The sequence below is a fragment of the Anomalospiza imberbis genome, chromosome 13 (genome assembly GCF_031753505.1).
Source record: "Anomalospiza imberbis isolate Cuckoo-Finch-1a 21T00152 chromosome 13, ASM3175350v1, whole genome shotgun sequence".
NCBI lineage: Eukaryota > Metazoa > Chordata > Aves > Passeriformes > Viduidae > Anomalospiza > Anomalospiza imberbis.
In genome coordinates, this window is record NC_089693.1 from 17,077,749 (window position 1) to 17,145,812 (window position 68,064).

At 47.9% G+C, this 68,064-nt stretch overlaps 3 protein-coding genes across 7 annotated transcripts; all 3 read left to right on the top strand.

Moving 5' to 3' along the window:
• The first annotated feature begins 6,652 nt into the window (after positions 1-6,652).
• Positions 6,653-42,282, top strand: ZNF592 (zinc finger protein 592). 5 transcript variants are annotated; one of them, XM_068204240.1, is made up of 9 exons: positions 6,653-6,807; positions 10,526-12,837; positions 26,111-26,289; positions 30,645-30,821; positions 31,545-31,704; positions 34,337-34,615; positions 35,660-35,772; positions 39,149-39,317; positions 40,544-42,282. In XM_068204240.1, exons 2-9 carry the CDS (start codon positions 10,534-10,536, stop codon positions 41,054-41,056), a joined length of 3,894 nt encoding a protein of 1,297 aa, XP_068060341.1. In that variant the 5' UTR covers positions 6,653-6,807; positions 10,526-10,533; the 3' UTR covers positions 41,057-42,282. The 5 variants fall into 5 exon arrangements, with proteins under 5 accessions (XP_068060341.1, XP_068060342.1, XP_068060344.1 ...); XM_068204241.1 differs by lacking the exon at positions 6,653-6,807 and adding an exon at positions 7,007-7,031; XM_068204243.1 differs by lacking the exon at positions 6,653-6,807 and adding an exon at positions 7,177-7,200.
• Positions 42,283-43,779: 1,497 nt separating this feature from the next.
• Positions 43,780-50,475, top strand: SEC11A (SEC11 homolog A, signal peptidase complex subunit). Its single transcript, XM_068204250.1, has 6 exons — positions 43,780-43,905; positions 44,015-44,124; positions 45,758-45,907; positions 49,429-49,548; positions 49,986-50,043; positions 50,187-50,475. Exons 1-6 carry the CDS (start codon positions 43,855-43,857, stop codon positions 50,235-50,237), a joined length of 540 nt encoding a protein of 179 aa, XP_068060351.1. The 5' UTR covers positions 43,780-43,854; the 3' UTR covers positions 50,238-50,475.
• Positions 50,476-60,036: 9,561 nt separating this feature from the next.
• On the top strand, positions 60,037-64,017 carry NMB (neuromedin B). The gene is made up of 3 exons (XM_068204251.1): positions 60,037-60,350; positions 60,829-61,031; positions 63,747-64,017. The coding sequence occupies exons 1-3, from the start codon at positions 60,071-60,073 to the stop codon at positions 63,792-63,794; spliced, it is 531 nt and encodes a 176-aa protein (XP_068060352.1). The 5' UTR covers positions 60,037-60,070; the 3' UTR covers positions 63,795-64,017.
• Positions 64,018-68,064: the final 4,047 nt, after the last annotated feature.

Below are 68,064 nucleotides of genomic sequence, written 5' to 3' on the forward strand. Positions count from 1 at the left end.
CTGAGTGACAGCCCAGCTTAACTGAGGCCCCATGGATGCCTAACAGGATAAAAAAAGGACATGAAATGCTCTAATGTCCGCAGTTAATGGGGTCAAAGGAGGCCCACAATGGAAAACTTCATTTTCAGATTACTTTTGACTGTGCCATTACAGTGCTTTCTCAGCATCGTCTGTCATGTCTTTAAGGCATAAAAAGAATTTTCTTCTTAACAAATCTTACAATTGCTTTGGTTTTTTTTTTTTCCATTCCTGAAAAGCCCATTTGTCACACCCTCTTATAGTTTCCTATCTTTTTTCCTTTCTCTCAAAGCTTGGTTTGAACAAAAAGTATTTAGAACCCTGCACTTCTTATGATAAGAAGTGTGTACTGATGGGGCTTGGAGCAACCTGGTCTAGTGGAAGGTGTCCCTGCCTGTCACAGCAGGTGAAGCAAAATGAGCTTTAAGGTCCTTCCAACCCAAACCATTCTGGGATTCTATGACTTTCTAACTTTTAGGAAATTGATATTGCATCTAATACTGCTTCTCAGGAGCTGCAGCCCCGCAACATGTGGCTGACAGCTGTGACCTCTTCAGGGGAGTAATTCCTGCTGATTAATTCCAGAAAGTCTTTCACAGGGGCATGGAACTGTGTCCTGTGTGGTACCAGTATGGGCTGCCCCACTGGGCAGAGGATGCAGAATTAAAGGTGTACAAGGGCCAAAGGCAAGGCAGGAATGAGAGGCAACACAGGAGGGAGAGAAGATGCAGAAGGCACAGGAAATGCAGGAGGAAGAGGAGATGAAGGTGAAATAAGTAGAGGCAGAGGTGATGCAGGAGGCACAGGACATGTAGGAGGCTGAAGCTGCACTGACTTGTCTACATTTATCCCCCTGCAGTAGATATGGGGGGCTCTGCCTCATGTGTGAAACAATGCAAGACACAAAGTTGAAGCCAAGACATTTGTGTTAACAAAATCGAAACCAGATTGAAAATTTAGCAGTTTTTCCAAGGTGCTGGTCTTTCCCTTGACTGAGAGCTTGGTGGAAGGATTACCCAGGGAGTGAGAGCAGCAGAGTGCTCTGGAGCACACCCTGATTTCCTCGGGGGTCATGCATTGGGATACCACACAGGTGGATCCCAGCTCCTGATGCAAATGCATCAGTATGACATTAATATGGCAGGGTAGAAGTCAGACACAGAGGATTTTTTTGCCTCACCTGTGGGATTCCTAGAAACTTGAAGGTTTGGAGAGCAAGAAGAAAAATCCTCTGGTTCCTAGTTATCCTCTTGTCCCTAGTTATGAAGAAAAGCCTCTGCCCCAGATTTGGAACAGTTTAAAATCCTGCTCCTCGGCACAGCTTGTGGGATAAAGCCTCAGAATGTGCTGCCCTGCCTGGGGCTGGACCCACCCCACTCACACCCCGCTGCGTATTAAATTGCTCAGATGCCTCACAGTCCCCCATGACCTTTTAACTACACCACGGGGAGGATCAGCAGGGTTCCTTATGAGCACCTGGGAAAGTTCCAGAGGTCATTTCAACAACCAGAAGCATGAGGAGGGTATTTAAGTATGTAAGTGCCAGGGAAGAAGTGGCACGGGTTGGGGGGGTGAGGGGAGGGGCCTGTGCACCAGAAACCCTCGTTTCTGAGCTATTTTATCCTTACTCTAGTAGTGGAATTTGCTTCTGTACATTAGCCCCTTGTTTTGGGGCTATGTTGTCCTTAATCGTTGTTTAACATCTGGAAACATATTCATATGTTCTCATAAATACCTCTCCTAGCTCTGTGCAATAATTTGAAGCAGAAGAATTTAATCTACTGACCTCTTCTTTCCTACCTTACCTTAAATCTGGTCATGGTGGCTGCCTGTTCCTCCTGTTGGGAAAAAACATTCCCTCACCCCTCAGCTACACCTGTACCATGTACTGATCTTGTGCCAGCATCTACAGTCCCATCCCTCTTTTTGTGAGTGTGCAAAGCAATTTCTTGAGCTTTCTTGGGGAAGTTTTTCAAGATACAACTGCACTGATATTGCTTGGAGTGTGCTACTGGCAGTTTAAGACATAGAACCCTTATGGAATTATTTTTCCTGCAATGTTCTCAAGCTTTGTTTAAACTTTTTACCAAAGTTCGGGAGAGTTTCCAGGAGCAATGTGGGTTGTGGCTCGATGCTGCTGGTCCTTCTACCCCAGCAGCTCTCCCTCCAGCTGGATCCCACCTGGGAGTCAAGTACCTTAGTCTTTGTTTTTGCCCACACAACCACTTGTCAGACTATGTGTGAGCTGAACTTGAATCCTGGGGGCAGTTCTGGGCCCCTCATGACAAGATGTTGAGAGGCTGGAGCACATCCAGATAAGGAAATGGAGCTGGGGAATGGGCTGGAGCACCAGGAGCAGCTGAGGGAGCTGGGGGGACTCAGACTGGAGAAAAGGAGCCTCAGGAGGGACCTTCTGGCTCTGCACAACTCCCTGACAGGAGGGAGCAGCCAGATGGGGCTTGGGCTCTGCTCCCAGGATGACAAGAGGAAATGGCTTCGAGTTGTATTAGGGAAGGTTTAGGTTGGATATTAAGGAAATTTTCTTCACTGAAAGGATGTTCAGGCACTGACCCAGCTGTCCAGGGCAGTGGTGGAGTCCCCACCCCCGAAAGGATTTAAAACACAAGTGGATGTGGCAGCTGGGGACATGGTTTAGTGGTGAACATGGCAGTGCTGCATTAATGGTTGGACTCAATGATCTTAGAGGGCCTTTGCAGCTGAAATGAGTCTATGATTCTATGATGAGGGATGATTCAAAGTTTCATTCCTTCCCTGAAGAGGTTTACCGGCCTGGAACAGCTCTCTCTGGTTCACAGAGCTGTCCCACTGCCATTGCATGGGGCAAGTGGAGGCACAAAGGCAAGGACAACTCAAGCCCTTGTCACCCAGGGAAATGTATGGGGAAACCATGGTGTCCCCCAGCCACTGCAGCCACAGGAGACATTGCTTCATCAGGAGAGGCTCTTGAGAAGGTTCTCTTGCCACAGGCTGGAGCGTGGGAGTGAGTCCATTCAGAGGCAGCTGGAGAAGGAGAGGGGTCACTGTGAATCCCACTCATGTTCAGCAGCCATGAGGAGCCCCTCAAGTGCTCATGTCAGCTCTTCTCAGGCAGAGCAACACGGAGCCCAGGGCACTGCTGTCAGCACAGAGGATTGCACAGAGGGTCCTTGCTTGCCCAGACCTTGGAGTGTGTCCGTACTGCTCTGGAGCCTGCAGTTCTCATGGGTGAAGAAAACTGGCTGTCTGGAAGTTATTCTCCTGGTCTTCTGGTGGAGTAGTAGAATGGGTTTGGTATTGCACCAGAAAAAGCTGATATGGGCAGCGTGCATCCTTGGCATTTCAGCAGGGTTTGACTACAACCTGCCTGCAAGAAATCTCATCATGTCTCCAACTGGGAATCCACCAAATTCCAACAAATGGGATTCAGAAGCATGTCAGGGTATGAAACAGTACTTCTCTATTGGGATTTTTACACATTATGGTTCTTATTCCTGTTGCCAAGCTCGCTGGGATACATGGTTTTGTTCTCTTGGATTTGAATCAGGAATTTAAGGTCAGGGCTCCATCACTGCAAGAGAGTATCACAACCACTACAGGTTGTGCTGAGTGAGCATGGATGTGGAGTAGAGGCAGGTTTTCCTGTGTTTATGGTGGATCAGTGGTTGTACAGAGGGATCTTCATTGAAGACATGCACAAGCTCATCAATATTTGTGTCAATAAGGAAAAAAATGGAAAAAACAGTTTGGGGCAATGAAGAGGCCAGGCCCTGGGAGTGAGTGAGACCAAAAAGCCAAAGTGATAGGTGTAAATGGTTTTAAATGTATACAGAAGACATCTGTGTAATTAATTACCCTGATTTAAGTTACACCGCTTTTACACTTTACACCAAGGGCTACGGTGTTATCTTAGAGGAATGCTTGTGTCTGGGGATTCATACTCACCGTGCCAATAACAAATCTTCCCCAGAGTTTCTGAAACATTAATTATAATTTTGTAACAGGCAAGTTTTGCAACCAGCTCAAGGTAATTCACTACAACATAGACGTCTGGCAGAAACAAATGAGTCGCTGATGTGAAAACTGACAGTTGCTTAGACATGAATGCTCAAGACTTTGTAATGTTTGTTATTAAAAATAAAATGGGTCTCACTGTCCTTGCCAGCCTGCCTGCCTCCATACACTTTTCAACACACTAGGACCTGGGAAGAACCATTTCCCCCAGCTAAAAAGCAAGCACAAACAACCCCAAGCAGGTGAAGAATTAAAAGTTAAGGTCTCACATATAGCTGGACATAGCTTAAGAGTGTTTCATCCAGGGGCTTCCCTCTCTGAGGTGCCACCAGTGGGTCCCACCAATGTTGCTCCCTGCTCAGGCCTCAGTGCCCCCCAAGTGCAGAGGGCTGCTCTGTACATTGTCTCCTTAGATCAACAGCTTTTGTCTTTTCCACATCAAATCACAGAATCCCAGACTGGTTTGGATTGGAAGGGACCTTAAAGCTTATCCTGTTCCATACCCCTGCCATGACTGCCATGAACAGGGACACTTTCTACTAGATCAGGGTGCTCCAAGACCTCTCCAGCCTTGGATACTTCCAGGGGTGGGGATTCCACAACCTTCACAAAACAAGCCTAAAGGGACAAATTTAAATTTTAAAAGAAAAACAAAGAGGAGGAAGAGGTTTTGCTTCCAGATATGTCAAATCATCACACTGTACTACAAATAAGAAGAGGAAGGTGACTTTTAGGTCATGCTGAAAGACATAGACTCTCCTTAGAGCATTTTGTGTATCTGCTGTCTTGAGGAAGGGACCTCAGCCACTCCAGGACTGTCTCTTCTCCTCGGCCATCTGAGGGATGTAGCTAAATTCCCACTGGCATTACATTTCTTAATTATCACAATCCTTCAAATTACCACAGCTTTCCGGCAAGCTACAACATGTTCAGAGCTGTGACAGCTCTTAGTAAATTGTGTAACAAATGTCAGCTCTCTTACTAGATACAATTTAGAGGTTTTGGTAGACATGCACTAAAATTAGAGGTAACAGTTGCAATTTTTAAAATGTTTTCTGTTTGTGATTCCCTTTGTCCTTTGCTCGTTTTTGGAAACTGGCTATCGCCTCCAAAAGAAGTGATGACATTGATTCAGAAATCGAGCATGTGAAGCTACATGTGTCAGCTAGAAAAAAAGATTTTTTTTTGCCCATGATGACAAAGAAAAAATAATTATTTAACTAGATGAGAATTAATGAAGTATGAGCAATGCTGTATGTCTGGTGCTGGGGGTAGATGGCTAAAATGTCAGTTCACAGGAAGACAACCTCAAGAAATACTGTTGATTTATTACGATAGGAGTGTGCATATCCACACCTCGATACAAAATGCTTCACAGCATCCCAGAGTACTTGAAGTTGGAAAAGAACTCCTGGGGTCGTCTGGTCCAGCCTGGAGCTGGGGCGGCTAATGCTGGCTGCTCAGAAAATCCCAACTGCTTTTGAACACCTCCAAAGATGGAGACTCCACAGCCACCCTGGGCAACCTGAGCCAGCCTGTGGTTACCATCACAGGAGAAAAGTATTTCCTGATGTGGATCAGTGTGTGCCCGTGGCCTCCAGTCCTGGCACTGGGCACCACCGGGAAGAACCCGGCTCCTTCCTCTTTGCACCCTCCCTGCAGATACTTGCAGACCTGGATGAGCCCTCCCTGACTCTGCTCTTCCACAGGATGAACAGCCCCAGCTCTCTCAGCCTTTCCTTACAGGGGAGGTGCTTCAACCACTTCATCATCTCCACGGCACCTCGCTGGACTCTTTTCAGTATGTCCATGTCTCGTGCTGAGGAGCCCAGAACTGGACGTGGGTTGAGAACAAACAATATCCATCACTCTCCCCTCATCCCCTGAACTTGCCATAGAATCGGTTTGGCTTGGAAAGGGCCTTAAATTCATCCCATTCCACCCCCTGCCATGGACAGGGACACCTCCCACTAGCCCAGGCTGCTCCAAGCCCCATCCAACCTGGACTGGGACACCTCCAGGGATGGGGCAGCCACAGCTGCCCTGGGCACCCTGTGCCAGGGCCTGACCACCCTCACAGGGAAGAATGTCTCCCTAACCTCTAATCTAAATCTACCGTTCTAGTAATTTCGATGCAGAAGGCATCAGGGATGGAAGCCCTTTGTAACCTGTGCTGACAGATCCGAGATCTCCTTGTCCTCGCTGCGTTTGGAAACGGCTCCAGGGGTTATTGGCTCCGCCGCCTTCCCAGGGATCAGGGTGAGGCTCCCCAGCCTGGAGCTCCACACGTCTTCGCTCTCGCCTTTATGTGAGATCACTGGGTCGATCGGTGTAATTGTGAGCAAACCGCAACAGGGCGGGTGTGGGACACAGCGAGGAAGGAGTTGAAGACACGGAGCGGGGACTGCAGCGGGAGCCGTTCTCGGGGCAGGTTTTGGTGAGGAAACCGCAGATCAGCGGGAGCGCGGGGCCTCGGCGGCGTCAGGGGGCGGCGGGACCGGGCCGGGCCCGTGGACGCCTCTGTCAGGAGCCTCCCGGAGGGAGAGCGGCGGCGGCGGGAAGGGAAGAAGGGAAGGGAAGGGAAGGGAAGGGAAGGGAAGGGAAGGGAAGGGAAGGGAAGGGAAGGGAAGGGAAGGGGGGGCGGTTCCGCTGTGCCCGGCCCGCCCCGCCCCGCCCCCGGCCCCACCCGCCGCCGCCGCCGCCATGTTGCGGCCGTTGGTGCCCGGTGCGGGGTGAGGCCGCGCGGGCCCGGTGGGCCCGGAGGATCTGCCTGCGTGGGTGAGTCCTGCCCGCCCGCCCGGGCCCGGCCGTGCCGGGCCCGCCCCTCCCGCTGCCCTCCGCCCTCCCGCGCTCCCTCCCTCCCTCCCTCCCGCCGGCCCCGCGGCCGGGCGGTGCTGCCGCCCCGCGGGCAGGGCGGGCGGCCCCGCCGCCGGCGCACCGAGCCCTGCGCGCCCGCACCGGCTCTTCCGGCCCGCAGGCCGCCACCTCTCCCCATTCTTCAGGTCCCTGCCCCGATCGGCTGCGGTGCCCGCGGCGGCCCGGCCCGGCCCGGCCCGGCCCGGCGGCGCCGGGACAAACTTAAGTTCGGCGGGCGGCCCACGTGCGGCGGGGCCGGGCCGGGCCGGGCCGGGCTGTCAGCGCGGGGGGCGGCGGGGCCGGCCTTTGTCTCGGGTGGGGACGGCGTGGGATGGGGGTGGTGTGTGTGTGGATATGCGTGGGGATGTGTGTCTCTGTGTGTGTAGGAGTGCCACGGGCCGGACGAGTCCCCAGCCCAGCGGCCCCGTTCGCACCGAGAGCCGCACGGGGCTCATGAAACTTTCACGGGTGTTACAGCCCCGGGTCCCGCCTGCCGCTGAGCCGCCCTCCGGTTCAGCCCTCCGCCAGCTGCGGCTGCCCCGTGCCTCCTCCGCAGCCCTGACAGCGGCCTCTTCCCCCATCCCCTGCCTTCCCCGCGCTTCTCGGCTCCTGCTGTCCCTGCCCTCCCATGGGATTCCAGTGTCATGCAGTCTCTGCATCCCCTCCCGGAGACACTAGCCGGGCTTGAGCAGCCCTTGGCAGATGTACATTGTTGTTTTGCAGAATTACCAATATTTAGTAATGGCAATGTACATGATAAATAATCTCCTACAGGAGGGGATTGAAGGAGGGTCCCTTCCAACCCAAGCCATTCTGTGATTAATTTCCTTGGTGTAACTGGGGTTTCATGCTTCACTGTTAAGTGGTAATCTCAAACCTCCTCCTTAGTTTCAAAGCTGCAGAGCATCTACTCCCAGTCTCCAGAAGTCCCCGGGAATAGCACCGCTAGCAAAAGGTTTGTAAGGAGTGAGTGGAGGAAGTGGGTCCTGTGGTGCCTCTCCTTGACTTTGGAGCTTATCCATAGCACATGGCACTGGGATTTGCCATCCTTCCACAGGGCTTTTTTGGATGTCTTGGAGCCCTCCGGGTTTCCTGATTCCTGGAGAAATGTGCTATAGTGAGGTTGAGTTTGCACACTGAAATACACTCTGTACTCCGTAAGTCCTTCTCCTTCGCTCACTTTATTCACCTCTTCTACTGCTTTGCAAGTCTCAACCTCCATGTTTTCATTGGATCCTAAGCTTGGGTTTGCAGTCCATTGTACAAGAATGATGGAGTAAGGACAAAGGTCTTTATTTTCAGCTTTCCTCACAGGCTGGTTTACATAATTTCCTTTAATATCCTTTTTTTGTTTGTTATCTGTGATCAGAAGTATATAGTGTTAAGTAAAAAGTTTAAATTTATGTTATTTAAAAATCACTTCTGTCGATAAGATACTTATTTTCTAGAATCTGGGTCAAAACTTGCTTTATTCTGAGAAAGTGTAGCTTTGTATATGACAAGTTTAAGATGCAGTTCTGTGGAGAAATACTTAGGTAGAGACTTGTGCCCTCGTGATTGCAAAGCCAGTAAAACGGTGTCATATAAGACTCAAAGGCGAGCACAAATCCTTCTGAAAAAGCAAGGTTTCATCCAAGTAAAGGATATTTTGAGATGCTGCAGATACGTGGGATTTGTCTTGCATTTTAAAATAGATGCAGAGAGGTGTTCCAGAGTGGGAAGGGGAAGGTCAAGAGTGATTGGCAGACTCATTTTTCTCTGTACAAAACTCAATCATGCCAGGTTATGGAATGAAGTGTCTTCCTTGCAGAAGGATTTGTGTGCCAGAAATTTTGGGAGCTGCGTGGTGCCTAGCTCTCTCCCAGCTGGTACAACTTTTCCCACCCAAAGGAACGGGAAGTTTCAGGTCCATGCCTTTGCCAACTACAGTAATCTGTGTTGTTTCCAAAGTCCTTATCAAGTGCTGGGGATGTGGAGTGTGTGGATAATGTGAGCTTCCAGGGATTTCATGCCCAGTTGTGATTCCTTGAGGGACGTGGTTGCAAATTATTGCATAGCCCTTTGTGGACCTTCGTATTTGTGGTTTAATTTAAGAACAAGTTTAAGTTCAGCCACAGCAAGCCACTTTTACGCCAAGTAAATCTCTGCAGAGTGTTTTGCAGTAGATTAACCAAAGCAGCACCTCTGGGACTTGTCTGGAGGAACGGCTGAGCTAAAACTCAAAGACCACTGTGTCCCTGTGTTCCACTCCAAGTGATTTCTCCTGGCCCAGGAGTTGTTCCCCATTTTAGCAGCCTGGCAAGAAGGGTTGAGCTTTGTTTGGTTTGACTGTGATGCTCAATAAACTTCTAAACTGAATCATCAATAACGACAGCAGCCTTAAATCGGGCCCCATTTGGGAAGGCATCAGGTGGCTTTTCTCTCTCCCTCTCCCTTGCCCATGGTCCTCTTCTCTGCCTGTACCTCTGCTCCCAGTTCTTCCCCGTTGTCCTGGAATCCTGCCACCCCCTTGGTCTCCCTGGCTTGCTGCTGGCTTTGGCAGCATTGTTGCAGCCCAAGTCAAGTGTGGCAGGACTCACCTTGCCTGTAGATGCTCCTTGCCAAGCAGGAACTGGTGCTCTGCTAGTTCTGTTGACACATTTTGTTTTTTCTCCCATACCTTACATACAGCACACACCAGTTCACATAAATTTGGGGTTTAAATAAAATATATTAAAATAATGACACATTAAACATTTGTGAAGTCTCTGTATTTTAGCAGCTTGAAAATATTTTGGTTAAACAGTGTAAATCCAGTATCCCTGACAGTAGTGAACACAAATGTTCTAGTAATTCTGTGCTTTCAGTTTTCATACATCTCACCAGAGCTTGATTATTGCTGTTGTAGGTTGCTGTGTTGAGTGCTCTAAGTCCCCACTTCTTTTCTGAAGAGCTTAGAAAGAAAGTGCTGGCTGGGAGCACAGTTTCATCTTACGATTTGGATATAGTTCTTTATTCTATCTTTGGGCGGTTTTTGCTTCACATCATAATTAAGGATTGCCCCTGTTTCAAATGATCCTTCTTGGAACTGTTGTATTGAAATATTTACTGAAGACTTCTATTATTTAAATTGCTCAGGGTAGGGAGTCATCTCACTTTTCAGGTCTGTGTCTCTTGGGCCACCTGTTTGCCCCTGCCTTTCTTCCTCCAGAAAAGATTTGAGTTCTTCAAATGTGACATCTGTTGAGAAATCAGCAGTGATTGCTGTCTATTAGCTCTACAAAAGCCCCATCCAAACAAAAAAAAAAAAAAAACCCTCTGCTAATGTACTTCAGAACCTTCTGTTGAGGCTCATGATGGTGGCTGGCTTTGGATTAGTGGTGCACCTGACAGGTTGAAAAGATGTCCCCTGCATGAGCTGCGTGTGGTTTCAAAGGCCATGCTTGTACCAGCTCTGTTCTTGGGGATCCTGGAATAAGGGGATGCTTGCTGTCTCTCACCATGCTGCTTAAAGCAGCTCTGAGGAGCAGCTCTGCCCACACCCCAGGCTTTGGGCAGCTGTGATTTTTGTCACAGAAGATGTTGATGCGCATGAGTCTTAAAAAGTTTGTCCATGGGGGAAATGTACTTGACAAAGTATTCTTTGTGCTTTTGCTTGTAGCTTTCATCATGGGGGACATGAAAACCCCCGACTTTGATGACCTCTTGGCTGCTTTTGACATCCCTGATCCAACTAGTCTCGATGCTAAGGAGACCATTCCATCAGCTGGGGAGGAGAGTGAAAATCACCTGAAGTCATCGGGAATGTGCATCGATGAGAATGTGTCCTTATCCCACTCTCTGCCTCCCTCTGATGCACCTGTTGTGAGTGTGATAGTGAAGAACACAAGTCGCCAGGAGTCTTTTGAGGCAGAAAAGGAGGGGAATCACCTTGGAACTGGTCTGTTACACAATGGGTTTCGTGGCTCTGATCTGCCAGCTGAGGCTCATGCTTTAGTCCATAATTATGGCAAATTTGAGTCAACTTTTATTAATGGTGACAGCTCGAGAGGTTACTCTGATAAACTGGATGAGTCAAAGTCAGAGCCTTTGCCAACATTTAGTCAGTTTAGCCCCATTTCCAGCCCTGAACCAGAGGATACATTCAAAGAGAACAGTATTGGGGATAAACCCAAACATGCCCAAACTCCCTACTTTCCACCGCCTTCGATATATGTACCAACAGGGGCTTCAGTCCTAGATCATTTTAGGAAGGTGCCAGAGCCCGAATTAAGCATGTTTGATCAGTACTGTAAAAAGGAGCAGAAGGCAGAAATCCACTGCCAGCCAGAGAATAGGCTGGAAATGAGCAGGAGAGAGCAAGACAGAGCAGTGGAGAGGTTTGCGGAGTCAAGCAAGGACTTGTTAGATACCAACAGCTTTCTTGGGGAAGGCTTGGTGTTTGGAGACCTCCCTCACAACAGTTTAGGAGATGGCAAGGGGTCTGTGCCCGAGCTAAACATGTCTTCGTCAATACCACCTCGGCAGAGGCTAAAGCCAACTCATTCCAAGTTGTCATCCTGTGTGGCAGCATTAGTAGCTCTTCAGGCCAAAAAGGTGGTGTGTATTCCAAAAAGCGATCAGCCAAATTTTACCAAGGAACCTGGTCCTTTTAAAGACGGGATGAAGGGAAGTCCAAAAATGCCCAAGTCGCCAAAGAGTCCTCGAAGCCCCTTGGAGGTGGTGAGGAAGGCTAGCAAGCAGCCTGAGAGTCCTCGGAGTGTGTGCAGCGACAGCAGTGGGAAAGGCTCTCCTTCCATGGCAGCTGGCTCTCCGCCAGCTATTCCCAAAGTTAGAATAAAGACTATCAAGACATCTTCCGGTGAAATTAAAAGGACTGTAACTAGAATTTTGCCAGAGAATGATGAGTTGGGCAAATCTTCAGAAGAGTCACCTGCAGAAACCTCTTCTGCTGAAGAGTTTATCAAATCTTTCCCATCCCCTGACACTAGTGCAGTTACAGAAGGTGAGGCTGGCAGGAATTCAGCCAAAAACGGGGCTGCTATGGCTATCCAGCTGTCAAATGTAATGAGTCCTTACTCAGACAGTATGAAAATGGATATTGCAAACAGCACTTGCACCGTGTCCTTATCTCCACTGCCAAACTGCGGGAGCGGTGCCATAAAAGTGGGGGTCAAGAGGCAGCAGCAGGGTACTGTGACGCAGCCATCCAACACAACCACCTCCAGCCTTCTTCCCAAAGCTGTGCACTTAGCAAATCTCAACTTGGTCCCCCACAGTGTTGCTGCTTCTGTTACAGCGAAGACATCAGCACAGAGGCGAAACCAGCCTCAAGTGACACAGATGTCAGTGCCACTGGTGCACCAAGTCAAGAAAGCTGCTCCCGTTGTCATGGAGGCATTCCATAAAGTGCTACACAGTGCCAATCCAGTGCCGATATATACTCCGAACCTTAGCCCCCCGCCTGACAGTAGTATTAATTTACCTGCCTCTGGGTATTGTTGCCTGGAATGTGGGGACTCATTTGCCTTAGAGAAAAGCCTGACTCAACACTATAGTAGGCGAAGCGTTCACATTGAAGTCATGTGCACTCAGTGTTCAACTATGCTCCTTTTTTTTAATAAGTGTAGCTTGCTTAAACATGCACGAGATCATAAGAGCAAAGGATTTATCATGCAGTGTTCTCAGCTGCTCATGAAACCAATTTCCATAGACCAAATGTTTTCACCTTCTCCTACAAGCTCTCCAGCTTCTCAGACTTTTCTCTCGTCCTCTCCTCCACCTAAGTCCACTGCTGCTTCAGGAGGCGGCGTAGGGATTTCTGCAAGCACTCAGCCAGCCTTGCCTCTCTACACAGACCCACAGAGGCTAATCCGTCATGGACTTAAGTGTTTGGAGTGTAACAAGCAGGAGCAGGATTACACTTCTTTAGCAGCTCATTACCAGAGAACCTCAGAAGATAATGAGAGACTGGTAAGTCATCATTTTAATGTTATTAGTTAAATCTCTCCGAGTTTAAAGAGATTGTCCTCAAGGGGGAAGGTAGGCATCGTGGTGGCAAATGAGTTGCTTTGCCTAAAAAAGTGCTTATGGGGAGAATTTGGAATGCACATGAGCCCAGACGCGTGCACGTGGAGAGATGTTCAGTGTTTGCTTGCTTTCTTTCTACCCTCTGCCAATAAAAAGAGCGTAGTTAAGGAGACTGTGGAGATGCTCGAGTGTCAAAGAAAGGTGATGGAGATGAAAGATTGCTTGGATGAGGCATGCAAAAAGCTGTAGGGGAGGATCAGTGGAGTGTTACCTGAAACAAGTTTTTGTGCTGTAAGTGTGGCTGGAGGAGAGCTGGCACAGTTGAATGTTGCCTTTCCTGGAACTGGTGCCAGAACCTTCTGTGTGATGCGTTGCACATCGGGTGTTATTGTTGCTGTTGGTGTGGTCAGCTGTGTATTGGACAGGCCTGCTGTGGTGTGTGGGGGGGAAGGCTGGTGCTGGCTGCTTTTGCCCTTTGGCTGGTACAGGGCAAGTGGGTGCATAGCAGGGTTCTTGTTAGTGGCTTCCTGCCTTCCTCCTGTGCTGCCCTGCTCAGGTCTCCACCACCTTTATGGACCTGGTTGGAATCCCCTTAAATTAAACTGTAGATTAGGTTTCCCCTGATGAAGAGAAGATGATTATTTTTGTGGACCAGGACCATACACTTTGATTATGGCTTTTATTTTAGAAGACAGGGTCAGTCTTGTTTAAGTGTTAACCAGTCTGCAGTTGAAGAGGAGGAGGACTCCTTTCTCCTTCTCTCTTTGGATGAGGTGAAAGCTTTCCAGGTAGGTGTGGCTGCCAGTAGAGCTGGCTCACAAAGCAAGGGCTGCAAAAGACCAGGACTCCATGCCATCATTTGGGAAGATGACCACATCTCTGCCATAGCTGTCAGAACACCTGCCCTCTCCAGAGCCTCCCTGTGCTGCTTGAATGGCTTGCAGGAGTATTGAGGTTGCTGTGGTCCCATTTAGATAGTTTATTATCTTAAATTCATCAGCCACCAAAAAAAAAAATAGTTTATGGCTGAATGGTTTTGATGTCATAAAAAATGGTGAGGCCAAAAGGGATCAGTGTGGCCACATAATCAGGTTTCTTGCCTCAGGCAGGTCAGTGAGCACTGCGCTCTGTCAACACACCAACTTATTTTTCAACTATAATGCTTTTTTAGGAAATGTCAGCAGTCTGGCATTAAAACTTCCAGGAGAAGGGATACAGTGAATGCTCCAAAGTGATCTAAAATGTTAATCAGTGGCATTAAAAATGTACTTCCTTATTTCTGTTGTGGGATTATCAATTCAAGAGCTCCTTAAAGAGGAAAAGAATGTGTGATAGTAAGTATTTTTAGCTTGTAATCAAATAATTTATTCTGTAACTTAACCAAGAATAGAGTTTACGCCTCTCACGTCAAGTAGTTCTGCTAGATGTGAGATTATTTTTGCAGTGTTTTTCTGAAGAGAAACACTGGAAAAAGAGGCTACTTTGAGGTCCTGAAACCAGTTCCTCCCTGTTAGATCTTCCCATGCTTACACTCCACAGGACACATGCGCTGCTCTGGGAGTCCTTTCCCACTGTATCTGCTGTCCTCCAGGCTGCCTGGTGGTGCTCCATGCTGTTCCCATAACATCTGTTTCAATAAAGTTGTTACATTTCTAAAGGAAATAAGCATTTGTGACCCATGCCTGTAATGTGTCTGGATTTAGCAGTAGCTGATGGAAACCATCCCACTGCCTTTTACCAGAGCCCAGGTGTTTGGTGTCACTGGGCTGAGAGGTAAAAGGATGGGTGAAATTCAGTGGTCTCATTGGGATCCCTGATTCTCTGAGCTGTCCAAGGGAAAAGGTACACGTGGATAACACAGTGTAGCTCCCAGCAGTATCAAGGTCTGAAAAGCTGAAGGTTTTGCATATAGGGTAATAATGAACGTAATACTATTAATAATGGTGTGAGGAGGTCGTATGTGAAGCTGTTGGAATGTGTGTCATAAACTCCTGGAATAGGAGAACATGGCCACCACTTTCTGAAAGATACCCTGACTCTGCATTAGGTTAATTCCTTGGGTTTTTCTTTCTGGTTTGATCAGAAAAAAGAGAAGTGTTGGTATAAGCAGGAGTGGATCAAGTGACTGATTTTGCAAACACTTTCTTACATGGTAGAAGTGGTTAAAAACTCTGGTTTCCATCTGCAGAGTTGAGCCAGGACACTTGTTTTTTTTGGTGCAGTGGTAGAAATTGGGTGTAGAGAAATTCTTCCCTGTGATCGGGTGAGGCCCTGGCATGGGGTGCCTAGAGAAGCTGTGGCTGTCCCATCCCCATAAATATTCAAGGCAAGGTTGGATGGGGCTTGGAGCAACCTGGTCTAGAGGGAGGTGTCACTGCCCGTGGCAGGGGGGTGGAATGAGATGGTCTTCAAGGTCCCTTCCAACCCAAACCTGTCTGGGATTCTCTGATTCTCTGAAATTGGGTTGCTGAGGAAGGCGTTGATGTAACGCCCGTAGTGAATGTTTTAGTGCCCTGGTAGTGGTTCAAAACCACTATGTCTACAGGGCAGAAGATGTTGATTTACATACTGGTACATCTAATTAAAACCACAGTCCACACCAGTTGTCGTTCTTGATCCACAGCAAGCTGCAGTGGTGGGACAATCTGTCAGGATGCAGAAATAGTATTAATTGTTGTGGGCAGACTTGGCTATGAACCACATCCCTAGATCTCAAGAGACTAATTAGCTAGAATTTTATCATGATTTTGTGCATTTTGAACAAAAACTCTGTATTTCTTCCTCCATACCTGATGTCTATGTCACTGTGTTGAAATGCTGGTTTAGAAGTGGTGGTATGGGGCGTGATTGTCATAGTTTCTTAAGGACAGCAAAAAACTGCACTCTGATAATCTGGAAAATTTTTGTATTTTAAAATTTCTTATTGTATCTCAGAATTCAGGCACAAACTCTTTGCCATGCCTCACTGAGAAACTAGGAAGTACTGATGCTTTCCACATAAAGACTTGGCTTGATTCATGCCTTCTAAGGAGCTTCCAGAAGTAGCAGGGCAGGTCCCCTTTGTATTATGGCCAAAAGCTTTTAATCTGTGACTATTCAGATGCTTGGTACCAGATTGTCCCTAAAAAACGAGGATGCTTGGAAAGGGTAGATGAATGTATAATGGAAAGAGCAACTTCAGCTGAAGGGAAAGGATAAAAGCAATTTATCCACAGCATCTGGGTTTGTACTAGAAGGTGGAGACTCATGGAAAATAAGCCAGGTGATTTTTGATCCGTGTTCTTGAAAGCTTTTCTGTTAAATGACACCAAATCTGCATGCACATCCAGTTTGACTGTAACTTGTGAAACCAAACGGGCATTGAAGTGCTTTTAACTCAAAATCTGTTTTGGACATGGCTTTGGTGTGGCACCTTGCTAAGAAGGAAGGGCTGATCCAACAGGGTTGATGGAGAAAAGAAATAGCAGGAGAGACTTACTTTTCAGTATGATGTTTTCAGTTACCCAGAAGCTGAAGGGCGAGCACCCTGTGATAAGAGGCAGGAATGATTGGATTGGAGAGGGGGAAGAGCCTAAGCTGTCTCTGCGCCATGAGAAAATTTATCCTGTGCTGATACTGAAGACTTTTCACTTTAATTGGAATTTCTTACTGTGACTTTGTGAATTACTCTGACATTTTCAGGTTTCCCAGAGCTACTTGAAAGGAGCTTTTTGGTTTTTCTTTTTCTTCCAGATGTTGGCTTGGGAATATGGCTGTGGGTAAATCCTGCATAAATGGGATGGATAATTGTAAATTACTTTCCTAGGTGTGGCCAAAATGTGAGTGACATGGCTGGGTCACAGTTCTATTGCAGGAAGGAAGAAAGATAGTGATGTGGTTTAGACTGCAGGGAAAGGAGGAGATTTGGAGCAAGTGGGAGGAAGAGAGGGGGATGATGATGTGGTTGAGAAGGTGCTGTGGTTTTCTAAAGGAAAGACCTTTACAAAAATGATGGAGAACTTGACCTTAATGTTGTATTTTTAAACACGTACATGATTGCAGCTGCTCAGAGTGCAGCAGGGTTTATTTTGGTACAGAATATGTGTAGGATGAAGGCAGTTCCTCCCAGCCGAATACCGTGGTGGGATGGAATCTCCGTGGCTTGCAGGGGGGATACAGGCTTGAATAATCCACTTTAGAAACACAAATAACTGGATTTGTTAGATGTATGTTTTGAATGGATCATCTTAATGGATCAGAGTAACTTTGCCTTTTTTTTTGCAACTAGTGAGGCCAATTCTGCAATTTTTCAAGCTTGTGAATCAAGTTGCTCAATGGGACCTGTGTACTGCTTTTCCATTGCTGAACTGCAGGAAGGAAGCAGTATAGGAATTTGAATAGCTGGCAGGTTGGTTTTGTTCAAACCAGAAGCTGTGCTCTGTGTAGGCATTATGCTTGACAGATGTTGAAGAGGTGGTACCACATGTTCCATGTAACTTCAGGTCTGTTTGGTCTGATACAGTGGTGTGTTCTAGAGCAAAATTTTTAGGACGTGAGGGGGGGAAGGATATTCAAGTAGGTGTAGTTTATGCCAAACTAATCTTTATTTTTGGAACAGAGAAATGAGTTTAGCCTCATCTCCTTGATGTTCAATGAGATGGTTGTTAGAGGACTGCATGAAGAATGGATATACTGGAGAAGTTGGATTGCGAGGTTGGAGCAGAATCAGGTAAACTCCCAGAAATAATTGCAGCTGGGATCAGGCTTTTGAGATCTCCTGAGGGATGGTTTTGGGTATCTGTGGAGTAAATATTTGCGTTAAGGAGACTTTGGAGGGTGACTGTGTTAAAAAATTTGCTGAACCAAGCTAACAAATTAAGAAGTCATGGAAAATGGGGAGTATTTTCCAGGAGGTTCTAGATGATCTTGAAGACTGAGTAGGAAAGGTATGAAAAGCAACCAAAGGCAGGATTTTTGGTCTTGAGAACTCTTTGAATGACTGAGGTGGCACAACTGTGCAGGGGACTTATGTCAATCTGCAGCACCAGTCAGGACTGTGGTAATGCTCCCTCATGCTGGAAATAACCAAGTAGGAGAGGAGTGTATTGTTTTGTTTACCAGGATAGACTGGAATAACTGAGGGAAGAATGACCAGAAATGGAAATATGATCTCCTAAGGGGAAATTAAAACCCCTTTATGAGTTCAGCTTGGCAAAGGCATCATAAATGAGGGTAGGTCTCCTTCAGCACTGAAGCAGACAAAGGATTAAGGTGGCACTTTTTTCCCCCACCAGAAACAAAATCTGCCCTCAAGAAGTACTTCCTGTGCTCACAGGAATTGCTCTGGGCAATTCATCAGCATCAGACAGTTTTCAGGGCTCAAATTACAGGAGAGGAACAAAGCCCATGCAGCTCCTGGTGCCTGCATTTTGGATGTGCTTTTCATTGCAGAATGTTCTCTCTATCCACTCTCAACCTGTATCTGGTGTGATCTTTGTAGAAAAGAGCTTTTTAATTTAGGGGCAATAATGATGCAAGAACAGACTAAAATAGATTTACATAGAAAATCAGAGGACAGTCTGTAATCATCACAGGAATGAATTCTGGAAGAGCTTTGCAGCAGAAGTAACGGAACAAAGGACACAAACTAGTTTTGAGACAGAGTTTATTTGTTTTCTTGGCAAGGAGAGACCAGTGCACAATAACATGTGCAAGAATTAAAAGTACTTCCTGACCCTCTCGGGCGTAACTGTCTATCTACTGGTAATCAGAGATGTTTAATCCTTTTTTCTTTTCCTTTCTTATTTGACTTGACCACCCAAAATGCACCAAGGTAGCTAGCAACTCGAATAAAGTGCAAAACATAAACTCAGGACCTCTGAATTTTCTTGAACCTTTTGTTCTCCTTACTTTTTTCCTTCTTCTTTTCTCTTTTTTTTTTTGTCCAATAAAAATTTTTCAATGAGTTGTGATGTGTCCTGTTTATGTACCATCTACACAAGTAATTTAAAAGCAATTTTATTGCTGCCTTTTCTTTTTCTTCTTCCTTCCCCGTCTTAAATCAATGCTTTATAATTTATTGGCTAAAACTTGCCAGGAGCTAGTAGAACCACATGCTGCCCTGATAATTTCCCAGCAGCAAAAAAAGAAAGGCAGCCGCTGTATTTTTCCTATTTTTCTCTTCCTTCCTCCCTTTAAGTTCATGTTTTAATTTAGAAGACAAGAGGGTTGAAAATCAGCAAAAAATTCCCTTGGCCCCATAAAGCACAGTTTTTTCCCTGTCCCAAACCAAGAGTAATTAATGCAGTCCTTAGGTACTAGCAAGGATGGATTTTGTTTTTTATGGAAATTTTCCCTGTGGATTTTGTAGAAGCAAAGGGATGGAAGATATTATGATGAAAGCATGTTGGGGAAATGGAGCTCCAGGCAGGGATTGCTGGGAGTGAAGACAAAGTGGCAGGATAGCAGAGCTTGCACCCAAGGCCAAACCAGAGCATCAGGATGAGGAGGAGAGGCTGGTGAGGAAGAAAAGCCAGGGTGTGGCTCCATGGTCTGCTTAAATCAGTTGGTGATCTGTTGCCATGAGGGACCAATCTCACCCTCTCCTTCCCCACCCATACCTGGTCCTGGTGGTCCTGCAGGCCCTGGAGGACTGAGAACAGCTGGAGGGAAGAGGATAAGGAACAAGGGCTGTGAACTGGAGGTCAGGACATGGCTGAGAGTGAGGAGAAGGGCATAGCTAGAGACAGGATGGAAATGGGGCTGGAACCTGGTGTTTGCTGGCACTAAAGGGAAGAGTATTGCTTCTGCATTCTTCTTCCTGCTGGGCACCTATGATGGTGCCCCAGGTAACCTGGAGTTGTGACTGGAGAGCTCTGTGGGTGACAGGCAGGGGAATGAGAGCCCAGGTAGTGGTGATGGTCTGCTCTGTCCTGCTGTGAGGAGACGGTGCCTTCTGAGGTGTCTAGTGCTGCTGCATACACCATGGGCAATAAACACAATCTCCAGTCCAGAGAAGCCCTAGCTGCTGCATCCCTGAAAGTGTTCAAGGCCAGATTGGACAGGGCTTGGAGCAGCGTGGTCTAGAGGAAAGTGCCCCTGCAGGGTGGAGGAAAGAGCAGAGGCCTTTAACGTCACCACTGTAAGAAAAGAGAGGGAATGTGTCCCATGTAGCATATGGGGTTACACTGGTGACTTGCAAGTGTGGATGTGAAAAGTCATTTGATCCACTACGTGATCATTTTAGTGTGTGGGAGTTCAGATTTCTAGTTGGAACTAAGTGCCTACCCAGCCTTCCTCCTCACACTCTTCCCTGCTCCATCATGGAGTCCTTCCCATGGGAGACAGTCCATCATGAACAGCCAAACAGCTTCGTCCCGAGTCCTTTCCACAGTGCAGTTCTTGAGGATCTGCTCTGGGATGAATCCTTTCTGTGGGGTGCAGTCCTTCAGGAACAGGCTGGAAGAGCACGGGCCTCCCACGGGGTCAGAGGTGCTGCCAGAAAACGTGCTCCAGCAAGTGCTCTCTCCATGGGCTGCAGCGTCCTTCAGGGCACACCCACGGTGGTCCTCCATGGCGTAGAGGGGGACAGCCTGCGTCACCATGGATTCACGATGGTTTGCAGGGGAACCTGCTCTGGCATCTGGGCTCTTACTCTCACGTCTTCTCACTCATCTTTCCCAGCTGCTGCACAGCATCTTTTACCTTTTCCTAATCTGTTATCCCAGAGGTGCTGCTCAAGGGCTCGGTCTTGGCCAGTGACAGGTCCATCACAGATCTCTGTCCGACATGGGGGCAGCTTCTGGTGTCTTCTCACAGAGGCCACCCCTGCAGCCCCTCCCAACCTAAACCTTGCCACATAAACCTGGTACAGTGGGTCAAAAGAAAATATTTCAAAACTGAAATTCTTGAAATTACAGCTGAGATCATAAAGAGAAAAGAGCTACAGATTTTGCAAATTCAGAAGTAAGCTGATTTGATGCAATATTGTCTAAGATCTGTGATGCTAGTGGATTTTTCCATTGCAATTCCACTTTGTTTCTCTAAGCTGTTGAGTTTCTAGATTTACACCGATGCTTTAAACAGGGATTTTTCCATGTATAAAAAATGCATTTTGTGTTAATTTAATGGCCTTAGTTTCCAGAGATAAGTTTTTATTGGAGTGCCTTACTGAAGGTTAAGCATCCTGGTGTGTTGGGATGATTGAGGTGTGTGTGTAGGAGTTGGTCTTGGTGCAGGTCTGAGGAGGACACTGGATTTGGGAGTGTTGAAAAGTTAGTGAGGTTCAAGAATACAAATACAAAAGGTCAATGGGAGGAGGAGGAGGGATGCAACAATGAGGCTGAGGATGAATTGAAGTGAGGTGGGAGTGAGCTGAAGGTCAGGCAAGCTCCCTCAGTGGCATTGTCTCCTTAGGCTGACAAAATAGGCAGCTGTAGTCTAAGGAAATAACATCAGCTGTTGTGCTTGGATATGGTTAATTAGAATAAAATCTCTACATTAGGGTTCTAGGTTTTTCTTCTTCAGATGAATAATCTTGGGTATCTGTTGAAGGGGTATTTTTCATCCATTAATTAAACATGTTAATGCAGTGGCATGTGTTCATTTAGAGAGACCCTTGGCAGGAGTATATTTCAGTTATTACAGCAACAGCAGATTCAGTTCTCTGCCTGCTGCTTCTCCTCAGATCGGTAAAATGTTGTGCAGCAGTGCTGTCACCTGGATGGTTGAAATAAGTCAAAAATAGCCCTCCAAGCATCTGGAGCTTGACTGTAATGTGGCCCACAACCAGTGATCCCGGAGGGATGCGGGAAGGGGAGCATGGAGGGCAGGGATGAAGGTGTGCCAGCTGTGCTCCCAGAGCCTGCACATGGCACCACTGCAGTCCAGGCCTCCCTGCTGAGGGATACAGGTGCTGGCATTGATCCCAGCAGGCAGGCAGGGAGTGCTACTGAAAAGTTAAAAGTTAACTTTAAGTAGTAATTGGTCACTACTTTTTAATAGTAAGAAGATCCTGCTAATCTCTGTGACCCCTTGGCTGCCCCAACAGCTCTGCCTGAAGCAGAAAAATTATAGCTTGCAAAAGGCTGGATTTGGAAAGAACTAGGGCTTTAGGGCACCACTAGTAGGGGATTTTTGGTTTGAATATGTTAGGGGCAAGTATTCTTTGAAACATTAACAGTCTGCAAAAAACAGTTTCTGTTCCCCTATGACTGTTTAACTTTGAGTATTTAGTAATTTTTTTTTTTTTTGAGATAATTTGGCTTGTGAATGTTTTTCCTAGCCCTGCTTCCATGCCATAGGGTTGCTGCCTAAGTGTTTTTTACTGAAGCTCCATGATGATCATGTCAAGGTGGACCCTTGTAGTCTGGGGGCAGCTCTTAAGTAGATATGGACTCCATCACCATCACTTAACTCTGGAACAGCAAAGAGACTAAAACTGCTGGAATGTTTCTTTGCTCATGCCCGTTCCCTTTCCATGGGCATTGTCTGGGGCAAAACTGTGTGTTACTATAAATGCCCTGATTTACAAACACCTCAATGGACAAAACTGTGTGTTACTATAAATGCCCTGATTTACAAACACCTCTGTGGCCAGAGGGTTGGGTTTAACAGACAAACTTTTTTTGAGTAGTATATTTTTTTCAATCTGCACTGTATCTCAATGAATATTTAATTTTTTCCCCTTTTGAAGAAGCTAATAAGTGAAAATGGGAATCAGCTCAAGTATTCCAAAATGGCTGAGGTTCTGAGCATTTGTCTGTGTGTGAATGTGACTTGTGGAAAAAAAGCCCAAATGAAATGTGGCAGGCAAACCAGAATTAAAGAAAATTTGTAATAAATAACTCTTGATTAAAGCGGAGGCTATGGGAGTATGAAAAACACAGACATTACACAACTGAATCCTGTTCTGGTAACATGTTTTAGAAATAACTGACTAATGAATGTCTCAAACTGCTGCCAGACTTCTTTGAAAAGTCATGGAAAACTAGGAGAGAGATAAAAATGTGACATCTGGAACCAAGTTATAATTTCTCATACGAAGCAGAAGAGTTGCAAAAGGAAGAACCACTCCATGTCCAAGACTAAGTGTTTGGTGGGGAGCCCAGCACAGCCGCACATTGGCTCCTGACAAGTGCAGCAGCTCCTGGTGCAAAAGGGATGAGCAGAACCTCCTGTAATCCTCCTGGCAGGATGTCTGGTCTCGTGTCTTCTGCAGGTGTTGAGAAAAGGATGAGTGTGAGCAGGAAGATACCAGTTATGGTTTTTTTTCTCTTACTGGAATCTTCCTCAGCTCTAGTATGTTCCTTGCTTGGTTCATTTTATTACCCTCAGCCCTGAACATTATTTTTGCAGCCAGCCCTCATGGTCAGCCCTTATCTACAACATGTTGAGTTACTAGGTTATGATCATCAATCTTTGCTGTTTAGCTTTCCCAGATACTTTGAGATTATTTTGAAGAGCCCAAATGCCAGCAGAACTTCCTGGGGACCTTGCTCTGTCAAAGGACTGCTTATTCTTTTCTTCTGACCACTTACTTATCCAAGCAAACTCCTTCTCTTATGTGGTGGTACCTTAGTTTCCTCAAAATCCTGTAGTGAAGGATGTTGCAAAGCTTTTTGGGAAATCCAGGTAGCCTGACCCACTGCAGCTCAGATCTTCCTTACCCATGTGGTTGTTGACACCTCTGGAGAGCCTGGATTGTTCTGTGGGCCCAGCAGGGAGAAGCTGCATTGACTTTTCCCAAGTCCAGAAGTAATGTTGCTTAAGGATGAGAGTTTTCTTATTCTTACTCATTTATCCTTGTGTCTCATCTCTCTTCTTTGTCTATTTACTGCCCAGTGTCTTGTCTCTTCCACAAGACAATCTGAATTTGGAGGCTTGGGCTGGTTTATGTCCCCACTGTGGTGTGTGGTGTCAGTGTGGGAATCATTCTAGCTCCTTCTATGGTGTCTGCAGAAGCAATGAATTAATTTAGCCTTATATTCACTGAGTCTTGCTTTTTATTCCTGTATCATGTGTCCACACTTTCTTGCAGGCTTTCTGCCAGGCCTGAAGTAGATAACCACAGTTTTGGTGCCTCTTACTCACAGTCCCCAAAATTTTCTGGCCTATGTTGGTATGATTTTGGTCCCTGTGGAGCCTTTCACATAATGCAGGAGTTAAAAGGAGCTGCTCCTCTGACATCCCCAGGCAGCAATGCCCAGGCATGGAGCTCATCAAATACTGAGTGGTTTTGGCATATTTAAATCCAGCACAAGAACACAGAGGGTGGTGAAAATTCAGGTTTTCAACATGTGCTGATTGATTTTGGGAGCAGTGGGTATGACATGCGGGGGAGGAAGAGGTGAGCCTCAAACTGACTTAAAATCAAAACTAAATTGGCTTTGACAAGGCAGGATCTGGAGAGAGTGTTTCTCACTGAGTGACTCGGGCAAAGGTGCTTTCAGCTTGTGTTTGTGGTGGCTCTGCCTTACATACTAGTTGAGATCACAGCAAGAAGAGTCCCATTTTAACAATGCCAGCGAGATAAATTCTCCATTCTCAAGCCAGTTAGAAAAAAATATCTTAAACACAATAAAACTGCTTTTACTTATTACTTACTGCTCTTATTTACTATGAATTTATTGCTTATTACCTACTTTTGTAGCTCCTACTTGGGGATTTGAGAGTGCATTGGAGAATTAAAGGTCCTGCTCAGCTCCTTGCAGAGAGATCCTGGGGGATTTTCTATTTCTCATTTTTCCATTCCCATGGCCCATTTGCACTGTTTTTCTTTGCTGAAATTAGGGGACTTCTGCAGCATTTTAAATGCTCTTGAGCTTCCTTTAATTTCCTATGGGTGTGTACATGGGAGTCCTACCATGTGGTTTTTCCACTAATTTCTCTCCTTCCTGGAGAAGCCATTTCTCCTCTAAACTTGAGTTGCGACATATCTCAGATCACGTCTGAAGCTTTTCAGGTATTTGGCAATTTCTGCAGTTTTCACTTTTGAGTGCCTAATTTTTTATTCCCTTCCACCCCGTGAACCTTTCAGGTTTGTCACAGCTTTGCATTTTATTGTAAGTGATGCTTTCTTTTACCTGCAGGGGTTTTGACATTTCCTTGATGGGTGTTATGTAGCGGAGCATCACTGAGGTTCTGCATGAAATAGCAATGATACAGAAAAGGGAGCTAGCCATTAATTTTATTCTATTTTTTGTCAGATTTAGGGGCTTCTGTCTCATGTTTCTACCCTGGCTGCCAGCAGTGAAGTCCATGGAAATTATTTAGTTAAATTACTTGATTTGATAATCCATAATTAGCTGCATGCTGTTGTTCATTCTTAAGGAGTGATTTTTCATGGGATGATAAATTTTGGAAGACAGTTTTTGCTCCTGGAGGGCTCAGAGTGGGCTGGGATCTGCTCCAGCTCTACTCCTGCTCAGGCATCCAGTATTGTGTTTCCTACAGAAGGGGAGTAGCTGCTCCTGGACTTTGAAGGAGTACAGAGAGTCAAGATACCTGTGAAAGGGAGCAGAGGTTTGACAGCTGTTGAAAATGGGATGATACATCCACATAAAAACTTTATATGTCAAGTAAATGATTCTTCTGCAAACAGGTTTTGATACTAAGCATGTGTGTAAAAATGGATTTCATTAAGGATGAAACAGGGAGAGAAAGAGGCTTTGCATTATTTCTGGTCATCAGTAAGTTTCTATAATGCAGACATACAGTTTGTGGTCTTGGAAAGTTCAAATTTCACCTGATACAAAGAAATTTTGCAAGAGACACTGCAGTTGTTTTGATGGGGAAGGTGCACGTCAGGACTGCACTGCCTTCAGCATCAGGTGTTTGGAGCCAGGTTATAATTTTCCTCCTTTTTTGTGATGTTTTGGTGTGGGTTTAGCGCTTGTTGCAAAAAGTGCTCTCCTTCTCAAGTCAGGAAATAAAAGTGCTGAGCATTCAGAACATCATCAGAGATCAGAAGTGAAAGAGTTTGCTTTCCTTTTTTATGGGGAAAAAGGAAATAAACCATAGAAGATGTGGTTTAAATATGCAACTTTTATTTGGGAATGGTTAATTATGGAAGTTGTTGGGAAATGATGATAAGGAGACTAGTTAAAGAGCTTTGTGGAGTTGATGCTGCTGCTATTATGCCTGTTCTTCCTTTAAACCTGCGAGTTTTCTAGGGTGAATTTGGGGGGAAAAAACCCAAGTAGAGAATAACTAACTAATGTAACCTTTCTTCCATCAGACGTGTCAAGTGTGCCAGATGATGCTGCCCAACCAGTGCAGTTACTGTGCCCACCAGAGGATCCACGCTCACAAGTCCCCGTACTGCTGCCCCGAGTGCGGAGCCGTGTGCCGCTCCGCCTACTTCCAGACCCACGTCAAGGAGAACTGCCTGCACTACTCCCGCAAAGTTGGCTTCAGGTGTGTGCAGCTCAGGCTCCCTGGCCAGCTGGGATTTACACCTCTGCAATTTGCTTGTTCTTGTGAGGTTGTGGCTGTGTCTGTCCTGGCTGTGTTCCCTCCCAGTTTGTGTGTCTTCTCACTGACAGAGCAGGAGACACACACACACACACACACACACACACACAAATGGTCCTTGACTTAGGATAAACACAACTTAGCAAAAACCAAAACATCAGTGTGCTATCAGTGTTATTCTCATTCTGAATCCAAAACACAGCACTGTAGCAGCTACTGAGAAGAAATTAACTCTGTTCCGTCTGAAACTAGGACACCCATCCCTGGAAGTGTTCAAGGCCAGGTTGAACAGGGTTTGGAGCCACCTGGTATAATGGAAGGTGTCCCTGCCCATGGCAGGGAGTGGATGGGATGAGTTTAAAAGTCCCTTTCAACCCAAAACATTCTGTGACTGTGAACTGTGTCTTACTTAGAGCAGAAATGAAAGTGGATGTAGCTGGAGGCTGGCATGGTTTTCTGCATGACAAAACACATTTGAAATGGGAAATAATTACTAACTGGATTTAAGGGAGGTTTTAGAGAGCAGACATTATTTTGTGGTGTCTTTGAGCTGAAAAGCTCTTGTATTGAATTCATGTTGCAGCTGGATGTCTTAGGATTGATACTTACAGCAAAAAGATTGCAGATCTTAATCCTGTAAATCTCCTTAAGGCTTGAATTTATATTTATGCCAGTTGTAATGGGCTGAGGATGTGTGCCTTTATGAGAAGGGCATAGATTATTTCCTTCTATGCCCCTGCAAATCTCCAAACATTTCTCATGAGCTGAGACAGGTGGAGAAGGCTCCCAAGGTTCTGGATGTGGTACAATATCTTTTCTCCAACTAAACTGCTTGCTCTAATAAGATGTTACTTTTCCCTACGAGCCTTCTCTCCTTGGCGTGTTTAGACCACCTGAGCTGCAGCACAGTTCTTAACACATGATGATTTGCTTGGGAGATGGGACTGGGTGATCTTTTGAGTTTCATTAAAGTTCTGGTTTTTCTCTTGGTTGCCATTAAATACTCTGAGAATTCAAACAAACAGGGCAATTTCTGCTCTTGGAGACATTCTTTTAAGATGTCTGCAACTTCAGGAAGCTCTGCTGTGTGGTTTGGTCTGAATCACACTGAGGTTTTCAAGAGCTTTTTCTTTCAACTGTGAAGACAAGAGGCACATAACAAACTAATTCTGAGTTTAATTATATACAGATAAGGTTTTTTAATGTGGGATCTGATTTGAGGAGACCCAGCTCACAACAAAGAATTAATTCCATCACATATTAAAAGGCTGTGACACTGGTGCTGTTTGAAAATGAGTTAATCTGGGAAGGAGGAAAGCTGGAGGAAAAAATGTTTTCCCTGAGATGGAAAAAGGGGTATGGAGGAGATGTCAGAAAATTAACTTTGGTTTGGTGCAGTTCTTGGGATTTCAGTGGCACCTGGGAATCCAGCAATCCCATCTGTCTACAGATGTCATTAGCAGATACCTACTCTCTGTTCCAAGGACATTAATGAAGATCTAAATGAAGGCAAAGCTCACAAATTATACTTAAGGATTTTTTAGCTTTACCCAGCTTCTCTAAAAGCTGAATTTCTTTAACTTCTCCTCTAATTCACATCTACTGAAGCTCATCTGTGAAAGCTGAGTCCACTAGACAGGTCAATGTCTGGCTGTGCCATCCTTGTTATCCTGCCTGTCTCTGCTGTAGGGCTGATGTCACTGACATTGTTGAAAACAGAAGAGATAAATTCTGGTTGCAGAACCATATCTAGATAATCTGTGGCATCTGCCCTGTAGTCACGGAGTGACTTCATTCTTTTCTTTCACATTTCTTACTTGCAGAGCTGAAAAGCTGAGGAATTCTTTAAATCCCTCCCGGGATCAACTTGATTTTAGCTGTATCTCTTTATGTCCCTATTTTTCTTGAATTTCTGGAGCACAGGTTTGGTTTTGTCATAAGTCCTTATTCTGTCTCCTTTTCTGCTCATAACCCTATGCTTTCAATTAAAACTGGGGTATGGTTGTTTTATTTGGAATTGAGTCATGGCTGGTGATTGCACTGAAAATGAGAATGGTCTTCTGCAGTTAAAAATGAAACTCAACAAGGTTGTCGTTAATGGTCCTTTCTTCTTGGCTCCAAGTGTCACCTTCCCCACTTTTTCCAAGCCCCTTCCAGCTGTCCCCACCAATTTGGGACTCAATTTACTGCTTGGTGCCATTTGGAGATCTGAGGGGCTGGAAGGTGATGGCATAGGAAGCGTTCCGAGGGTTAAGACAACATCTTGTAGCTGTTATCTCCTCTCACAGGATGCTTTCCAAGACTTCCAGCCAACCCTCCTTGCCCTGAGGGATCCAACAACACTGGGGATGATAGCAGGATTTGCAATTTGCAGGAATTATACAGCAAGCCCCTTGACATCCTCCATCCACTTTGTTCAGCTAATTAGTTTATGAGACCTCGTCCTTCTGGCACTGGGATTCTTAATTACAACGTGGCTGTTGTTTAGACTTCCATTTACTGTAAATTAAATTAACCTGTGATTGTTTGACCCTGAGTTAGTGCTTGTTTCATTCCTCATTCTTAATGAAGTATTTCCCAAAATCAAACGTCAGGCAGAACCATCTCTTCTTAGTTCAGGGAGAATTTGTGGAGGAAGCCCATTGGATATTCCTGGATGTACCAGCCATTCCTTACTGCCAGGATTAGTGTTTGTTCTTCCATTTATACTTGGGGAATTTATTCTTCTGTAATAACTTGGTTCCTGGTGTTACTGTACTAAAACGTCTCTCTCCCCCTGTCTCATATGGTTGAGGATCAGGCTTGAAGGCAGAACTACCCCAGCAGAATGTCTTTGTGCTTCCCCAAAGGTCACACCAGCTTCTGTCACTGCTTCCCTCTTGAAATTTAACAAAACAGCAATTCTGTGGTTTTTTAAAAGTGTGGGGGAGAGGGTTTGGCTCCTTCAGGCTGGCTTCTGCCTAATGATCTTTTGAAGTGCAACTTCAAAGCCTGGGCTTGTTTCCTAAACACTGCTGGGAGGCTGGTTTGGAGGGAAGGATATTCCAGCAGCTTGTTTGTTTATGATACGGACTTGGAGCTCTTCCAGTGCACGATAGCTGGGGTCCATCTGTGCCAGCAGTGCCGTGGCAGCGCTGAGCACACATCGCCCATCAGTGCTGTGGGCAGGCACAGCCCTCAGAGAAAGGAGGGAAATGAAGGGAAAATCTGTTTATAAGGTGAGGAGGTTATCCCTTGTGCATCTCTCACTTCCCACCAATACAAGGTTGGCCCTTGCATTAACCAGGCTGGGCTCCCCTGCTCTAACATCTGTACATGCAATGCTGACTTAAGCAGAGTTCCACTGGTGTCATTTTGATGGAGTATCCTTGGGAGAGGCTGTTCTGGTCCCAGATCAGCAGAGATGCACCTATGGGATGGCAAACCCTGTGGCTGGTGTGCTCGAGGCAGGTGAGGACAGGTGGCTGCATCCTCACATGCCCTTGTAAGTTGGAGTGTGGCATCTCTCAGAGCACAGCAGGCAGATCTGGGGAGTGTTAAAGTTAAATGAAGTGAGGCTGCTGGTTGTTGCCATCTTGTGGGAATATTAGGCAGGACCTGTCACAGATGTGTGTCTGGAGGAGAGGTAAGCTGGGAACAGCAGGGTGGCCCTGGTCTCCTCTTGGCCTTGTTTTCAGCTGCTGAGAAGCATGATTTTCTGCTTCTCCCTCTTTCTTCCCTGAGCACTCAGTCCTTCCAGACAAGCAGTTCCTAGGCAGCACCTGTATCTTAATGAACTTTATCAGTTCCTTGGGTGTTTCTGTTGCTGTTCTCAGTATCTTTGCTGTTGCTGTTGTGATTTTCTGGAGCTCGGTGGAATAGCAATTGCTGAAGATTTCTGACTGGATATTCTTTCTCTTTATTTTGTACTGGGGACTAACTAGCACTTGTGCTGCTTTTTGCTACAGGGAGATCTCATCAGGTACTTTTACTTCAGTCTTTCACTTATGCCCTGTGCTAAAATTGGCTTTCACAGGTGGCACTCTGTTGAACCACATCTTCATTCTTTTTTGGGTTGTTTTAGTCTCTGAAGGTTTCTTTTACAGATCTTGTTTGCTTGTTGCTAACATTTGGCTGTGAGTTCTGCCCAGAATTCCTGTATCATATTCCTCCTTGACTCTTCCACATTAACATGGAAGAGATTGAATGGATTGAATCAGGAACCTGCTACAGCCTGGTCCTCCCATCTGTGCCATTCCATGGGTGTGATGGAAGTGGTGCTGTGGCTGTAACTCACCTTTTTGTCATGCCTCCCCCAGGTGCATCCACTGTGGAGTTGTCTTCATGACCCTCGCCATGCTCAAAGTGCACATCCAGGAGAAACACTGCGAAGTCTTCCACAAGTGTTCTTTCTGCCCGAAGGCCTTCAAGTCTGCTGACACCACCATGGCTCACGTGGCCAGCCAGCATCCAGCAGAGCCTCACAAGACTACTCAGTAAGTGTTTTGGCTTAATCTCTTCTCCTTTGCTGGATGGTGCCAGGATTCCCCCTTTCCCTCACAGTTTCTTTGTCTGCCAGCAGGGGTCTGTTCCAAACCAGAGCATGCCTTGGTACAAACACAGTCTCCTGGGTAGGAGGAGAGGGCTTTGGTCAGGCAAGAGCTAAACATCCATAAAAGGAACTTAATTGTCACCTCTTTGTCCAGCAGGACCCTCAGTGGCACCTCTTGGTAGATGGCTCCAGAGCATCTGGCACTTGAAGGGAAGAGGAGAGTTATCCCAGGCAGTGTTGCCCCCAAAAATCACTAGAGAGAAGCCTCCTGATTTTTCCTCCCTGTATCTGTTCCCTCCAAGGCTTAAGCTAGTGCCAAAAGTCTGTGCTTTAAGTGAGGAACTATGGAAAGGTGGGATTGAAAGCAGTGTGTAGCTGGCTGGTATGCTTTGTGTTTGCTCCCATCTGTCTGTGCTCATACACACGGCGTTATGCATATGCATAGAAGTAAACTTATTTTTAGCAAGCTGTGGTATGTGCCTGAGGCATTTTGATGTTCTTCCCAGTTGAGTTACTGGTTCAGTTGCCCACGTGGGTGTGTGTTGACAATACATGGAGAGCACAGCCCTCCTCAGAAGTCCATCCCTTTCTGGAGTTGCTGAGATAACTTTTTACATTGTCTTCTTGAGGCAGAGAGACTGAATTTACTTTTTTTTAATTGTTTAAGGGTGATCTACAAATGCTCTTGCGAGATGGTCTTTAACAAGAAGAAGCTGCTCCAAGAGCACTTCCTGCAGAACACCAGCAAGTTGTTAGTGGGAGTGTTTAAGTGCCCACAGTGTCAGCTGGTGTATATGCAGAAACAGCAGCTAATGCAGCATGTCAAGGTAGGTAACTCTCTCCCTTATTGGTGCAAGATCTTATTTTTTGAGTTCACAGAGAATTTACATCAACCATGTGAGGCAAAGTGGTTTAAGAAGTGGAAGATTCTTGAAGAATATCTTGGTGGAAAATACAGGCTACAGTGATTTACAGGATCTGGAAATGTCAGTGGAGTGGTTTGTGTTAGTTGGTCTTAATGCTGGCAGTTTCTCTCATCTAGATGCATTTTAGCTGTGTGACAAAAACTTGTTTATACAGGTTTAATTTTCAACTCTTCTATTTTCATAGAAGCACATAATCACATACTGGTTTGGGTTGGAAGGGACCTTAAAGCCCATCTCATTCTACCCCATGCAGGGACATCTTCCACTATCCCAGGCTGCTCTGGGTTGCTCCATTGCTATCCAATGTGTCCTTGAACACTTCCAGGGATGGGGAGTCCCCAGCCTCTTAAACTCAAAGAAAGTAATTCATGTGGCAGCTTTTTCTTCAGATGGGAGACAGGAACAATTATTCTCTGTCCACAGTGTTACTGAATTTATATAGTGAAAGCTGAATCTGCCATTTTGGGTGCTCCCCTGGAGAGCTTTGGCCCCTTTGCAGCTGCCTTAGAAGGAGCCTACATGGCATTTAACAGCCTGATTCCCTGCTGCTCTGAACCACACCAGACTGCAAGAGAGGACTGAGAGAGGCAGAAGTGATTACCCTGGAGTTACTGGCCTTACAGGTCTGATTTTCCTATAAATGTAAAAGGACTCCATTTTTCTGTTATTTTACTCAGGATGTTTTTATGTTCAGTGTCTAACAACACTCCACGAAAATAATTTCAGAAGATTTCTCAGTGACATTCTGAAGAAAGAGCTTGCAGTCTTCTTGCCCTTTGATGAAGGGAAAAAAAAGGACAGTTTTTTTTAATCAGTGACTTTATTTCGTTTATACTAACACTGAGAAAGCCAGATGATTTGTTAGCTCATTCCTGAAAGCAAAACCCATTCAAAACTCCTTCCTTACTCTCTCCCCCATGTCTTTGACTTGCTAATCTGGAAGTGCTTTGCATGCAGTAATGAATTACAGTTTGAAGCCCTCCTGTGAAGTCGATGATTGGTAATGCTTGGTGCATTATAGCTAGGAAAATAGAGTTGAGATTAAGGCTAGGACCTTCAAAGAAGTGTTCATCCCCAGTACTAAAAAACTGGAGATGAGATACTCACCTTGTGGTTCATTGTCAGATCCCAGCCCAGGGGCCTGCCTGCAGCAGTTTGTGCATCAGCACCCTGAGATCTTCACCACAAAACTTTGTCTCTTAACCTCTGAGGTAACTGAAGGCTGTGGCAGGGTAGTAATTGCACTCCACCATCTCCTCTGAGGTCACCTTCATGCAGTAGAAATTTTAGGAGGTGCTGTCTAGTGTGTGCCTACATGCAGAATAAAGAATCCATGTGCCTCCTCATCTTCCTCAGGTTTAGAGCGTCTCAGAGCAGGAGTTAGCTCTGCTTCCTGGTATTGATTCTGCAGGGAAATCACTTCATTTTTCCATGCTCCTCTTTTGTTTTACCCCAGTGGTGTAACAATGGTGTAATGGGCGCTGAAACACTCCAGAGATTTCCAGATGGGGAGAAAGGTGATGTGTCTGTGTTCTTGAAGAGCTGGCAGTGCTGTGGCTTCTGTGGCCATCAGCTGGGCCAGGTGCAAAGTACACAGACTTCTCAGCTGAGACCTTGTGTTTGGAGGTTTGTTTGGTGTCTAACCCACAGAAAGACTTCCAAATGCCTGGGGCTTTCATGTGTTGAAACTTTACCCGTTATTAATTACTGTGCACAATTAAACCTCTAAATTAGCCTTTTGTGTGGATGAACTGTTGTTGTTCCTGAGGGAGTTTCTTGAGGTTTCTTTGGTATGTTGCTCTTTTACTTGCTTTTGCTTTCCCACAGCTCTTCATTTTTAGATTATTTTCCTTATGTTTAATTTTTTTTGTTAAAATAACTTTTTGGGGGACTTTTGGATTTTGGCCTGTTGAATAACCAAAGAGCCTAGAGCCATATTCCTTGTAAGGCTGGTTCCTGGCTTTATGCTTGGTCTTATATGTCAGAAGTGAAGTTTTGAACCATGAAAAATGTAAATATCAATAGATGGAGTGGAATTGAAAGAAATAGACATGGAGAAACGGAAACATTTTCTCTTCCCATCCCTTAAGCAAAGATGAAGCAGCTTTGGAGCCCCCAGGATACCAGCAAACATTTAATTCAGAGCTTACCAAAGCTCTGTGTTTTTAGAGCTTAGGCTGTTGAAATAATGACAATTGAAATTTCTCTTCCATTACATCTTCCCTATTTAACCAGAGTTCCCAGGGCTCATCCAAAATGCTAAACAGGCAGCACCAAGGAGTGGCTGTTGTCATGCAGGAAACAGAAATAGAAGCTTCATGTTTCTTAGGAAGATCTCTTGTCAGGGAAAGCACTGCAGCAGCTTCTAGGAGAAATGGGAAAACATACAGGAGCAAGACAACAGCACATTGTTTGGCCAGTGGGGATTTAAATAATGTATTTAAATAGCAAATGGTATTTATTTCTAAATAAAGGTGTGAAATATGAATTACATGTAAATGTTACATGCATTTCCACTATTACTGTTACACAGGGTGTTCATGGGGTCCCCCGTAATCCTGAAGAGCTCTCAAACTTTCGGCAGAAGTCTGAGAAGGCTTCAAGGAACCAGGTTCATACCTCACCAAAGGAGCTTTTGGTAGCCAATGGGACTTCCCCCTCTCCTCTGACGAGGAAAGACATGAGGGTGGAAGGACATAATCCCGAATCCAAGTCCAGACTGAGAAGAACTGGTTGGACTTGCAAGGAGTGTTCACAGTGGATCCCTGATCGGGAAACCTATGTGTCCCACATGAAGAGAAATCATGGAAGGGTAAGGACTGGGATGAAATACTTGAGCTAGCAAGGTGGGGAAAAACACCAATCTCCTGCATTCCAGGCCCCTTTGCAAGGCTGTCATTACATGAACTGTAAATCTCAATTTTTTGTGTGTTTCATCCAGCTCAAGGCTTGTGTTGCCTTGACCTACTTTTGTCAAGCTAATCCTTGTTGCTGGCAGAACATGGGCCAAGATGCTGTGTGCAGCCAGATTTCTCAGTACTTTGGCATCAGGACTTCTTGTTTGATATCCTGAGTCGCCCAGCCATGAATGGGAATCTGGATCATGGTGTTTGAGTCCTTCTAGCTTGATTTGGAGAGGGCTGGGTTGTTCCACTTGGTGATGTCCTCACTTCGAGAGAAGATGGGGGCAGGCTGAATGCTGGATTTTCCCATTTGAATGCCACAGAAGTAGGAAATTGGCCAAATATTTCAGTTTAATACATATATGTATTCATTAAACAAGTCTAAGAAGGTTTTAACTGGAATGTACATGCAGGTTATATAAAGGCCTGTAGAAAAATTTTGGAGGAGGCTGGTTACAGGACAGATTTTTTAGGGGGATGTGGATATCATACATGGATAACAGATAACAGGGCCCATGTGATGCTTTTTAGCATCTTGCCCTTTTCTTGTGCTGAATTACGAGGAGTGAGAAGGGTAAGTGGACTTGTATTTAACTGGGGTCCTGCTGCCTTCTGAGGCTGAAGGGACCTTCCACTGAGGGAATTCTGCATGGAGTTCAGTAGTAAAATGAACCTACAGGAAAAGCATATATGTAATTCCTAATAAAAACATCAATAAAATCAAGCACGTGCTTTAAGTAGTCATGGCTTTATAAGATCAGTGCTGGTATTACCCAGCTGTAGGGCTGAATCTAAGTGGGATCTCAAAGTCTTAGTGATCTCTATCACTATATTATATAAGGGATTTTTTTGCACCTGAGAGGTAATGTGCAGGTGAAGAGCATGGGAATTAGAATCCAGTCAGTGCCTTCCATGTCCCTGCCTGGAGCTGAAAGCTGTTTTTTTCCTGCCAGTCCATGAAGAGATACCCCTGTCGCCAGTGCGAGCGCTCGTTCAACGCCTCCAACAGCCTGCGCAGACACATCCGCAATAACCACGACACAGCAAAGAAAGTCTACACCTGCTGGTACGTACCCAGTGCCACTTTGCTGACTGCTTTTCAGCAGCAGCCTAATCCTCCAATTTGGAAGTTGTAACAACTCATGTCTGCTGCTCCTGCCTACTCCAGACTGTAAGTTACTGAAGGAAAGTGAGGAGAAGAATGTGTTAAACGCAAGAGACTTAGTGGCTAAATTAAGACCTTGCTTTCGACTGCACAGTGAATGTCTTTTGGAAACCTAAGGGAAGGTGTGGTTTGATATCTGCAGGTGGTAAATGAGATTAATGTTTTGCATTGTTGTGAAACAGCCAATAAAATATTGCGCCGGTCTTTCACTGCTTTGTGGTTGGCGTGGTCATGCATCACTCTTGTGCCTTCTCCTTGGGTGCAGAAGGTATGTAAAATCCTAATAATGAACCAGATCTTGCCACTGCTTTAGAAGGGCAGAACTGATTGCACAGGCTGCAGGGCAATGGAGAATTAATCTTGCTGGAATTGCTTGGGAAGTCACACCTCAAAGTTGGAAAATAGATCTAGAGACTTGAGAGAAGTTATGGAAATCAGTGGTGAATGAAAATCATTGCTGGTCAACATGTTTTAACTGTGGGTACAGTCTCAGTTCAGGACAAAGCCCAGTGCTTGTGAATGTACCTTTATAACTGCTGCAGATAAAGTTATACGCTGAATGACCATGTAAAATTCCTTCCTGTCTCATTCCAAGACATCCTTTTGAAATAGGATGAAAGCACATTTGGGTTGGAAAAGAAGTTTGCAGTGATGCAGGTTGGGGGATTTTTCTAATTTATCTATTTTGGTTTAATGCAAGCATTTCTGACGTGTGTTGTCACTTCACTGCATTCAAGCTGCTAAAACCTCATCTGAAAAGTACAAGTACATTCCTCAAGTAGTGTATTTCTTTGAACTATCTAGTGAGCAAAAACAGCTTTTAGTAAATTGATACAGCATAGGCATTACCACTGGGAATACATTCTTGAGACACTTTTTCATCTAGGACTTCTAAACTTTCCATTTCTTGTAACTGCTCTGACTTGGAACCTCTGGAGGAGATGAAATGTTGGCTCCTATTGAGTTTCATTCAGCTTTAAGTTTGTGAGTGATGGTCTTGGGTGTTACACTCACCTGATCTGTGTACATCTGTTCTCTCTGGATCAGTTGTTTTTAAAGTGGAATGTTTCAGGATCAAAATGAGCATAAGATGTTACTGGGAAGAAGGATTTGTGTGGAAATTCCTGACAGCCCAGGATATGCCAGCCTGCTGTGCATTACCTTGTTACTTTTCAGAACAACACACAGCTGCAGATCCACTGGTTCACCCAAGGGGCAATGATCATGCCAGCAGAGAAAACACAGCTAGCAATCCAAGGGAATTGTGGTTGCATTTAATTCTGCAGCTTGTAGTTGCTCCTTCTCAAAATCTGTTGATGAAGTCTTAATTGGACAGCGGTTGTACTCTCTTCAGTCATTGCAGGGCAGACTCACTGAAATCAGAGCACTGTGCAGATGAAACCTCTTCCTTGAAATATTCTCCAAGCATCTCCAAGAGCTGCTCCTTGTTTGGATCTGAGGTCTCGTATCCTGTCTTCCATTTGATCCCTCTCAGCTTGTAGAGCCCTGCTCTAAAAATCTTACCCTTTGAATCATCCTCTGAATCTTACCTCTCTGAATTCCTCCTTGACTCTTTCCAGCTCTCTGTGAGGCATCACATGTCCACTGCTCCTCCTTTCTTCTGGTTCTGGTGTCTCTTTTCCTTCTTTGTGTTTAGCATTTTGTATCACTCTCACCTGTTACTCTTGAGGGGTTTTGGTGCCTTAACTTCATGTCACCCTCTTCTCCTGGGTTTCCATGTGAAACATGAATAAAATCTGTCATGGATCTGATTATTGACAATTTTTGTGACTCCACTATGCTTGCTTGTAGGTGACCTTTCTTCTGGCTTCTAACATTTCCAGCTGTGATTTCCCCTTTCTCCCCCTGCCCTACTTAGGTCTCTGGCTTTGGATAAATTTGTAGGGAGCAACCAGTGATGGAGGACTTACTTGAACACCCTCCTGCTGTGCTTGTCACTGGAGTAATTCAGGTTAGGCAAGCATCTTTCCCTGGTCCCATGAAAAGAATTCTAAATTAGGGCAAATTGCAAAATTTGTGATGTATTGTGTATTTTCTTCCATAATTCACTTGGTTATCATTATCTTATTCTTCTTTTCCAAGTCTTAGGTATAAAGTGTCTGAAACACTTGATTTTCAACATGGTTATTTTTGATAAATACCACTTAATAACCTCTCAGCTTTCCTCCACGAAGAAGAAAAATTCCATCATCATTAAATATTGATTTAGCCTCTGAGCAATTCCTGTTAGAACCCAGAAGTATTCAATGAGCATTGAATTCATTTTCACATCATTTAATTTCCCTCTAGTTACTGGAAGATCAGTAGAATCTTCTTCTGTCCTTTTAGAAGATGCCTATTTTACCCAGAGACACTTCAGCTTCTCTCTGTTGTCCTTAATCCTCTGTCTCAGATGCAATTAGGGCACTTCAGGGGACTCTGGTGTCACTTGTGTGCTCAGGTCCTTGTGTAGCTGATGGACCTTCACCCTGTTGTGCTGGCAAGAACAGCAGAGTTACTCAATTTTGGCTTTTTCAATTGCTATCAGAGCCCCCTTGAGGGGGGCTGGTTTATGTCTGCAAGGCCTGGCACTTACTCCAGGACATCTCAGTCATCCAGGAGCGAAGGTGCAGACGGCACATCCCCTTCACAGCTCCTTTGTGGGATGTCAGCCAGCTCTGTAGCAGCTCTGCAGTCCTGCCAGGTTCGAACACGAGTTACATATAAGTGACACGTTCATGAGTGTTTCTGCCTAGATTGTTGGTATAAAAGTTGGAATTTCAGCAGTTTGGTAAGAATTTTAACTGTGTTGTGGTACAGTCTGGTGGATGTAATGCTGGTTCTCCCTGGTACTTGGGAGTGCTGGGTGCAGGACTGGGTTGTGCCACACGCCTCCTAGGTGTCACACGAGTCGCCAGCTCTATCTGTGTAGTTCTCTCATCTCAGAGTCTGTTTTTGTTCTCCCATATGTTTTCCATCCTGATCATTTGTCCTCTTTGGCGCCTGTCACAGGGTGCCTGACCCCCACTAGTCCCTATTATTTAGCACTGTAAAGAAGACATGCCCTACTCTCATTCATGAGCACTGTGGCAAACTCCAAACTGTTCCAGATTTCTCTCAGGGTAATGTTTTATTATTAAAACGATGCTTTGCTGTGTATTTTGGTAATCTGATGGTACATTACTCACCAGAGTCTGTCTCCAATTACACCTCTTGGTTTGGCACGATACAAAGAGCATATCCTTTAATAAATTGTCTTCCTTTTTTTATTTCCAAGGTACTGCACAGATGAAAATCAGACATTTCCTCAGCCATTCATGCTGGAGAACCACATCAGCCTCATGCACGGCATCAAAAACCCAGACTTATCCCAGATGGCCAAAGCGAAAGCTCCAGAGAGAGACAGAGCAGAAGTAACTGATACCTATTTTCATGGAAAATTAAATGTACAATTAAATGTTCTTGGCGAGTAGCTGTTCATTCGGGGTGTTACGTCGAGCTGTGGCCTTGTGCCAGTCAAACCCTCCCACCCATAGGGTAGCTCTCCTTCCCTCACTCAGTTCCATCCAGCCTGGTTCCCTCTGGTAGGGTCAGGGTCAGCAGTGTGAGCTCAGCTGAGCTGCACCAGCACCAGGACAACACACATTTGCATCTTGCATTTCTCAAGATTTTCCCACTGTGTTTTACTGGCATTTATTCAGTCTATTTTGTAATTGAAGTTTGTTATTACCCTTGTTTTCCCCAGGTACCCCATTCACAAGCATGGCACATTTTTCTTCTTTCTTCCTTATTTTTTCTGCTACTTATAAAAGATTTATTTTCTGATAAAATACTTGCTAGATCCATTACCTATGAGAACTGCATTTTTCTTAAGTAGGAATGTGTAATTCTGTATAGCAAATCTAACTTTTCTACTGATTTTTATTTTGGATTGGAGTGGAGGGTTGGCTGCTAGGGCTTCTTTGCTCCATTTATTTTAAAAATAAACATTTTGCATATCACTGCAGGGACATATTTAAGCAAGTCATCCTCATGGGAGAAGAAGCTGCAGGATTTTAAGATAGAGGGGATGAGTTACTGAGAGATGCCACTAGGACAAAATCTGAGTGGAGGGGAGAATGTTCAGAGTTTAATCTGAGAAGCGTTGTCTGGGCTGTTGACCACCCCTGTGTGCCTCAGCTGTCCCTCTTCTGTGGACTCCTCCTTCCCACACTAAAGTCTAAGTTGTTCCCACACCAAACCAAATTTTTACCCAGAGAAGTCATGGCTACCCCACCCCTGGAAGTGTCCAAGGCCAAGGCCAGGCTGGATAGGGCTTGGAGCAACCTGGGATTGTGGAACATGTCCCTGCCCATGGCAGGGGGTAGAACTGGATGAGCTTTAAAGTCACCTCCAACCCAAACCATTTCATGATTCCTTGATTCTAAACTATTTCCCCATCATGTTTCTGCCCAGCCAGCCTCTCGCAGCATTCCCATCTCACATCACAGGACAGCAGTTGAAATCCTGTGCACCGGGTGAGGTGTTTGGGTGTGGGGAGGGAAGGGAATGCCCCAGGAATCCCTAGGCATGACTTCAACCTCAGGCATCTTCAGACATGCGTGTGGATTTTAGCACTTAATCTTCCGTGGGTTCAAATGATAAAGTAACTTTTTAATCTTATTTTTTAAAGGCAAAATCTCCAAAGAGGATGGCACTGGATGAGCTGGGTCAGGCAGAGAGCACTGCGAGTTTGGACGCGCCGCCAGCCAAAAAACTGAAATCGCCTTGGAAATGCGCTAAGTGCGGCTTTGCGACGGACGTCCGGACTGAGTTCCAGGAACACATACCTCTGCACAAGACCGACAGCTCCACCTTCCAGTGCTTGTTCTGCGGCCTCTGCTACACCTCCCACATCTCTCTGAACAGACACCTCTTCATCGTTCATAAAGTCAAAGATGAGGAGGATGAGGAGGAGGAAGAGGAGGAGGAGGAGGAGGAAGATGAGAGGCAGAAGTTACAAATAGAGATGGGTAAGAATGGACACGAGGACTACAATGGCGAGTTGAACACTACGGTGGAAGAGGAAAACAAATACAAAGAGTGCAAAAGGGACTCAGCTCTTTGTGAGCACAGTCAGACGTGTGGCGCAGAAGGCCCCAACAGCACCTCACAGAACAATCATTCAAAGTCTCTTAAGACTTAAAAGCAAAAAAAAAAATCCCTTTTGGTTGATTGGGGTTTTTTTGTTGGGGGGTTTCTACTCAAAATACAGGGTGGGGATGGGGCAAATCTTTGAAATATTCTGTTGATTTCTTGGGATGGACGTTGCAACTCCTATTTGTAAGGGAAATTTAAAACAGAAAAAAGCAAAACCAGCCCTGCCATTGCATCCTAAGCACTAACTCTCTGCCAGCCCAGAGAGGTGAAAAGGGAAAGCAGGGCCAGAATCCTCAGTGGGGTTTGGCCAGCTCCTGAGGATCCAGGAGCACTTTGCAGCTGCAGTTTCCTTCAGACGAGCTCTCCTCCTTTGAGTGTGCACCGCCTCAGCCTCTGCCCAGAGCCCCAGCCTCGCCTTCCCAATCTCCCTTTCTTTCTCCTTCTATTTATGGCTTCTTTTTTCTCTCCCCATCCTGCTTTTGTGTTACTCATTTTAACTCATAACGCTGGCTCAGCCAAACGCACTTGTCAGGACCGTGTTGGCCGATCTGGGATCTGCGTTACATGCGATGGGTTCGAGCTGTAAGTTGTGCTGGTTATTCTTTAGTTGCCCAAATAACAACGTTCTTTTCCAAAACTCAGTTTAATGAAATGTCTTGGACCTGAATCATCCTTGAAAGAGGATTTTGTAGCCCCAGGCCTCCCCGGTGAGTACGGTGTTGAGGAGGGCCTGGTCCCCTCGGGCCGTGTTGGCCGTTTGTCTGTGGAGTTGCGCTGCTGGAAGCCAGCCTGGGGTGGGCGTTGCCAGGCCCAGTGGCTCATCCCAGTGGGGAGCTCAGACTGGCACCATCGCCAGAAGGGGATCCCCCATCCTGTCAGTGGGGTCAGCTGGAGTGTACATCCAGAGCTCCTGATGTATCAGTGCCAGGGCTCCCTGACAGCTTTTGAGAGGAGAGGAGCAGAGCTCAGCTCACAGAGGTGTTGGAACAGCGGGAGCCCCCGTCCTGCAGTGCGGCAGGGGCTGGCACTCCGTCAATAGCTCCATAACTCCTCTCCTGCTGTGGCTCGGCACTACCCATCCTTTAGGAGATGTTTCTTTCCATGTAGTCACATTGACTCTCTTTCCTCCCTCATTCCTTGTCACACCCATGCTTTGTGTAATACAATTACCTTCTATACCATTATTTTTTTTCATTCTGTTGAGCCAGAACTCCGCTTGTTATTGTTTACTCTGACAATGTTTAAATAATTTAAGAACTATTTATCTCCTTGCTTGGGCTCATCACCATCTGGTCTCGTGATGCCTGGATACGGCCCGCTGGAACTGTCTGGGTATTGAATGGTGTGTTGGTTGGATAAGTAAAGGCTGGATGTGGGGTGTTGGCTGGATGTGGGGTCGGTAGGATGGGGGAGGTTGGGAGGGGCGTCACGGGGGGTGTAGGTTAGATGAGATGTTGACTGAATGGGGTGTGAAGTGTAAGGGGTGTTGGGTGTTGGTTGAATAGGGGTTTGGTTTGATGTGTGTTGGCTGAATGGGGTGTTCGCTGGATGGGAGCAATTGGAAGAGGCATGAATGGAGTTGGGCCTTGGTTGGATAGCTTTTGATGGAGCGGGACATCGCTGGATGTGGTGTAGTGTTGGGTGCGGGTGTTGGTTGGATGGGTGTTGTGTTGGGTGCGGGTGTTGGACAGGTGTAGTGTTGGGTGCGGGTGTTGGATGGGTGTAGTGTTGGGTGTGGGGTGATTGTTGGTTGGATGGGTGTAGTGTTGGGTGCGGGTGTTGGTTGGATGGGTGTAGTGTTGGGTGCGGGTGTTGGTTGGATGGGTGTAGTGTTGGGTGCGGGTGTTGGTTGGATGGGTGTTGTGTTGGGTGCGGGTGTTGGTTGGATGGGTGTAGTGTTGGGTGCGGGTGTTGGTTGGATGGGTGTTGTGTTGGGTGCGGGTGTTGGTTGGATGGGTGTTGTGTTGGGTGCGGGGTGATTGTTGGATGGGTGTAGTGTTGGGTGCGGGTGTTGGTTGGATGGCTGTAGTGTTGGGTGCGGGTGTTGGTTGGATGGGTGTTGTGTTGGGTGCGGGTGTTGGTTGGATGGGTGTAGTGTTGGGTGCGGGTGTTGGACAGGTGTAGTGTTGGGTGCGGGTGTTGGTTGGATGGCTGTAGTGTTGGGTGCGGGTATTGGTTGGATGGGTGTAGTGTTGGGTGCGGGTGTTGGTTGGATGGCTGTAGTGTTGGGTGCGGGTATTGGTTGGATGGGTGTAGTGTTGGGTGCGGGTGTTGGTTGGATGGCTGTAGTGTTGGGTGCGGGTGTTGGTTGGATGGGTGTAGTGTTGGGTGCGGGTATTGGTTGGATGGGTGTTGTGTTGGGTGCGGGTGTTGGTTGGATGGCTGTAGTGTTGGGTGCGGGTGTTGGTTGGATGGCTGTAGTGTTGGGTGCGGGTATTGGTTGGATGGGTGTAGTGTTGGGTGCGGGTATTGGTTGGATGGCTGTAGTGTTGGGTGCGGGTGTTGGACAGGTGTTGTGTTGGGTGCGGGTGTTGGATGGCTGTAGTGTTGGGTGCGGGTGTTGGATGGCTGTAGTGTTGGGTGCGGGTATTGGTTGGATGGCTGTAGTGTTGGGTGCGGGTGTTGGTTGGATGGCTGTAGTGTTGGGTGCGGGTGTTGGTTGGATGGCTGTAGTGTTGGGTGCGGGTGTCGGGCGCGCGGGCGCTCTCTCGGGTGCGGCTGAGGCGCGGCCCCGCTCCCGCTCCGGTGTCCCGGGGCCCGCGCGGGGCGGAAGCGGCGGTGACGTGGCCGCGCAGGCGGAAGCGGAAGTGGGGCCGTGCGGGCGCGGCGGCGGCGGTGGCGGCGATGCTGTCGCTGGACTTTCTGGACGATGTGCGGCGCATGAACAAGCGGCAGGTGCCGGAGGGGCCGGGGGGCCGTGGGGGGAAAGCCGGGCGGGCGGACGGGGCCGGTCCGCCCTGCCGTGCGCTGGCGGCGGGGCCTGACCGATCCCCTTCCTCCCCAGCTGTACTACCAGGTGTTGAACTTCGGCATGATCGTGTCCTCCGCCCTCATGATCTGGAAGGGGCTCATGGTGGTGACGGGCAGCGAGAGTCCCATCGTGGTGGTGCTGAGGTCAGTGCCGGGATGCGGGGGCTTAAACTCCCGGCGGGTTTAACCGGGCTGGGGAATCGCCAGGCCCCCCGAGGGGGATCCCCACAGGGATGGCTCAGACAGAGCCGCAGCCGCAGCCGCAGCGGGCGAGAGGCTCCTTAGGAATCCAGGCTCAGGAACAGCGAGGGAAGAGGCAGTGGGTAGGAAGAGATCTCACCTGGCTCTGTCAGCCGGCTGGTTGAAAAGGGGGAGAGGGACTTTATACCCGGGCAGGTAGTGACGGGACAGTGACAGGGTGTGACAGCACTGCCAGAGGGCAGGGTTAGAGGGGTCAGAGTGAAGAAATCCTTCCCTGTGAGGGCAACGAGGCCCTGGCACAGGGTGCCCAGAGAAGGTGTGGCTGCCCCATTGCTGGAAGTGTTCCAGGCCAGGTTGAACAGGGCTTGGAGCACCTTGCGACAGTGGAAGGTGTCCCTGCCCACGGCAGGGGTGGAACAGGATGATCTTTAAGGTCCCTTCCAACCCATCTGCAATGATTCAATGACTGTCCATTACAGAAGTGGTCCTGAGCTTAAGGGTTGTCACTCTGTCACTGTATGTTTTGGGTGTCACACATTGTCCTTACAGCAGTGCCCTGCAGTGGGTACCACCAGTGTTTCTCCCACCTCCCTGCTGCCTGGGACAAATCCCCTGGGCTGCCATTGGATGCTGGCATGGATATTGCACCTGCTCTGTGGCCACATTGGTCGTTTCTTTGTGTTTCTGTGTCAGTGTTCATGATGTAGAAATGCTGTAATGCCATGACCAGGTGCTGCTTACCAAAACTCCCTCCTGGTGAGGTACAGGGCAGATGTTTCTTTCCCCCTGCTCCTCCCAGTGAGTGAGACGAGGACAGTGAGGTCACATCCCCTCTCCAGTGATTGATCTGCTCTTCTGAACTGCATCTGCTGTGCTCTGTGAAGATAAAACACAAATGCACGTGGTACTTAAAGTTCATTGTTCTGGTTTGCATTATTTATGTGGAATTAGGGAGGATAAGTAGTTGGTAACAATTGCCATTTACAAGACAGAAGAAAAATAACTTGAGTCGTGGTGCCTGAAATGAGATAATTAAGCAAAGCAATGAATCACAGTACCAAATTTTTGGCAAGTCCCTTTGTCTGTTTCAGACGGGAATGCTTTCAGTGCTTTGTTTCTGAGGATAATCTGTCTATCTCTAAAAAATAAATTAAAGAAAAGAAAGCTTCTCATCGTTACAGAGCTGCCAGCATTGCCCTGCCAATGGAGAGCTCAGAAATCAAAAGATAGTGTTTATCATCAGCTTTTTGCTTATTAAAAAAGCTTTTCCCTTTAGATGTGCTTGTAACACCAGCTACTGGCACTGCTTTTTTCCCAACAAATCCAAACTGCTGGGAATATGGTGATTGAAAACCTGATTGCAGTAGAGGTTACACAGTTGTCCAGTCTCCAAGGTGATTTTCCAGAAGCTCTTCATCAAGGTTTCAGCCTGGTCTTGAACACTTCCAGGAATGGGGTATGCACAGCTTCTCTTTCTCATGAGGTTCTTGTGAGATTTTTCTTAAAAGGCCATGAACTCCAAAGCCTAGTACTGAGTGTTTAAATGTTGTTCAGTTGTTCCTCTCCTCTTTTTCAGTGGGAGTATGGAGCCTGCTTTCCACAGAGGAGATCTCCTGTTCCTCACGAACCGAATTGAAGATCCAATCAGAGTGGGAGAAATAGTCGTCTTTAGGATAGAAGGAAGGGAAATTCCTATAGTCCATCGTGTCCTGAAAATCCATGAGAAGTATGTTAAGAATCTGGGGGTTCTGCTGCTGGTGTTTCCCTAACTGATGTCCTTCATCTGCTTGGGTAAACAAGTGGGGGGATGTCAGTCATAGAAACCCGGGTGCTGTAGGAAGTAACACAGAAGTTTCAGACAGACAAAACCTGTCCTGCTTTCTTTACTTACAGAGATCTTCCAGCAGAAGGCACAAGCTGTGCCAGTGCCCTGGACACTGCAAACTGTAGAATCATGGAATGGTTTGGGTTGGAAGGGACCTTAAAGCCAGTCTCATTCCACCATGTGGCATGGGCAGGGACACCTTCCACTATCCCAGGCTGTTCCAAGCCCTGTCCAGCCTGGCCTTAGAAGCTTCCAGGGATCCAGGGGCAGCCACAGCTTCTCTGGCACCATGTCAGGGCCTCAGCGTCCTCACAGGGAAGAATTTAATCCTTATAGCTCATGTAACCCTGGCAGTGGGAAGCCATTGCCCCTGTTACTTTAGGGCCCTTGTTTGCAGTCCCTCTCCATGTCTCTTGGAGCCCCTTTAGGCACTGGAAGCTGACACCACTGACTGTCTCCTGTGCCATCCTCTCTGTCCCGAGCTGCTGTGCTGTCTGCTGTAGCATGGCTGCATTTGTGAGAGAAGTGAGTCTTGTTTGTGGGGCACAGCTGTGGCAGAAGGGTGTTGTGTGTGTAGTGTGTGCTATTTTAGAGCTTATCTCTGGTCCTGGTCTTTGCTGTCATGCAGACTCAGGGCCTTTCATCTCTAGAAGGTTGTGTTGTTGTCCTCAGAATCTTTGTGTGCTGTTTACTCTCAGCACTGGGGATGTTGTGTGAATGAATGGAACAGGCATTGTTTTCATGGCTGATCAGGGCTTAGTTTTCCAGCCAAGGCTTCCACTGCAGTCATGAGCTTTCCTGTTTTGCTGGATGGAGCTGTGGCCTCTCCAGGCCAGTCTGTGAGAATATGAGCCAACCGTGTGAGTTGTTTGAGTGAAAACTGAATCTTGAACTGAATCCCTGATTCTTCAAGGCATCTCGGAGAGGCAACAGCTGGTTGGGGTCCCAGCATCTGTTTCTGCTGAGTGAATGTTTTCTGGCATGATCTGGTGCTGAACCAGGTGATATCTGAGGATTCCTCTAGTTGAGACATCGATGGGATGGACAGGGTAACTTTCCCAAAGCTGTTGGAATATCCAGACAGTTGTCTGGTCCAACTGAAGGATGACCAGCCTTTTGCAGTAAATACACAGCTGGAATCCTGGCTCCGAGGTAACGAAACGATGCCTCTCCCAGTAGGCAGAGCACATTCTTTGCTGTTCAGATTTATTCTGTACCCAGAACTTATAACAGTGTCAGTTTTCAAAGTTCTGTTCTTTGATACCACTGATTTTAAAATAAGGTCACTTTATGGGCTGAATTTGACATCTGATGTTGCATGAGTATTTTTTGTGATGTTGTGGGTACTCTTTCAAGTGAAATGCAGTTTTCCTCCTCCCCTGTTCTGTGCAGCATTTTCTCTTCAGATGTTGCCCACCCTTCTTTTTTTTTGCCTGGCTCTATCTCTAGATACAAGGGTATCAAGCACTATTTTTTGTTTAAATGTAACAGGGCCATAGTGCCAATCCTGGGAGGGTGAAACCATTCTGCAATATTTTAGGTTTCATTTAACTGAAACAACCAAACACAAACCTAATCTTTTTATTAGGAGAGATAAACTGAAAAATTCATATTGCAGCCTGAACCTGGGAGCAGTTGCTTCTTTCACTACTTAAAGAACAATTTTCTAGTGCCAGTTTAGAAGTGAAAAGTCTCTGCAGAAGCTGACAGGAGTGTGAAAATACAGGAAGACAGAAACAGTGTTCTCTATGATTTTGAGCCAACTCAGGCCCCAGTTCACATCAATATTTTGTCAGTGAGAATATATCTGTTACTTGCTGGCCTTTTCTTCTTGTTTCAGCCCAAAATTGAATTCATTCTTTATTACTAACACAGAGTCTGCATTCAAAATTTACTTAGTGGTTTTGGAGCAGGGTCACTCACCTCAGACAGCAGAGAAGTGCACCATGGGCTGCTCATCCTGCATTGTGGCAGAGCCTTGACTCTGCTCAATAAGGTGCTGCACTCCTACACCATCACTCTTCAGAGTTAAACTACATTGTCTGCACCTCTGGGGATCTTTGTCTTTTCCCAGATAGTGTTTGTTGTCCCCACACAACAAGCCAGGTGTGCTTTGGAGAAAGAGATGTGTTTTTTTCCCCTTTTTCCTTTCCAAGCTTCTCCTGTTAAGGAACCTGTTCAGGCATGATGAATGCAGCCTGAGCTCCAAAGAACTGCCTGCTTTCCTGTTCTGCATTCCATCTGTCATTTCTGTGAGAGCTGAGATTCAAGCACTGAGGACACTCCTGCTCAGCACCTGCCTGCAGGTGCCACAGGAAGGTGACAGTGGTGAGTCCCTGGGTGGTGCCATGGGCTCCTATCCAGCATCTGAACAGGAATGGCTGGGAAAGAATCTACAAGCCTTTTTCCTGGTCAAAGCAAAGATTCATCTGCTCCACAATCCCGATTCTGGCAAGCTAATTCATCTCAGGATTAATTAAAGACTAGAGGGAGTCTAGTTTATTCTGTAGTGATAATTTCCCTGCTTTCTGCAGGTTACAGTTTCAAGCACAAAGTCCTTGTTCTTTATGAATAGCCTAATTTCCTCTTTTATGTGGAGTATCGGGTCAATTTTTCAGCCAATATAGTTTTTTGCCAGCCAAAATACCTTTGCAGAGAGACATGGTTTAGTTTGCACTGTGACTATTTCTGCATAGCACCTTCCCTGCCTCTACTTCTGAGCTCCTTTTGGTACCTTTGCTCCTGCATTGGAAGAGACAGTGATGGACCATGTCATATCTTGCATCAGTTCTGTCTTTTCCAGGCTGGAGAGTCCTGGTCTATAGTTTCTTGTATGGAAGTGGTTGCAGACCTTGTTAATAATTTCTCAACCTTTGCTGATTCTTCTCTCCATTGCAGAAAAGGATCTGGGGGGCTCAGCACTGCCCAGAGCATTCCAGATGTAGGCACCTTGTGAGTTCATGCAGTGTCATTGTGGTATTATTTGGTTTTTTTTCCCCCTTTCCTAATCAGTTCTAAGATTCAGCTTGCTTCTGCCCACTGTTGAGTAGAGCTGTGTGCTTCAATCCCAACCTCTCCTTTTGTCTGGTAATAGGGAGACCAGAACCCAACATTTGTGTGAAGCAAGAGAAAAATCAACACAAGACGGGTCAAAAGCCAAGAGGCAATAGCTGCACCTGCACTAGAAACTGTTCTGAAACTCTGCTGGAGAGCTTGGCTGGGGCCAGAATTCATTCTTCCCATGCCAGTTCTTTCCAAACCGTCTGCTTTCTGCTGCATTTGACAGTTTCCCTCTTTTATCCTCCTTGAATTGTAGGACATAGGTGCTTCTGGTTCCCTTGTGTTGGTCTCTCCGTGCTTGTTGTAGAACAGCTTTTAACAAGTTTCTGTCCTGCCTTACCTGGCTTTCTTGTCTTTACCAGGCAAAATGGAGACATCAAATTTCTGACAAAGGGAGACAACAATGCCGTGGATGACAGAGGACTCTACAAGCAGGGGCAGCACTGGCTGGAGAAGAAGGATGTAGTAGGACGAGCAAGAGGGTAAGTGAAGTTGAAAATGAGGGGACTTTTCACACTGCTGTCCCCAAAAGTCATTGGTAAATCCCCCCTTGTGCTGAGCTGTCCCTGCTGGGTTTTGTAACCTGCCTGACAGTGTGGAGAGTTCAGTTCTTAGTTTGGCTTAAGCAAAGGCATCGAGTTGTGAGCTGTGTCCTGAGATGTTGGTGCTGGATGGACACAGATGCCAGGGTAGTGTGGGCTCAGACTTGATCAGAATTGTCATCAGATTTGTCCTGGGAGGCTCAGCGTTTGCAGGCAAGGGAAATCTGAACCAGGCATAGGCTGACAGACCCTCTGGCCCACTGCCACAGGGAGGAAGAAATCATCAGCCCATTGACTGCAGCCCTTGGCATGCTTGAGTGACTCTCCCTCTGCACCCTGGAATAGTGTTTGTTTTAAGAAAACCTTTATTCTTGTAGATTTGTGCCCTATATTGGAATAGTGACTATCTTAATGAACGATTATCCAAAATTTAAGGTAAGAGCTCTTCTATTTCCTGCCTGCTTTTCCCACCCCAGCTGTAATTCCTTCATAAGAAAACGGGCAGAACCCGTTCCCTGTACGTTTGCTGCTGAAGATGTCAGTGTGCACTCCTGTGTCTCCTCTGCTCTCTCTTCCAGTATGCAGTCCTCTTTTTACTGGGTTTATTTGTGCTGGTCCATCGAGAGTAGTCCCTTGCACTGAACTACGAGATGAAGGTGCCATGGATTTTTTCTAGATGAACATTTAAAGTAGCTGATGGTCCAATGTACCAGGAGAAAGAAGAAAGCATGCATTTCAAAGCTTCGTGCCAGTTTGGGTTTGTTTTGGTTTTTACTGCATAAGGGCGAATGTTTGTCACAGTATTTCCAATGGTTTGTCACATTTTAGCCTTTTTAGTGAATTTTTATATTAAAAATTTGAGCCAAAGTGTTTAGTGCTTGTACTTTGAAGCTGAGCTTCCTCTCCAAGTGCCTCTGGGACCGTGTCCTCAGTCTGCGCCTGGCCGGGCCAGGTGCCCCCTCCCTTGTGCTCACTGAACTGTCCAGTGGTGAGTTGTGGCCCTGACAGTTTTTTTCCAATTCAGAACTGGAATAAAGATTTTGCCTCTTGCCACGTTTTTTGTTATTGCCCTGATGAGAGCAGCCTCCTGGGGGATACCTGGGCTTTGCTGTTACACACTCACTCCTAGAGCCACCATCTAACTTGTTCTCTCTTCACAGAGCAGTAACAGCTGCTCCTCTCACCTCTTTTTGGACAATAATCTGTCCTGAACTGTAGATCATTCAATATTTCTGTGTTTCTGTAAATCACACTGAAATAATCTGCCTAATCACTGCAAAGTGTTTGGGGTAGAAGATGGCAAAGGATTACTTTGTGCATTGTGGCATTAGATAACAGAAGGATTGAGATGGAATACTCACAGCTCTTTGACAAGGGATTATTTAGCAGGATGCAATAATAAAAATTGCTTAGTTTTGGAAAAGGGTTTCAGGTTTCTTGTGAGCTGGCCAAGTCTCACAGTTCACCTGAAAGCTACAGACTGCCCCGGGTTCTGAAATAAAAAACCCGTTTGTCATCACGTGCAACAGCTGTTTTTTCTGAGCTTCTCATTCAGGTTTGTGATCCTGCTGGTGGAGGTGTTGTCAGAAAGAGCCCAGGGAGGAGGTGCAAGGCAGCAATGCTGCAGTTTATCACCTCTTCTCCATGACTGCTCCAGGATTCCAGAGCAACAGGAGTCATTGCAGATGGTCACTGCAGCCTCACACACAGCTTGTATAAAGCAAAAGCAGTCAGGAAAAGCAGGGACAAAACCCAGTGGGGTGCATATGGCTGTTTGCAGTTTCTTGCATATGTCTCTCACTGGGTTTGTCAGGCCTCTCCCATCTCTGGAGGTGAATTGTGCCATTTTGCTGGTTTGATGTTACCAGGTGCTTTGTTCCCTATGTAGGATAAAGCAAACATCACCTGTAGGGCCCTGCAAAGAGTCCACAAACAGGTCCGACCTCCAGCACTGAGCCTTGGGCTTGTGGCTCTGAGTAATCATAACTTCATAATAAAAATGGTAATAAAGTCTGTATCTCTTGCCCCCAGTGTTAGAGCCCTTGAGAGAAAAATGTGGATAAAGCTTCCCTTTAATTATTGAGTTAAGGATGGCATGTTCTGTCAAAAGTCAAACCCAGGCAGCACTGAGAGAGCAGGGAATCTCTGAGATCTGCTGTCACTGTAGAGCACCTTCCTGAGGCATTTCTGCCTTTGCAGCTCATGTGGAGCCTGAGTCTGTCCCTGCTTTGCCTTGAGCCTAAACAGCTTTTGTGCATAAATGAGTTTTAGACTTGGGCTCACACAAAGGGCTGAGTTGAGTTTGTCTGAAAGCTGCTCATCAACACTTTGCCATAAACACTTGCTGGGAGTGCTGCTGCTCTCCAAGTCCTCTCCCTTTCAGACCTTCTCCAAAATTCTGAGCATGTGATAGCAGTTGTATTCCTGTCACTGAGTTAATTTAACCAAAAAGACTGAAACACAAAGGATTATGGAACATGATTTAAGTCTCAAAGTGCTGAGCCTGCAGTTCTTTGGCAGGCTCTCGTGTCCAGGGGATGGCAGCTGGTGTCAGGAGTCCCTGGGCTGGGGGACACAGGGCCAATGTGAGCTCTTGCAGGAGGATGTGCCTGGCTCTTGTCTGGTGCTGTGTGAAGGAATTGAACAAGAAGTGCTTGAAAAATGCAGGGTGGTTGGGGTGAGGGGTGATGGGAGCCCCCACTGCAGCCCAGCTTCAGAGGCTTCTCTCCAGGGGCTGCAGGCTCTTGAGGAACAGGAACAATTGCCCTAAACCAGGGGCTGCCATGTGGCATTTGGGAATTCATCTCCGCAGGCCCTGTTCTGCCTGTTTTCAGCTCTGTGCAGCTGAGAATGTGGTTCTGTTTCCTGCAGTTGTGAAGTGGGGAGTTCACTCTAATTAGGCCGAGAATAATTTGGCAATCAATCCCATCACATCTCTAACACCCACCACCTCCTGTGCCACCTCCCATGCCACCTCCCACATTGCCTCCTGCCTTCCAGCAGCACCTTTGCTGCCACAGTGGGATGAGGGAGTGATGGGGATGAGCTTGCACAGGCTGGGGATATGGGGGCAGGATGACACAGAGTTGTTGCTGGCTCCATCCCCGCCAGATTTGTTCTGCTTTGCTGAGCAGAAAAGCCATGGAGTGAGCAGGATGTCTGGCTGGCTGAGTGCTGATGCTGAGGTGTTTGGGAGCACTGCTGAGCTCCCAGAGAGCCAGAGTAGTTGGTGATAGAACTTGATGTGTTTATGATTTATTTCAGTTTTATGCTGCTTTTTTTTTTTTTTTAAGGTGAAACTGTCTGGGCAGCTCCAGCAAAGCCAGTGATGCTGGAGGCTCTGGAAATGGATGGAGATCTTCATGTCACCGCAGGAATGGGATTTGCTTGTGAAGTACGTGGGTGTTGAAAGGTCTGGTTTATAAAGGAGAAAAAAATGAAGGAAAAAAAATCTGCCAGGGCTTATTGCTCCTGTGTCTGTTGTTGCTGGTTACAGCGAAACAGGGCAGGTTTTCTGGTAGCAATTCCAGTGCTTAATTACAGTTCAGTCACATCCACATTCAGGGCATCCTTCATGGGCAGGAGCTGTTTCATGAAGAAAAGCCATGCTGGGCTGTGTCTGATGGCTGCTGGAATTCTAGTGGGTGATATTTTTTGTATCAAAGCTAAATGCATAAGCAAGAGCGTGATGGTTGGGAAGTGAGCTGTGAGGGGTGATATGCTGCAAGCTGGAGCTCTGTGAGACAGAGCCTGGTTTTGTGTATTTATGATGCTTTAGTGCACGGTTGTTGGTTGAACAGCAATGAGCATCACGGTGCTTCATCCAGATCTGTTGCTGCATATTGCTTTGCAGGAGTTCACAGGGCTCAGGTTTTGTCAGATGGTCAGTTCCCCACTGTCTTTAATGAGATTGGGTAATTTCATGGTGATTTTCATGCCCTTAAAATCAGAACAAGATCAACTGTATTTTTTTCCAAGGAGCATCTTCAAGATGAAACCTGGTCCATGCATGAAGACCATTCTCTGCTGGAAAAATGCACAACACAAAGAAAGTGTGCAGCTCCCAGGACAGCCCAAAAGTTGTCCAGGAGAAGGAGAGGAGACAGAGGAGAGAGAAGGAAGAGAGGAGGTGCTTAGAGCACATTGCTTGGGGATGGTTCCAGTGCCAGAGCAGGGGCAGTGCAGAGCAGCTGTTTGTATGACCCACACGGTGCCAGTGACTCAGTGGCTGAATCAGATGAGGAATGTTCTGGTTCCATCCTCCAGGGAGGTGCACTGGGGTGATGCCAGAAGAGCCCAGCCTGTGCCATTCCCACAGTGTCAGCAGCTCAAGTGGGAGTTGATGTGTGGTGGGTGACTGATGTGACTCTCTCATTGCTAGGAGAAGAGAACCAGCACCCACACTGTGCTTTGAGCCAGCTGAACAGCCTCCTGCCCTTTTGGCTTTCGCCAGCCTTGTAACACTTTGGTCCCTTTGCACAGATCCTCACCTGTCAGGAGCCACAAGTCTCTGCCAGAGTAGATCACCAGCCCGAGCATGTTGGTTTCATGTGGGACACAGGGGCTTTCCTGAGAAATCTGCCTTGGTGACTCTCTTTTGCCCTAATTGGATGGCTTTGCTGTGGGTTCCTAGACTGCCCTGCTCAGAGAGTCCCTCTTCACGTTTGCTTATCCCTCAGTTTTCATGAAAACCCACCAGCTCCATCACACACAGTCCTGGTTCCCCATGGAGCAGGACCTGCCTCTATGTGCTGGCCTGCTGCTTGAGCACATTGTGTCTCAAACCCATGCAGCTCATGGAAAGTTCATACACTTCTTCGGTTCTAGCAGGTCCTGTGAATGCCTGATCCAGCAGGGTTCCCTAAACCTCAGGGGAAATAAACGTCTTCACAGAGAACAGTCTAAATAGGGATGGACTAGGAATTCAACTTTAGTGATTCTGAACCTCTGTGATCCAGGATGGAGCAGATGCTCTTGGTCTTTTGCTCCTTCAGCCCAGCTCCTCATCTTTTGACTATTTGTGCTCCTACTGTTTAATAATTCAAAAACCCTTCCTGCATCTCACTCCACTGAACGTCTTGGTATCACCTTTGTTTTCCAACCTCCCCTTTCCCCACAGAAACAGTCCTGAAGGAAAAATAATATGGAGGAAATGAACTTCTCTGAGCCTTGATTCACTCAAACTGGGATGTCAGATTTCTGCTGTATAATTCTGGCTGGGACACTTCTGAGCTGGGCCTGCGTTTGCCTGGAAGAAAACATGATTTTCTTCTCTAAGTCTTCTTGCAGAGCAGTTATTTGTATATGTCTAGCAGTGTGGAGTGAAAGGGAGACCTCAGGGAAAACCACAACTCATTTACAGCTTAAATGAAAATTGAAAATGAGTTGAAAACAAGATGTGCAAGATTTCAAATTTTATCTTTTATAAACAACAGCTATTGCCTGTGGATGAATGCATGTAACAGAGGGATTTAATCTTTGTAAACAAGAGAAAAATGCATCAAAATAGACCTTCAGGCATGTGGCAAGACCTGGCTTTGAAAAAATGGTGCAGAAGAGGCTGAAGCAACCTAACTGCTACTAAGAGTTTTATTGGCAAAGGAGCTCTGTGAAAGAGACAAATAGGGACATTCAAGGCCTTTGCTCTTTGTATTTGTTTTTTATTAGAGCCATCAGTTTGAGCACATATTTGCCTGCCCAGGTGGACATTTGCAGGGCCTGGGAAACCTCAACTCCACAGCATGGAGTCCCTCCCTTGCCAGCCTGGCCACCTCTCTCGGGGGTGCAGAGTCAGTGCCAAAGGTACTAAAACATGGAATCTCAGAATGATTTGGGCTGGAAGGGACCTTAAAGCCCAGCCAGTCCCACCTCCTACTGTGGGACAGGGACACCTTCCACTATCCCAGGTTGCTCCAAGCCATGTCCAGCCTGGCCTTGGACACTTCCTGGGATGGGGCTGCCACAGCTGCTCTGGGCACCCTGTGCCAGGGCCTCACCACCCTCACAGGGAAGAATTCCTTCCCGATATCCCATCTGACCCTGTCCTCTGGCTGTGGGGAGTTATTTCCCCTTGTCTTGTCACTCCAGCCCCTTGTTTGAAGTCCCTCTCCTGGAGCCCCTTTAGGCCCTGGCAGGGGCTCTGAGCTCTCCCTGGAGCCTTCTCTTGTCCAGGTGAGCACCCCCAGCTCTCCCAGCCTGGCTCCAGAGCAGAGGGGCTCCACCCTCAGAGCATCTCTGTGGCCATATCTGGACTTGCTCCAACTGGTCCGTGTCTTTCTTGTGCTGAGGACTGCAGACCTGGATGCAAAGCAGAGAAAAAACAAAATGGGCCTGCTTTAAAGCCCTTGAACCAGGGTATTTTCAGGTTGGTCTGTTACATTTGTTAGTGAGGCCCTTTTGGCTGTGCAGTTTTTACATCAGTTTATTTTGCCTAGCTGTCGTTTCCTTTCTTTACCTGGTGAAATCCTGCTTTATCTTTAGGTGCATTTAGAGGATTTGCTACTAGTGCCTGTTTCACAGGTCTGTTATTGCTCATCTTATCCCTACTTGGACAGGAGTTTGGTAAAGAACAGAACACCCTAAGAGTCGACTTGGAACTTTTTGAAGGAATTCAGAGGCTTATGGGCAAGGTAAACCCGCAGGGATCATCCACCTGGATTTCCCAAAGGTATTTGGCAAGGTCCCTCAGCAAAGGCTCCTGAAGGAAGGAAGCAGCCCTGGAACAGGTGACAAGATCCTTACAGGGGACATTGCTTGCTAAAAGGTAAAGAACAAAAGGGAGAAGGGAAGAGGGAAAAAACTGGGTAATAAAAGAGATGAAGTTTAAATGTACATAAATATAAAATGGTGCATAGGGAGAAAAACCAATTTTAACTCTATTTATGAAACAACGGGTTCCAAGTTAAGTGTTACCATCTGAAACATCGGGGTTGTTACGGATTGTGCTGTGAAAATGTCACTTCTGTGGTCAGCAGCCATCCAGAGTAAACCGAGTGTGTCAATTGCTGGGGGAAAACAGAACAAAACAACCCTTGCTCCCTCCAGCTGCAGGCATCTGGGGAAGCTGAGGATTCCTGGAGCTTTGAGGTGTTTTAGGTGGGAAGGGACATTCCTGGAGGCTGTGGGGCTGTGCAGGGCTGCTCTCACCCAGCCCTGGAGGGTAAATCTTGCTGAGAGGAGAGGGGGAGCTCTGTGCAGACCCTCCTCTGCCTCGAGGACCTAACCATCAGCAGCCTGCCATTTTCCAAGGAGTCACCTCTGGGGCTGCCAACAGCCCCATCTCCTGCATCACCTGGGAAAGTCGGTGTGCTGACCTCTGCCAGCAAAACTGATTTATAAAGCAGAATTTCTACAATTTTTTTTTAATATATAAGCTGGGAAGATTCCCTTGGAGGCTGGTAGCTGTTGGGAAGGTGAATCTCTGCTGAGCTGGACACAGCAAGTGACAGAGAAGCACTGTAGTGTCAATTCCTGCCTGGAATGCTGGAAGTCCCAGCAGGCTCCAGGCTGGCTGTCTTGCTCTGACCCACCGAAGTGGTACAAAGGGAGAGGCAGAAAATCTACCACAAAGCCCACCAGGCTGGTGACCAGGTTCTGGAGCTCAGGTCCTGGTGCCCTTCCCAAGCAGGTCTGGGTGCCAGTTATTTTCCCTAAAATTAGGAGCAACGTCTTTGTGAAGACTGGAAAATCCAGAAAAAATCTGGTCTTTCTGTTGGTGTCTGGGGCTGGTATTTACCAAGGCTGCTGTGGAGAAAGGAATTGCTGTTCCTGCCTGGATCACAGCACTGGTGCTGCTGCTGCTGCTCAGTGAGTGCTGAGCTCGGGGTCCTTTCACCAGCTGTTTTCCAATAAAGCCCCACTGGCTGCCCTGAGTTGTGCTCCCACTTGCAGCCTCCAGCACCTCTCTGAGTAGCTGTTCTGGTGCTCTTTCCAGACTTGAAATCAGGATCATGGGCTCACATCTCCCACACGCACATCGTGAGGTTAACCCTTTGTACTCAGCAATTCTTCTGGCATCCCCTCCGTTTTTGAGGGTTTACGGTGGCACAGCAAAAGGGCAGGAGCTCCCTTATTTCCTTTTCCCAGCCTTTCCCAAGCTTCTTTAGCAGTGCCGCTGGGATGGAAAATACCTGTTCCTCTGCTCCCACCTTGCCTGAGGTAACACCAGCTGAAAAAGAAGCAAGATCTGGGTGCATTTGGTTGTGCATCTAATTAGAGCAGTGCACAAGCCTTCATCCTGTTTGAAACCCTGCAGCTTCCCACTGCTCATCCCTTGTCCCCTGGGGCTGGCTGTGAGGAGCACTGGAGTGGGACTTAACCCTGTCACGCTTCAGTGGGTGCCATAATTGCCCGGGGCTCTTTCATCTGCCCTCTGTAATTGGGATCACTTTATCCCTGGCTTCATCCTCCCTAATCCTACAGGTAACCCTTCAGCTTGCTGTTCCCCACAGTGGAGGATTGCTGCTCATCTTTCCAAAAAACACCCCTTCCCCTGAGTAAGGAGAAGCCAGACTCAGCTGTGCCAGTGCTGGGCAGCACCAGGATCTTCCTTCACACTCAGCACCTTCTCTGGACCTCCTATCCTCCTCCTCCTCCTCCTCCTGCCCTTCCTATATCCCCACCTTCTCCAGACACCCCAAATTTCCATCACTTTGGCCAGCATGAGTGAATTTGAAACTGTTTTGAAGAAAAGGCTCAGGATAGTGAGCCTCCATCCATTTCAAGCTGTGTTTTGTCAGTGCAATGGCAGTGCAGGACACTGGGGGAGGGACACGTGCTGAGAGAGGAAATAGAGAAGGAACAGGAGTGTTTCTGTCTGTCCAGCTGCAGCACTGGCATCTGGGCACTGGGAGGGGACACCAGAGGTCAAGCAGTGGCCCCAGCCAGCAGCACCAGTGGGACCAGGGGCCTCAGGTCTCCTGTCTCTGCTGACTCAGGGCTGCCGTGATGTGAGTGAGAGCTGGGGCTGTGGTGCTGCAAGTGCCACATCTGGGGTGAGCACTGCATTCATGCACCCCCTGGCCCCTTAAAGGGTCACCTTCTCGAGTGGCAAGTCCAGCACTGCCTGCTCAGCCCTTCTCCTGCTGAACACAGGGAAGGAGCACGGTGAGAGAGCGGAGTGAAATCCCCATTTTGAGTCCAGGACCTCCAGCATGCCTAGACAAGGCTGGCAGAGGTGTCACACCTGGTGGGTGAGGGAGGAGAAGGCCCTGTCCATCACTGTGGCACATCTCTGGAACAGTGAGGGAGCCCATGCTGATCTGGCCACCCAAGGGGACTTTGGTGCCACTTTGGGAGGATGCCAGGAAACACAGGAACACTTAGGGTTTTTTTTCCTTCCTGTAAGCTTAGAGCTGAGTTTGCAGTTTGAACTCTGACCACCTGCTGCTGAAGGGGAGTGTGTCACCTCCAGCCCTATTCTCCTGAACAGCAGCACATGCTGAAAATGGCATTGCTAATGCATTTCCAGGGTCATCTCATCCCCACCAACCAGCACCTCCTTGCGAAGTTATTGAACTATAAATCCAGCAGAAGCTATCAGGGCCTTTAGGACACTAATTAGCTTTCATGGGCTGCACCTGGGACTTCTCTCTATCCACATGGACCCAGGAACCACCTGAGCTCAGCCCTGGGCCTGCAGTCTGTCACTGATCTGTGTTGTGGGAGCTCAGCAGTGCCCAACTGAGTGACTGGCTTGACCTGGCCCCAGGCCCTTCTCACCATGGACCTGCCAGGATTATGTCTGACCCTGGGTACCCCCACCAGACCCACCCCAACCTACTGTGGTCCAGACCCTGAGAGTATCCCTGTGTAAATATGGAACCTGGAAGAATCCCTGTTGGCTGCAGGCAAGGGACAAGAAGAAACAGAGCACAACCTGTGCCTTGGAGCCCTCTGATCAAATGCTTCCAGTTTTACCTGGAATTCGCTTCATTTGAGCCCTGGGCACACACAGTCTGTGCCCCAGGTCCCCACTATCTGTGCCCCTGGCATGGCTGGGCACAGCTCCATCCCTTTAATGGAAAAGGAGGAGCTCGTGGGGAACATGAGTATCTATGGAAGGTTTGGTTGTAGTAATCAGGAAACAGTGGTCTGCAAAATCTCAAAGGGAGTGGGAAAGGTGAGAAGTGATACACAGGCTCGGGCTCTCGTGCTCAGCAGCGTGTGGGATCCTCTGGGAGGCTGCTCTGGAAAGTGAAGGCGCTGGCAGGTCCCTAAGGACGGGATCCGCGGATTACCCATCCCGATAATCAGGTGTGCAGGCACATGTACTGGGAGATGGGTTTGAGCTAAACTGGGAATGAAACTCAGGGCTGCGCTCCAGTGCCAAAAGGCAGCATGGAGAAGGTGGAAGCATGGACACGGAGAGATTTGGGGATGGGGATCGGACTCAGCGGTGAGTCCGTCACTGTCCACCTCAGCGGCGGGTCTGTCACGTCCCCCGCGCCGCCCGAGCGCTGGGATGACACACGACGGGCACAGGCGGAGGTCGGGGTGTGGCGGCCCGGGGTGTGGCGGCCCGGGGCGGGGCCGGGCGGGCCGTAGCGCGGTCCCGCCCCGCGGGTATAAGCGGGCGGCGGCGGCGGCGGGCGCGGGTCCCGCGGCGGCGATGGCGCTGCGGTGCCTCCTGCTGCTGCTCTGCGGAGCCGCGCTGGGACCCGCCGTCCACCTCGACTTCGCCGAGCACCGCAGCCAGGCCGCCAAGATCAAGGTCAACCCCCGCGGCAACCTCTGGGCCACAGGTACCGGGCGGGGGGCGGCGGGACACGCGGGAGGTGCGGGGCACGGCGAGCTCCTGCGCTGTCCTGTGGCTGCCTCTGCGGAGCCCTCCGCTCCCACCAGGGCAGGGGGATGCTGGCAGTGCCGCGAGGGGCAGGGGGAGGCCAGGGCAGGCGTGAAGTCACCTCCACCTGCATCTCTGGGCAGCAGGTCCGACATCCCCAACAGACTGACCAGTCTGGCATCCCTGGATAGGAGGTTCAGCATCCCTGGGTGGCATCTCTGTAACCCCAGAGATCTTGTCAGCAGGAACAGAGAGGGAAGTTTCCCAAAAATCCCATGTGGAGTGAGGACCTGGGATTTCTGGGTTTCTCTTGACTCAGCTGGTTTGGGCATTAGGTCACTCGGTGCTCCCTGTTGGTTTGTGCCAGTGCAGGGTGGCCGGTGACAGCTCAGCTGGAGCCCTGTGTCCCCCCAGACACTCCGTGTGTGGTGTTGCAGGTCACTTCATGGGGAAGAAGAGCGTCACAGGCTCCCCACACCTGGAGACTGCGGAGGAGCCTGCAGTGCCAATGGTCTTTGGTCCCTCTCTCCGAGCCCTGCTGGAGGACATGATGGAACTGCTGACCCGGGAGCTCCTGAAAATCCTCTTGCAAGAAAGGCTGCTGGATGAGAACCAGGGGAAATATGACCTCACTGGCCAGGTGAACATTTACTTAGCTAGAGGGAGATGCTCAGAGCAGAAAGGTGGAGGAGCTCTGCTGGAGAGGGGATCACCTGCAGAGCTGCTAGAAGCGCATTCCCCTCTTAGCCCTTCTTTTAACCCTCCTTAAACCACTTCTTAAGACCAACCATAAAGGGAGAGAGGAGAAGTGTCCTGAGGCTTGTGTCTAGCTGGGCAGTGACAAATAGTCCCAGGTGCTTGGGAAGGGTGTGAAGATGAGCAATTAACTCTGCAATGGAGCTGTGACAGCAGTGGTCTCCAGGGGTTGTTAATAAGCATCTGGGTCTTCCTCAGCCAGATGCAGAAGAGGATGGTGTCCCCTTTCCAAGGACAGGGAAATCCCTTCTCCCTGTTATTTCTACAGCAGGAGACCAAGAGGGATGCAGTATGTGAAGGGAAAGGCGTCTGTCAAGCAAAGAGCTTTGGCTCTGTGTCACTGTGGTTGGGATCCCTCGATGCTTGAGGGCACAAAGCCTTGCAGAGAGTATGTGTGTGCTGGTCCTGCTGCTGCAGAGCAGGTTTTGGGGAGCAGGGAGAGGGCAGGAGCTCCACTGGTGCCACTGTGTATCAGCAGACCCTCACTGTGGCTTTCACCTTGGAGCTCACTCAGCTCCTACTGGAAAACCTGCCCCTGGGAGCAATGCACAGGCACAGATCCTCAGGCAGGATGTAGAGATCGAATTGCTCAGTCCAGAGATGGAATTTCTGCATCCATAAATGGAATTAGTGTGGCTCTGCTTGTCTGTTGCCTCCTGCACACCTCCCTGGTGTCTCACCCCTTCCAGTCACTGCAGGAAGTAACTGGGAGTCTAAAAAGGATGAAATCCTCTTAGGTCAGTCCCACCTGTGCTGTCCCACTGAGCCAGATGCCTGAGGAGCTATCCAAGTAGCACTGCGTGCAGATAAAGCTATTTCTGCTGTGCAGGGTTAGACAGGGCTTGCTCCCTGTCGGCACAGGTGGAGCAGGGTTGCAGGACTGGGAGCCTGAGAGCCACTGATTGCTCAAGCCCTTTTTGGACTCCCTTCCAGCAGATTAAGGTAAACTGATGCATCCCAGAGAGCTGTTCCTATTGGGGAGAGGGCTTTCCACAGTGAAGACACAGCTGGGCATGGTGAAGGCACCAGCCCACCCCACTCCCTGTGCAGTGTGCTGTGCAGGGCTGCTGCAGTGTTGGCATCTCAGATGCAGCTGGAAAGGAGATGAGAGCTGTGGAGGCTCTGGACCCTTCCCCATCTCCCCCAAGGAACCTTTGAGCAGGAGGGCACTTGTTGAGAAGATGGGAGAGCTAGGGCAGATGTGCTGCCCTGCCTTGTTTTTGAGCGTGGTGTGAATTTGGGAGGGCTGCTCATGTTGCAGATGTGCCTGTGCAAAGGCTACCCAGAGTGCTGGTGCTGTAGCACAGGTTCCAGCTGGGTGCCAGAGTCCTGCCAGCTCTGCCAGTGCCCGTTCCCAGTGCTCAGGGGTGGGTACTGGCCAGGTGTGGCACTGGGTGCCAAAGCCCTGCTGCTGGAGGGTGATTTGTCTGTGGCCATGCAGATGCTGGCCAGTGCCTGCCCTGGTGTCTCTCTAGGGCAAGGTGGGATGGCGTGCCCACGTGTGGCATCACAGCTGAGCTGCTTGATGTAAAACTGGCTCCTGCCCCTCAATTTCTCTTCCCAAAGCCTTGCCCTGGTCCCCTTGGCCACCTTGCTGGGTGCTGTTTCTGGTGTTGCTCCTTGGGCACCTCTGAGCACTTCACTTCCCCAACCCCTGCCCTGCTCCTTTCTCTCACCCATCCCCAGGGCATCCTCACATCTGTGCTGTTGTGGCTATTACAGAACTGCTTCTCCCTAGTGCCTCCGAGTGCTGTCCACGTTGTACTGTTCTGTGTGACTTTTTTTTTTTGCTCTTGTGGTTGTCACTGCGCCAGTCCAAATTCCTGCCACCCTGACAGCTTTCCTCCTCAGCATGACAGTTGTTGGACACCAGGTGTCAGCACCCAGCCTGAACTGATCTGTGTGCCATGTTCCCACCTTCCTCACAGGCTTTTTCATAGCTCTGCCCTGTGAAACTCCGGGTCCATGACCTGCTCAGAGTCTGTTGCTTCCATCTCAAGCCACGTGTGGCAGACAGGGCTTAGCTCTCAGCGTGCTGGGGCTTGACAGGGCTGCCACGTTGCTCTGTGTGACAAAGATTGGGCTGGCAGAGGAGGATCCTTCCCATCCTTTGTCACCTCCTTGGGTGTATGGCATTGATTCTCCAGGATGCAGAGACCACGTGTGTGGAGTGGAACAGCTCCAGGTGTGTGGGGAGAGCCCTTCTACCTGAAGGTAGCTGCTGCCCTGTGGAGCTCTGGGACCTGTGGTCAGTGCCAATCCCACAAACTCCTCTGAGACTCTTCCCTGCTGTGTTTTCTGTCTCTTTTTGCCTTCTCACATTCTCTGCTGAATGAGGCTCTCCCCTGAAGTTCAACCAGTGGCTGCTGCCTCACTGGGATGAAGTTTCCCTCAGACATCTGAGTTGTGGTTCAGCTTTTGGAGCACAGATGGGAAGCTTTGGCTCTGTGTTTCTCATGTGCCATCCCAAGCCACCCCTGAAAGTGCCATTGCTCTCCAGCATGGGGTGTTTGTCTGATGTGGCCATGGTCCCAGCAGGGGTGGTGATGGTGGTGGTTGTGTGCATGACCCCATGTCTCACTGTTGTCTTGTTTTGTAGGAGACAGGGCTCTTAACGAAGGTGCTGGAGAAGTACTTTTCAAACTGAGGAGGTGCACCTGGGGAGGATGAGGTCTGCAAGGTCGGCTGTGCGTGGTGAACAGAGGAGAGCATTGTCCTTGTGCATTTCTATAGCAACATCACTTTTTATTTATTCTTTCTGAAATACTCTTAATAGTGACGGTGTGTGTGAAAATGGAGCCTCCCTGTATGTTTTGTGTTTCCTTGACCTCTGATGCGCCCATGTGAATAAAACTGGTTCTTTGCACAGACTCTTCTGTGGGGGGTAAGAAGGCAGGCTCAGTGCTTGTGAAGGGGGAATGGGGAGTGGGAGCACCTTGGGGCAGGGTGAAGGGAAGCTCTCAACAGCTCAGAGGGGTTGGATTGAGTCCCTGCAGCCTCTGCTCACTGAGGGAGACCCTGACATGGTAAAACAGCACACTTGGGTGAGCTGATCGCACCACTCATACTGGAGCATTTGTGACCCTCTTTGCTGGGAATGTTCCCAGCAAAATCTTGTCCTGGCACTGGTGGGATTGTGGCTCAGTCAGAGTCCTGGCCTCGTGGCACCTCAGGGTTAACTACAGGGTTGGCCTTGACCATCAAACACTCAGTGTGGTTATGAGGCTGCTTTGTGATGATGGTTTGGTGCTCCCTCACCTCGTGCATGCAGTTAAACACTCACAGGGGCAGAGGTACAGCCCCGGGCCCTTTGTGGTGCAGGATGGCAGGAGAAGGGAGCTGGAGCCTGGCTGAAATGGGTGATGGAACAGTCCCATGAGCAGACTCTGGGTCTATACTCTGAAAGTGCTGCTCACAGATGCACCCTGAGGCTGCCAGCCACTTGTGGGGATCATGGAATGGGTTGGGTTAGAAGGCACACCTTGTGGCCATATTCCAGGGACAGGGACACCTTCTACTATCCCAGGTTGCTCTAAGCCCTGTCCAGCCTGGCCTTGGGCATTTCCAGGGATGGGGCAGCCACAGCTGCTTTGGACACCTTATGCCAGGGCCTCACCACCCTCTCAGGGAGGAATTCCTTCCCAATATCCCATCTAACCCTGCCCTCTGGCAGTGGGAAACCATTCCCCCTTGTCCTGTCTCTCCAGGCCCCTGACCCAAGTCCCTCTCCAGCTCTCCTGGAGCTCCTTTAGGCCCTGGCAGGGGCTCTGAGGTCTCTCCTGAGCCTTCTCTCCTTCCAGCTGAGCAGTTGCTACTGTGTCAGCCTTTCCTTGGAGCATCTCCATGGCTCTGGAGATGTTCCCCAGGAGGAGCAAAACCTGGCAGTAGAGCCCAGAGTGATGCCATAAATGAAACCATAAACTTTCACACTGCTTCCCACAATTCTGATCATAAATTTAATTTGACCCTTTGATCCCACAGGAGGAGAGCCCTTTGCCCAAGAACAGGGACCTCAGAGTCACCTCACACCAAGCCAAGGGATGATCCAGCACCTGAAGATGCTGATAACTAGTAGAGGGGTCAAAGCCATGGTAGGAGACCTTCCCACCATGCTCCCTATCCTTTCAAGTGTAGTTCAGATCTTGTGAAGCCTCCTATTCCTCACTGGAGCAGCTGCTTGGCTGCAGCCTCTGGGAAGAGCAGCTCCTTGAGCCTCCTGGGTTCCACATCCTGCTGGTGAACAGCCCACCTGTAGCACCACCTGTAAAAATTCCCTTTGTGAGTCCTTCATGGTCTCCTACCCACTAGCGTTGCTCAAGAGGTTTTCCACTGTCCTGCACTCATTCATGCAGGAATCCTCCCTCTAATATCTACTTTTCTGCCAGGAGTCACTGCTGTGTTCTGGGATGTGGGTGACCCCCAGCTCACCTTTTCATTAGCTGGAGTAAAGCTTTGACTTAAAATTAATTATTAGCGAGAAAAATAATGACACTGTGGATTGTGTTTGACACTGGAGGAAACCAGATGCCCCTCAGCCAGCAGTGTGAGGGACTGACAGCCTAATGGGGTTCCTGCCCTGATGTGTCATGGGACCACCCTGTCAAGCTCACTGGAGGGGGAGCAGGTTCCTGGCCATGAGGCACCCAGGTGAGATCCTCATTCTCCCTCTGACCTCGCCAGAACCTGTCCAGCTGCCTCTCTGTCTGTGTGTCCCCAGCCCCCATCACTCTCCTCTGGGCTGAGATAAAGAAGGGTGAGGTCACTTGTTAACTGCTGCCATGGGCAGAACCAGTTCACCTTGGGGAATATAAGTCAGTTTATTGTCAATTAATTTCAGTATTTGATTCAGGTTTTGGAAAAAGGGCACCCAAGCATTTTTCACACCTGGGGAAGGCACCTCCCCTCCCCTTTGCCAGGCTCACTTTGAGCATGTCTCCTGCTCCCCATTGTCCCTGCAGGTGACAGTCCCCTTGTGGAAGCAGCAGCTGAAGGCAGAAGGGATGCCTCTGCTCTTTCATGGGCGAGGCTTCCACACGCAGTGCCTTCCATGGCAGTGCTCCATCCAAGGAGTGCATGTTGCACCCTGGAGCCTCTCTTCATCCTCCTCTCTGAGCTGCTGCACAGGCTGGAGCAATGTTGGGCCCCCAGCCCTGAGTGCCCGGTGCCTGCCTGGGACACCGTCCTACAAGCACAGGGTGACCCAGGCTGGAGAAAATCTCAGCAGATCTGTAGTTCAGCCATCTGCCCAAAGCAGTATGGGCTCAGACTGCCTTACTCAGGGCTTGAAATCCTCTGTGTGTGAAGGCTGGCTCCACTGCTCAGCTGCTTCAAAGTTTCCATTTATCCCTCACAGGCAAACAGCTACTCAAGCCCTAGATCACTACTCCCTCTTGAATTTAGATTACAAACTGAGAGGCTCAGGAAAGCTTTTGAGGAATCTCATCATTTTTGGGGCAATTTGCTGGCTTTGCCCTGTCATCCACCTTTCTGACATTTACCTGCTGGCCCACAGCCTGCTGGCCCACAGCATGCACAGGCTCAGCACAATGTCCTGTCACTCACCAGGTCATGTTCTTAGGAAAGTTCCAGGACCAAAGCTTTGTGCCCAAGCTTAGAAAATGAGTAAATTCTTCACTTTGGGTTTTTTCCCAGCTCTGATTTGTTTCCCTTGCTCCTCTGGTTTGAGGATAACTGTCCATGCTGCTGCTGGGGCACAAGTCCTTGCTCACAGCTGTTTCTGCACGCTGCAAGCAGGGATGCCACGAGGCCCCTCGGGGTCACTGGGACGACTTTGCTGGGGTGTTCAGACCTGTGACACGTTTCTTTGGAAGCCCTCAGAGCTCATGGGCTCTGTGACCATTGCTGTTCCCGGGCTTCCCCCACAACCTGAGGCCATGGCATGGCCCCAGGGATGGGAAAAGAGCATGAAGGGAGATAAATAGACACAAGTCACCTTCACGATTGACATTTGTGGGACTGACTCAGTAGGAGCTGGCTCGGAGGGATGTCAGTGAAAGTCCAGTGCCACCACTTGGTGTCATTGCTGTCCCAGGCTTAGTGAAGTGTTCCCTGTCGTGCTCACTGGCAGAGGACACCCTCCTGCTGAGTTCTTGCAAAGACAGCAGGCCCCAGGTTGGGTTGTTCCCTCCTCTGGAGTGCTTGGAGACCTCTCTTCCAGAGGAGACCAACAAGCCAGGCAGTGAAGAAGGAAGCAGGCAGGGAAGCAGGCTGCCATCAGGAAGCAAAACAGTCAAATTCCATTCCCCCCATGCTCCTCCAGGGAAAGCTCTTCATATCCTGATATGAACATCAAACCCTGACCTGACCAAGGTAAATCCATCCAGGACAGAGGCTGGGAAAACCCGAGGAAATTGATTTCCAGAGCTTGGCACTGTGGACAAATGATTTCCAGGGCGCAGGGCATCCTGGTGCAGAGGAGGTGAGGTTAAATGCAGTGTGCAATCTCAAACCACAGAGAGATTCCAAATGGCCACAAAGGCCAACAGCAGCTGGCTTGTAGCAAAACTGGTGTGGCCACAGCCCAGGGCAGTGCCTGTGCTGGCACTGCAGAAGCACCTCCAGCCCTGGGGGGAAGCTCTGGGCCCCTCACTCCAAGAAGGATTTTTGGGGGGCTGGAGCTTGTCCAGAGAAGGGAACAGAGCTGGGGAAGGATCTGGAGCACCAGTAGCAGCTGAGGGAGCTGGGAAAGGGGCTCAGCCTGAAGGAAAGGATGCCCAGGAGGGACCTTCTGGCTCTGCACAACTCCCTGACAGGAGGGGGCAGCTGGGGAGGCCAGGCTCTGCTTCCAGGGGACAGGACAAGAGGAAATGGCCTCAAGATCTGTCAGAGGATGTTCAGGCTGGACATCAGGAGAAATTTTTTCACTGAAAGGATGGTCAGGTATTGGAAGGGGCTGC

Excerpts from the sequence above, each read along its gene's own strand:
- ZNF592 (XM_068204240.1), top strand. The coding sequence starts at position 10,534 with ATGGGGGACATGAAAACCCCCGACTTTGATGACCTCTTGGCTGCTTTT. Across the intron at positions 26,290-30,644 it reads TCCCGCAAAGTTGGCTTCAG|GTGCATCCACTGTGGAGTTG; the intron begins GTGTGTGCAGCT and ends TGCCTCCCCCAG. Across the intron at positions 30,822-31,544 it reads GAGCCTCACAAGACTACTCA|GGTGATCTACAAATGCTCTT; the intron begins GTAAGTGTTTTG and ends TAATTGTTTAAG.
- NMB (XM_068204251.1), top strand. The coding sequence starts at position 60,071 with ATGACACACGACGGGCACAGGCGGAGGTCGGGGTGTGGCGGCCCGGGG. Across the intron at positions 60,351-60,828 it reads CGGCAACCTCTGGGCCACAG|GTCACTTCATGGGGAAGAAG; the intron begins GTACCGGGCGGG and ends GTGGTGTTGCAG. Across the intron at positions 61,032-63,746 it reads AATATGACCTCACTGGCCAG|GAGACAGGGCTCTTAACGAA; the intron begins GTGAACATTTAC and ends CTTGTTTTGTAG.
- SEC11A (XM_068204250.1), top strand. The coding sequence starts at position 43,855 with ATGCTGTCGCTGGACTTTCTGGACGATGTGCGGCGCATGAACAAGCGG. Across the intron at positions 43,906-44,014 it reads GGCGCATGAACAAGCGGCAG|CTGTACTACCAGGTGTTGAA; the intron begins GTGCCGGAGGGG and ends CTTCCTCCCCAG. Across the intron at positions 45,908-49,428 it reads GTCCTGAAAATCCATGAGAA|GCAAAATGGAGACATCAAAT; the intron begins GTATGTTAAGAA and ends TGTCTTTACCAG.